Source organism: Leiobunum rupestre, chromosome 6 (assembly GCF_980474605.1).
Source record: "Leiobunum rupestre chromosome 6, qqLeiRupe1.1.hap1, whole genome shotgun sequence".
Taxonomy (NCBI): Eukaryota; Metazoa; Arthropoda; class Arachnida; order Opiliones; family Sclerosomatidae; genus Leiobunum; species Leiobunum rupestre.
Window position 1 is genome coordinate 50,676,247 of NC_143389.1, and position 70,063 is coordinate 50,746,309.

General features: G+C 37.8%; 7 protein-coding genes across 11 annotated transcripts in view; 5 read left to right on the forward strand and 2 right to left on the reverse strand.

The window, feature by feature from the left end:
• Nucleotides 1-5,488: 5,488 nt before the first annotated feature.
• Nucleotides 5,489-6,727, reverse strand: LOC149941389 (uncharacterized). Of its 2 annotated transcripts, XM_090178947.1 has the most exons (4): nucleotides 6,664-6,727; nucleotides 6,351-6,468; nucleotides 6,084-6,281; nucleotides 5,489-6,022 (listed from the first exon to the last, which is right to left on the reverse strand). In XM_090178947.1, exons 1-3 carry the CDS (start codon nucleotides 6,682-6,684, stop codon nucleotides 6,085-6,087), a joined length of 336 nt encoding a protein of 111 aa, XP_090035073.1. In that variant the 5' UTR covers nucleotides 6,685-6,727; the 3' UTR covers nucleotides 5,489-6,022; nucleotide 6,084. The 2 variants fall into 2 exon arrangements, with proteins under 2 accessions (XP_090035073.1, XP_090035072.1); XM_090178946.1 differs by having other exon boundaries at nucleotides 6,084-6,468.
• Nucleotides 6,728-7,970: 1,243 nt separating this feature from the next.
• On the forward strand, nucleotides 7,971-14,062 carry LOC149941390 (ubiquitin carboxyl-terminal hydrolase 19-like). The gene is made up of 21 exons (XM_090177739.1): nucleotides 7,971-8,221; nucleotides 8,277-8,380; nucleotides 8,442-8,519; nucleotides 8,578-8,693; nucleotides 9,020-9,189; nucleotides 9,257-9,640; nucleotides 9,700-9,765; nucleotides 9,824-9,893; nucleotides 9,946-9,979; nucleotides 10,042-10,159; nucleotides 10,220-10,303; nucleotides 11,100-11,203; nucleotides 11,264-11,443; nucleotides 11,506-11,649; nucleotides 11,709-12,067; nucleotides 12,127-12,263; nucleotides 12,776-12,876; nucleotides 12,946-13,101; nucleotides 13,165-13,274; nucleotides 13,339-13,398; nucleotides 13,463-14,062. The coding sequence occupies exons 1-21, from the start codon at nucleotides 8,099-8,101 to the stop codon at nucleotides 13,729-13,731; spliced, it is 2,967 nt and encodes a 988-aa protein (XP_090033865.1). The 5' UTR covers nucleotides 7,971-8,098; the 3' UTR covers nucleotides 13,732-14,062.
• Nucleotides 14,063-57,712: 43,650 nt separating this feature from the next.
• Nucleotides 57,713-59,478, forward strand: LOC149941391 (ubiquitin-conjugating enzyme E2 N). Of its 2 annotated transcripts, XM_090177196.1 has the most exons (6): nucleotides 57,713-57,831; nucleotides 57,938-57,969; nucleotides 58,124-58,225; nucleotides 58,299-58,443; nucleotides 58,524-58,664; nucleotides 59,038-59,478. In XM_090177196.1, exons 2-6 carry the CDS (start codon nucleotides 57,940-57,942, stop codon nucleotides 59,073-59,075), a joined length of 456 nt encoding a protein of 151 aa, XP_090033322.1. In that variant the 5' UTR covers nucleotides 57,713-57,831; nucleotides 57,938-57,939; the 3' UTR covers nucleotides 59,076-59,478. The 2 variants fall into 2 exon arrangements, with proteins under 2 accessions (XP_090033322.1, XP_090033321.1); XM_090177195.1 differs by lacking the exon at nucleotides 57,713-57,831 and having other exon boundaries at nucleotides 57,838-57,969.
• Nucleotides 59,479-59,992: 514 nt separating this feature from the next.
• LOC149941392 (transmembrane protein 115) lies at nucleotides 59,993-61,548 on the reverse strand. Its single transcript, XM_090177194.1, has 3 exons — nucleotides 60,797-61,548; nucleotides 60,558-60,734; nucleotides 59,993-60,501 (listed from the first exon to the last, which is right to left on the reverse strand). Exons 1-3 carry the CDS (start codon nucleotides 61,501-61,503, stop codon nucleotides 60,270-60,272), a joined length of 1,116 nt encoding a protein of 371 aa, XP_090033320.1. The 5' UTR covers nucleotides 61,504-61,548; the 3' UTR covers nucleotides 59,993-60,269.
• A 119-nt stretch (nucleotides 61,549-61,667) lies between these two features.
• On the forward strand, nucleotides 61,668-63,593 carry LOC149941393 (uncharacterized). Its single transcript, XM_090178768.1, has 7 exons — nucleotides 61,668-61,765; nucleotides 61,847-61,975; nucleotides 62,611-62,752; nucleotides 62,816-62,945; nucleotides 63,007-63,160; nucleotides 63,218-63,283; nucleotides 63,374-63,593. The coding sequence occupies exons 1-7, from the start codon at nucleotides 61,727-61,729 to the stop codon at nucleotides 63,545-63,547; spliced, it is 834 nt and encodes a 277-aa protein (XP_090034894.1). The 5' UTR covers nucleotides 61,668-61,726; the 3' UTR covers nucleotides 63,548-63,593.
• Nucleotides 63,594-66,960: 3,367 nt separating this feature from the next.
• LOC149941394 (EKC/KEOPS complex subunit Tprkb-like) lies at nucleotides 66,961-67,881 on the forward strand. The gene is made up of 4 exons (XM_090178487.1): nucleotides 66,961-67,147; nucleotides 67,317-67,439; nucleotides 67,510-67,683; nucleotides 67,753-67,881. The coding sequence occupies exons 1-4, from the start codon at nucleotides 67,004-67,006 to the stop codon at nucleotides 67,840-67,842; spliced, it is 531 nt and encodes a 176-aa protein (XP_090034613.1). The 5' UTR covers nucleotides 66,961-67,003; the 3' UTR covers nucleotides 67,843-67,881.
• A 741-nt stretch (nucleotides 67,882-68,622) lies between these two features.
• The window catches only part of LOC149941395 (protein shifted-like), a 6,665-nt gene continuing 5,224 nt past the window's right edge, over nucleotides 68,623-70,063 (forward strand). For 2 of the 3 annotated variants that reach the window (XM_090178718.1, XM_090178717.1), the window contains exon 1: nucleotides 68,625-69,601. In XM_090178718.1, coding sequence (XP_090034844.1) covers nucleotides 69,445-69,601 — 157 coding nt within the window. In that variant the 5' untranslated portion in view covers nucleotides 68,625-69,444. Of the gene's footprint in view, nucleotides 69,602-70,063 lie in introns of all 3 variants that reach the window. The other variant, XM_090178720.1, reaches the window with a different exon arrangement.

A 70,063-nucleotide genomic window follows, 5' to 3' on the forward strand; every position in this document is an offset into this window, starting at 1 on the left:
GCGTCTGTAGAAATCAGTGGATTGGTCTAAACCGTAAAAAAGGCGAGAAGAAAGGTAGTGGTTTGGGAGTGATGTTATCACGGAATGAATCGTATACCAAAGTCAAGCACTGCAAGGAGCATTTATGGTTCACGTTAGAAAGCGAGCCTCACATTTGCTACGCACTAGTTTATTGTGCCTCCGGTAATAAAGCCTCTTCTATCGCATGGAATAAGGCCATTTATGATTGTCTTAATCATGACATCTTAACTGAAATCAATGCTGGTAATCAGGTATGCATATTGGGAGATTTTAATGCCCACCTTGACGAATTTGATTCTGAGGATGCAAATGGGCGACTGTTCAAGGAATTTGTAGAAACTAACTCATTGATTATTGGCAATCTTTCTCCAAAATGCAAATGTGTAGTTACTAGGCATGATCACCGATCAGAAATCACCATTGACTATGCCCTATTTAGTGACTTATATTTAATATTTTGAAAACATTGCCCGTGTGGAAGTCGATGAGAAGGGAGATTTTAGTGTTGGTAGTGATCATCATGCAATTTTCATAGAACATAGCCCAACGAATAAAAATAACACTCCCTCACAAGACAGTACTAACAAAAGTGCAGACCCACCTAAACGTTTTTGGAAATTTGATGAACCAGAGCGCCTGACAGCTTTTCAAGCTGAAATGTAAAATTTTGACAGCAGTAATAGACCTGGTTATACAAAGTATGACAACTTCTGTGGGGCCATTCATAAAGCGATGAACAAAACCTTCTCTACGAAAAACGTATCTAGTACACCAATAAATGGCTATACCCGTAAACCATGGTGGGACAAGGAAATCTCGGTTGCAATTTCGCTGCGCAAAGAAGCCAATCGACAACATAGGCATGCCCTAATAACTCGTCAGGATGTTGAAGTTGTTAAAGACACATGGGCAAAGTATAAACAGGCCAAAATACAGGTAAAAAATATCATCAGCAGGAAAATAAAGACTTTCAGTAGAAAGATTGAGAAAGAAATCCAGGAAGCGGGGAAAGAGAAAGGAAGGAAATTTTGGAATTATATAAAAAGACTACGAAAAGAAGGAAAGAGTATAATACCAATATTTAAAGGAGTGAAAGCAAAAGACGGATCGGTACTATTTGCAAAGACGGAAGTAGCGAAACGTATTGAGGAATATATACAAGAATTAGAAGATGACCTTTTGCAAACATCCGCTACTCATTATACAGCCCGCCCTTCCAACCCTGCAATAGGTCCTACCATCCTTCCGACTTCACAGACCCCCCAGTGGATCACACACATACACGCAGTAAAGCTTTACCTGTACCTCATACTGAAGAACCTACGCCTTTTCAATCGGAGAACTAGAAGTGGCTGTAAAAAGAATTAAAAATGGAAAGTCTGCTGGGCTAGATAGTATACACGGTGAATGTTTATGTGCCTTGGGGCCTCAGGCCCGTCGTGTCCTACTCTCCATATTCAATGAAATCCGAAAAGGGGATTATATTCCAGCTTCATGGTCCGATACTCGGGTGACCCTACTTTATAAAGGAAAAGGCAAAGATGACACAGACCTCGCTTCATATCGTCCCATAGCGGTGACCTCAGTTCTCTACAAACTTTATGCATTGCTCCTCAAAAATCGCCTAGTCGATTATCTTGAATCGAATAACTTACTCAGAGAAGCTCAGTGTGGTTTCAGAACAGATCGTAGAGTTGCAGATAACCTATTCATCCTTACATGCTTTATTGAATATCTAAGAAAATAGGGTGAACTTTGTATGTAGCATTCCTAGACTTCAAAAAAGCATACGATAGTGTAAATCGTGATAGTTTGTGACAAGTGCTTTTGGACAAGGGAATACCAGTAACATTCGTAGGACAGCTTTCTAACCTTTATTTTATTTGTGGGTATGTGTATAATTTCAATGGCTATTGATCCCAAACCATTGCCAGTAGGGTGGGACTTCGTCAAGGCTGTCCTCTATCCTCTGTATTGTTTATTGTTTTCATTGATGATTTGGTGAGGGCAGTTGAGAATCTGAATGTTGGAGCGGAACTCCCTGGAACTCATCTCCCCCTAAATGATATACAAATAACTTGTCTTTTATATGCTGATGACGTAGTCCTTTTGGCTAATTCCGTCCAGAAAATGCAGTGTATCTTGGATGTTTGCTCTACTTTTGCCCTGGATAGAGGTTTGAATTTTAGCATGGAAAAATCCAACATTATGATCTTTAGAGGCTGTACAGATGTTAACGAGCCCATTGATACTACTCTGCAACTCAGTAATAACCCTATGTCAGTCGTTTCTCAATATGTATATTTAGGGGTTTTGCTCTCTCTATCTGTCGGTCTGTCTGTCGGCCTGCCGGAGCAAAGTCGAAAAACCGTTTTTGCAGTTTAAAGGTTGGCAAAACCAACGTCTGACGGTGAGCGTTAACGGAGAAATTTGCGGCTGTTGCGTTTCGGTGGGTTTTTTTTCGTTGACGCTCACTGTCGTGACGGTGTCAATTCAGTTGTAATGTTTATGCGTAATGTGGGAATGTTGAGTTCGTGTTGTGGCAGTTGTGATTGTTAAGCTTGTTGTGTATGCATTTTGTATGTATGGGCGTTTTCTCTCCAATTTCTTCTTATTGACGTTTGGGACGGACCGAGTGCTAAGGGTTACGATAAACGTCTCAACGTCCAAATGGCAGGGTTTTTACCAATTGTTTACGGTATTCGTCTTAGTATGAATTTGCGATCGCATCGGGCGGGATTTGAACCCGAGACCTCCTGTATGACAGGCGGACGTTCTACCAAAGAACCACCGACACTTATTACACAGCATCGAAAATTAGACCTTCAGCTTTATCGGAAGCGTTTATTACAAATTAACAGAGTATTAAATTTCGGTTTCTATTAAAATTGAACGAAATTTCGTGTTCCATTTAAATTATTGCATCGAAGATATTCTAATGTAGCGTCTTCTCTGTTGATTAAAAACAATGCACCGTTCAGGTTTCGAACTCGAACCCTCCTTCATGACAGGCGAATGTTCTACCACAGAACCACCGATATATATTACGCTTCTTTGAAAATTATAAACTCAGCTGAGCGTAAGAGTATATTGGTTTTTAAAGTCTACATTTTTTACGTATGAACTTTTAAAGGTCAAATCTTGTTTTAGCGCAGTCAGTAGAGATAAGAGGGTCAAAGGGTAGAACCTGTGGGTTAGTTTTTTGTTATTTATTTACGGGTTTTATTATCGACCTATAGTTGTATTAATGCAAAGGCGTTTATTTAAAGTTTATTGATATACGAGCTGTCGTTTCGGCAAGTGGCGCTCTGTGCTTTGTGAATGGTAAGTTTTTCGCTTCTTGTTAATACATTTTCTATTGGTGTGGATATTTGGATATCTACGATTCCTAATGCATTCATTGATTTCCTGGGTGTGCGAGTCATTATATGATATTGGAAATTTGACGACATTGGTCTTTTTCATGCGGTATGTGTCACAACGTCAACAGGAAGTGAACGAGTCGTCCACTACCAGATATCTACGGTATCTTCATCAAGGGCGAGTGTTGAAATAAAATGAGCGTTAAAGATGCGGCAAGTATGTCGTAAGCGAGAAAAATACAGATATTTCTTTCATTAAAATTTGCTTCGTATTATATTCAACTGATAAACTTGTACTGTAAAAAGGGTTTAATTCAATTGTGCATTGTTATAGTACGTCTAACTCACTGTTGTAACTACTTAACTTATGATATTCTGAATAAATTAAAATTGGTCGTTTCATCTCAATTATTTTAATTATAATTAAAATTTTATACCGGGCGGGATAGAACTGGGATAACATTTTTAACAAATAACTCTAAATTGCGGAGATATATCTTTAAGGGTTATCTCGAGAAATTAATACCACTAGGGACAATTCTTTCGAGGAGAGGTATATTTTGGCTTGCCAACTTGTTTTTGTTCTGTTCTTGCCATAGATATAGGAAACGTATATAAAGGTCTAGATAAAATATTTCAAAGGCAGTGAATACGGAGGTGACAGCTAGCAGAAACGTGTAATTTCTGCAGGCTATCCTTATAAGGCGCTATCTATCGGTAAGAAAGCTCCTGCTATCGTCGCGAGAGCCATTGTCTCCCGCTTAAAAATTATATTAAAAGTCACCAACAGATGGTGTCTAAAGACTACGGCCTGCGGAAAGGTCAAGCACTTAGTACTAAAATGCTAAGAGAGCTTGCGCTCTTGGTCACGTGCCTTCCTCGGTGTCAATTCCGTATTTTATGTTAGGTTTAGACCAGGCTTGGAAATAAGGTTTATTTCTAAACTGGTCTATTTGGCCAGTGACTCCCAACTCTTGAATTATTTAAGTGGTCACGCAGATCCAGTTGGTTAATAATACGGTAGATAATTTTGAATTAATAAACTGGACACTGGACCAGTAAACCCCTAGCTTATGAATGAAAAAACTTGTCCGAGCAATTAATAAACTGGTCTTTGACCCAGTGACCACCGCTTATTTCCAAGCCTGGTTTAGACGCCCGGAAATTTATCTAGACCTTTATATACATTTCTTATATCTATGGTTCTTGCTGAGCTCCACTACGGAGCCGCTCTGTTCCAAAAGAGTGTATTTTTATACGGCAATAAATAACCTATAACCATAATTAATCATAAGTATGCCACTGTACCTTTATTCCATTCAAAAATCTTCACTAACGGTTTGTTTCACCACGAACCAAAAAAAGGTTGACTACGTTAGATTTTAACCTTTTTATTCATCCTAGTAATTTTGGGAGTCACACTATTGGCTAGTAACATATTTATTTAAGCCAATGGAAAACCTAGAAATTGAGAAGGAATTTTTTTTGCGTCGGAATTTTAGTCAGCCCAATGTAGCTTTATTGAAATAACAAATAACAAAGGTTATAAATAATTGACACAAATGCAAAACGGTACACAACCCTGAAGACGGCACAATAACGTGACCGAAACTAGTCGGGTCGAATATTTTAAATTTTAAATAAAAAAAATTTGTGCACATTTTAACTTTCGTTGTTTTTCACTCTTTCTTATATTAAATTGCACAAGTAGCTAGAATTATTAAATTATCATCATTAAGCTCATCGTTGTCATCATTAAGCTCACCATCAATATCTGATAAGACAAATGTAGTGCAAGAAAGAAAAAAGAGAAAAGTTAAGCGCCCCCAAGATGTGCCAGAATGGTTTCTTGATTGGTCAAGAAAAAATGAAGAAATAGAGAAAAAAAAACTTTCAACAAACCCAAACTTTCAAAATGAGTTAGATACGAAAAATGAAGTTTTGTCTAAGATGGTCGATTCATTAATAAATATGTAGAAATGAGGAGAAGGTACTTTTAATAAATTTCAGCACTGCACAAACGACTTATTGGTAATACATTCGCGAAATAAATATATAAAATTTTACATAGTTGTCAATACAGCCTTATATTTATATGTCTTGCAATTGTCTGGGAACCCTTATATTTCTTGCAATATCATTTCTTTTTATCTTTGCAGCTTCTGCATTAGTATTATCCGCCTCTTCCATTATTTCAGCTGTTACATGTTCAAAATTTTCATCTATTTAGTCATTGACATCATCATCTCCTTCGTGCCGCAAAATAAAATTATGAAAAATGCATGCAGTCATAATCACTTCTGAAAATTCGGCTATTAACGACATGTCAAGGTACTTTAGTCTACGGAAACGGCCCTTTAACAATGCAAATGCCCTTTCTATCATCTGGCGGGCAGAACTATGGCAAGTATTGTATGCAATTTCCTGAATTGTACGATGTCCATTGTCTTTGAAAGGAGTCATCAAGAATTTGTCTAGTGGGTAAGCACTGTCACCCAGAATGTGCCCATTATCAACACTAATTAAGCCATTTTTGAGGAACTGGTAAATCGCACTCAAACGCCACATTCTTGCATCGTGGACAGAACCCGGCCATCCACAGCAACAATCAATGAACATTAATGTTTCAATACAAATGCCTATAAGAACAAAAATTATTTATAATATTTTTAACAACAGTACACATCCAAATTAAATTACCTTATAATAATATCGATGTTCTCTTCTTACGATTATAGTATGCATTTTTATCCTCATTTGGCTCCTTTATGTCGATGTGACAGCCATCAACTGCACCAACGGTCATAGGGAAACCGTATTTTGTTTCGCAGACTGTCATTGTTTGGTTCACTGTTTCTTCTGTAGGCCATGTAATATATCGTTGTCTTAATTTTGACACTATTCGAACGAATTCAATTAACACATAATGTGCATTTCCCTTTGATAGATCGAAGCGATCTCCAATACTTATGAACGACTCGGGTGTTGCCAGGAGCCACAACGAAACTAACACCCGTTTTTCTATCGGTATGGCAACATACATTTTTTCATTAGCAGCAGCTCCTCCATAAATATTGATTAATTCCTAATGAACAAATTGAAATTAGTATTTGTTTACACAATTTTATTCATTATAGAAGCAAAAGTTTGTGGATTAAATCCATGTACTTTTAATAGAAGCCACTAAATTGACTGAGTGAATTCACATGAAACACAATACTCGGTCTTTGATTTAATAACTTCTACTAATGTAAATAAAAAAAAGAAATGTCAAACTTACTGCAACAGCAATCCTACTCATTCTAAAATGAGATTTAAAATCCCGATCAGTGTAGAAAGGCACTAGTATTTTTTCCACATAATCTGTAATTCTTATGGGAGTAGACCGAGGCTTAGAGTTATTTATTATAAATGACGAAATTATTGCTCCCTCCTTTATTTTTTTTGAAAGGTTTCGAGCACCACAAATTTCTCCAACATTTTCTTCAATAAAATCATCGCTAGTTAATTAATTAGCAATTAAATATAGCAGTTTTTGCTTTTTTCGATTTTCCGGCCCTGAAAAATATCTTGCCGCCATTTTAGAAATCACCGATGACTTTATCAAAACCGTTCAATAAATAACTAGCAAATTTTTCTCACTGAGCTTTACTGAACGTACCGTAGATGGCAACGAGTCGTTGCCGTAGTCACTCTTTGAATCGTGATTGGCTGATAATGATGAAACCTCCAAAAATGTAATTGGCCCATTTTGTATTTATACGGAATCATTCTATGTTATAAGATTTCTATGGCTAGATTACTCCCTCTACACCCATATTAGCGTAAATTAATTTCTAGGAACCTTGCTCTACACCTCCTTTCGAGGAGGAGTAAAAAGTGTAACATTTGAGCTCTGGAACAAGTGAACAAAATTCGGGACAGGGTAAATTTTACTCCGAGAATAGGCGAATAAAACGTTTTAGGGTAAAAAGTTTACACTTTTTGTCCTGGGACAATCGAAAAAAAAACAACTATTGGTAGTTTGTTACATTCATAGAGATGGGTTATTCTTATTCTAATGTCTATGGTTACATTGCTTTTATTGGTCCGGTCGGAGTGAGATATTGCTCATTTAACTTAAATTATTTATTAGTTTGAAGTTGTCGAATAGTTTGATTTTTTATAATGTTAAATTGTTTTTAAGTTATGTCCAAGCGTGAAAAGGAAAACATTAATGTGAAGGGAATAACAAAAAATCCAAACGCAAAAAGTAAGACCTAGGCTTACGTAAACTAGTTTTGCTAAGCACTTAAGCAGTAACTAAGCATTGTTTTGTTTGTTATGTGAGTTATACGAAATAATAATTATCTTTTTATACAAGAAAAACTGCGTAGTGAATGGCAGCAAACAGAATCCGAGGTTATTATTACACTGTATCCTGGAAATTCTAAGGTTAATTACAACTTAGAGAATGTTAAGTTCAAAAGCTCAGAATATAGTTGCAGCATTAATTTTCGAGGTATTTACTAACTAATACTTTGTAATTGACATTAGATAAGTGTTTAATATTATTTAAAATCAGATGGTAGGGCTTGGACTTGCGACCTGTATCGCATAGTTGTACCTGAAGGAACAAGTATTCAATTTAAATCGAATAAAGTTATCCTAAAAATGGTGAAAAAAGCTCCAGAAATGTGGAAACAACTAAAAAAAAAAACAAGAAAGAAGATGAAATGAGTGAAGATTCGGATCATATGGAACCACATTTGGGTATCGATAACCTTAATTTGCTCAAACCTGACATTGAAAAGCAAGTTATAGAGCTACAAAGTTTGAATACCACGTTTTATCAAAAAGTAAGCGTATTCAAAATTTACTTATTTAAAGGCACTAATAAGTTTTATTCTCTAGAAATTGGAATCTTTGAATCTTGTTGTTTACATTAAAAATATTAAGAAAGATGATCTTGTTGTACTTTTTGAAGAAACGCAACTAACAATAAAATTCAAAACCGAGTAAGGGTTACATTTAGGCTTAATTACATAAAGTTTATTTTTTTTGTTTATGAAAAAATAGTGACCCTCAAATCTTAAGTACCTACGAAAGTGAAGGGGCAACATCTGATACAACTTTTATATGGTCTATTTGTTTGAAGTAAGGAACTTTTATGGTTTTTGCTTTGATATTATAAACATGTTATAAATCTTTTAAGAGCCACAATCAAGCCTCAACAATGTCGTTATAACTTATTTGATAAGAAATTAGAAATTGTGTTGGAGAAGGAATATCCATTTAGATGGAGTGGACTAGAGGGAGCTCAATCTGAAGGTATACTTAACATATTTAATGAAATATATTATATTTATATTGTGAAATTTAAATATATTATATTTATATTATGAAATTTAAATATATTATATTTATATTATGAAATTTAAATATATTATATTTATATTGCGAAATTTAAATATATTATATTTATATTATGAAATTTAAATATATTATATTTATATTATGAAATTTAAATATATCATATTTATATTGTGAAATTTAAATTATATGTTATGAAATTTAAATTATTATATTTATATGAAATTTAAATTATTATATTTATATGAAATTTAAATTATTACAGTTTTTAAATTTTTTTTCAGTAAAATTTGATAATGCACAGAGTTCTGAGCTTCCTATTTTGAAACAAGACAGTCCTCTTGATAATGTTGCTAGCTCTGTCTATGACCCAAATGTACCCTCTACATCTGTCATAGGAGAAACAACATTTGGAAATTTGTGCGATGAGGGTGGTGTTGGAAAAAAAGAATCTGTATATACAATATTTTCAGCAGAAACAAGTTGAAAGTTCTTTACATAAAAGTTTTTTTTTTAACTAGAAACCAACCTGCTTAGTTTCGCCTCTGAACAAAAATCAAATTACGGGTCAAGCTAGCTATGGTTTAACAGGATTGGATAATCTTGGGAACACTTGCTTTATAAATTCTGTGCTTCAGTGTCTTGCCAATACAAGTGAACTGAAGGAATTTTTCTTACATGGCACTTTTCAGAAAGATATCAATGTCGAAAACCCATTGGGCCTAAATGGCCATTTAGCAGTCACTTTTGCAGTTTTATTGAAAAATCTTTGGATGGGAGTTCAGCATTCTTATTCACCGTCCAAACTCAAAATGCTTATTGGCCAAAAAGTATCTCAGTTTTCTGGTTTTGCTCAGCATGATGCCCAAGAATTCATGTCATTTTTCCTAGATGGCTTACATGAAGTAATAATTTTTCTTAAGTTATAGAAAATTTTCTTATGTTTATTTTTATAATTAATTAGGATTTGAACCGTATTAAAAATAAGCCCTACATAGAAAATGTCAACTTGGATGATAAACCTGATGAGGTAAATTATTTTCTTTGTTAAATTTACTATGTTAATTTTACTAAGTTTGTTTTATTAGATTGCGGCTGAAATAGCCTGGCAAAATTACAAGAAACGCAATGATTCTATCATTGTTGACCTTTTCCAAGGTAAATTTAATCTAAATAATTAAGTAAACATTAATTATTTTTTTGTTTTCAGGCCAGTATAAATCTAAATTAGTCTGCCCAACATGGTATTGCAAAACTTTCTATTACCTTGTTTTAACACATTTTAATTTGATTTCTTAAATTTTAGCTCAAAAGTGTCTATAACTTTCGATCCGTTCCTTTACTTGTCTTTGCCTTTGCCTAAAGACAATTGCGTGATACCAGTTTACTTTTTCTCCAAAGACCCTAGGGGAAAACCACGCAAAGTAAAGTTAAAAATAAATATTCTTATACATTATGTGACAGTCATAGTTTTTCTTTTTTAGTATTTACTAAAGCTACCAGTTGACTCTGTCTTTGAAAACCTTAAAACGGTGCTAGGATTGAAATCTAATGTTCCTCCTGATAGAGTAAACTTATTTATATAAAAAAAAAATTATATTTGCAAGAGTGCATTCAGGCTCCTATGATTAGCCTCTGGTATAATCCTTGCATACTTGGTCTGCATTTGAATCATGAAACGTAACCAAAATCGTAAAATAACTAGATAGTTCTGATTGTGTTACCATTCATTATGATTGCATATCATGATGTAAAAGCTTGTAGAACGCCAAAACATTCAAAATCCATTTAATATTAATAAATCTAAATGCCCTCTAACAAAAATCTTCTAGGTGTACCTTCAAAATCCATATCATGTTGGATTAAACACATCAGAAAAACCTGCATGTCAAACAGTTTAATTTGATACGCTTCTAATACCAATCGTTAACCTGCAACCTGAACAAGCAAAAATTGTTCAACAACAGTTATGGTTTTACTGTTGCAAAATTGAATATAAATCGGAAGGCTGTTGAATGTACTTGTAGGTGGCGATCGTCTCTGCAAGTGCCAAGAAAAATCAAATGCAGACAAACTCATTACAAAGTATGCGAGCTTGTGGTTTTAGAATCTGCCTTCTTGGAACCTGAATTCATACTCGATATTTATTTATAAAATTTGCCAACATCAAGCAAGTTGAGATACGTGACTTTTTAAAGAAATTTGTAATGAAAAGACTATTTCAATTATTAGATTATTGAAATTATTATAGATATAAAACTTAACAGTTGCTTTTCTCGAAATGGATTTTTTTTGATTTGCTTGATTTTTGGTCTTACCCAGCAATATGTTTAAATATATTTATAAATGGTTTCTATTTTTTAGCTTATTGGTTTTACCATCACTAAACAAGAACCAATGGTTCTATTGACTGAAAAAATGCCAATTGGCCAAATTTTTTATTTAAATAAAGGGGAAAAAATATTCATGTATGTTTTTTGTCCTCATAATATCAAATTGAAGTTTAATTTATTGGCTGTTTATTTTAGATTTGAAGTTTTTGATAAGAAACTGGTCGGCGAGCCACTTGTGGAGTTAACTGTAGTGCAAAGATTACTAGTCCCTGAGCTTAATAAAAATGAATGTTCATTTTGCTCTAAAGAAAGTTTGTCTACAGAACACAAGCTAAAACGATGTACAAAATGTATGAGGGTAGCCTATTGTGATGTGTAAGTGTCAAATGTTTTATGGAATACATGACTGAAGCTAATTTAGAAACTTGATAAAACAGAAATTGTCAACGTAGTCATTGGCCAGATCATAAAGTTAGGTGCGTTGAAGAAGCATACACATTAGGGTTGCCCTTTTTCATCAGTTTACCAAAATCCCAAACTACTTTCTCTGTAATATATCGATTGCTTGAAGCTTATTCAAGGTACAACTGTTGTAATTGGTATTTATTTTAGTTATCAAATAAGTAATTTAAATTTATAGGTATTCTGTTGATGTCTTCCAACCTCCACTGAATTTTAATTCTACAAAGCTAAATCAATCACTCGATTTGCAATTGCAACAACAGCAAGAACAAAGTATTGTAGTTATCAATGATTTGGACAATGTTGATCAAGAAACCGAGGCTAGAAATGATACTGAGAAAGCAATGTCCGAGATGTATTTGTCAAGCGTGGAAGACCAAGATTCATCAGATATTTCTCATAAAGATCGACCCGCCAGAATAGTCATTGGCCAACAACCAGGGGGGAAGAAATTTGCGCCCTTATTTTTAATAAGACCTGTTGATAAGTTTGGCAGGAACCTTTCAAAGGCTTGTGGCGATTTTTTAGAAGACAAAGGTAATGTCCAATGCTACATTCTTATTTTTTATTTATCATTATTTTTTTTATTACTCTAGACAATGAACCTTTGGACCTTTCCAACTATAAGCATTTAGCTATGGATTGGAAAAACGATTATCGTGTTGCAAAGCAATATTCCAGTTCCTGTAGTTATAACTATCCTAATTATGTATTGGTGCAATCAAAAGAACTGGTATATTTTAAACTAAGTAACATAACAAAATAAGTATGGCACTGAATGATTTATGTTAATGATGGTCTGTCACAGTGCAATTGTGAAATCTACTACCTTCATTAGCAAAATTATTGTCAGGTTTGATGGCGATAAATACCAGTGAAAATGTTTAGGTCTCTTAGTCTGAAATAACTATCTACAAAATGAGCATAGTTGTTTATAATAGTCAATTCCGCTTTAAATCATTACATTTCCATAGTTGAGTTATTGTTACTTTTGAAAGTGTTTCAATTTTCAATAAGCGTTGGACGATCTGATTTCTTGGGCGTGTTTACCTGACTTTTCCTAAAACTAGTATTAAATTATGGAAAGTTGTCAGTCATAAGCCATCTTATGATTTATATAGCTATTGTCGAAACAGATTATCATTGAAGAATAGGAAGTGTCAGACTTAATAATTTTGTTACTTATGATTTTACCAATATTCTACTAGTATTTTTTGCGACTCTCACCAAATTATTTTCCCTTAGGATTGCGAGTATGATGATGAGGAAATTATACTCGAAAATAACCTCTACGATTGTTTGCGGCTGTATACCGAACCTGAAGTTTTGTCTTCAAAAGATTCTTGGTTATTTTTCAGTATTAAATTTGAATCTACAAAATAATTACCATAAAATAAATACATTTTTATTATTAGGTATTGCCCAATTTGTAAAGAGCACAGAAACGCCACTAAGCAATTATCTTTATGGCGACTGCCAACTGTACTTATTATACAACTCAAACGATTTTCCTATGGTGGATTTTTACATTTTAGAGAAAAATTGGACAAAATGATAGATTTTCCCATTAGGTGAAACCAACTATTTAAGTTTTTAATTCAAAATGTATTATGACATCTATTTTTCATTTGCAGAGGCTTAGATTTAAGTTCTTACATATGTCAACGTCCTTCCAATGATTTCTCTTCTCCAATATATGATTTATATGCAGTTGTAAACCATCTCGGTCAGAGGACTTTATATGGTATGAATTCAAAAAGATCTTAAAAAATCTTATTTTTATTTATTGCTTTTTAAATTGACATTAGGTCACTATACATCATTTGCCAGATGTCTAGACTCCTCTGATAGCAGATTAAGTCAGATAGGTTAGTTTAAATTCCACAATATAATCTGTTTTAAAAGTGTTATTTACTATATGTTTTTGCATAGATTGGCGTTTATTTGATGATAGCCGTGTTTCGTTTATTTCTGAGTCATTGGTGTCTTCGGAAGCTGCGTATGTTTTATTTTATAGACAAAGAAATAAACCCTTTTCAATTGAAAGGCATATTCCGGTTCCTAATGTGACTGAACCGTGCAAAACTAGTGATGCCAGAGATAATGCTGAAATAGACAAAGACAGTTCATGTGCGAGTGCTGTAAATAGTGATAATTCTTCTGTGGATACATGCAATTCTGAGTTGGATATGCTGGATTAGTTGAAATGTGTTAGTCAAATCTTGGCTTATTTATTATAGCAATTAGTCAGCTATTTGCTAACACATTTTCAAGTACAAAATATCTCCAATCACAGTTGTCATGCTTAGAAAAAGGGACTATCGTTTTGAAGGCAGTCTAAAATCACTCCTTTTATATAGGTTAGATTTATCTAGTACTTTATTCTAATCATGTAAATCTACTCAAATCAACTCGTTTTCCAACTGCATTTTATATTTCATTGAAACATACAGAAAAAAATAATTTTATTTAAAATTGCAAAGCATGGCTTTGTACAAAGTAAATTATTGAAATAAAATCTTTGGCCATCAATTTTCTACATGGAATATGCAGTGCTTTTTTTTCCGCTATGTGCATGCAAGATCAAAGGTTCCCAAACCATATGGAAGATTCTGAGGAATGGGGGAACTTGTGAACAAATTCGCTGGTGATTCAAAGTATTCCAAACAGGCAAAACCACTAAAACCCTCCATTCTCAACTCTGAATGTAAGTCCTGCCAACAGTGGGAACTTTTTGAATGGTAAAATGCATTTTGAAGATATTTATGTGACTATATTCCCTTTACTTGTAAACTTTGTGACAAACAGTTTTGTAAGCTGACCTAACAAAGCTCAAAGAGGCCAGTAAGCAGTTTTAGGAGAATGGAATTTCTACCCACGTAAAAATTGCTGCCATAGAATCTACCCTTTAGCATTCAGCGACTGAAATTAAGGTCTTTAATGCCACTGTACGCTCTCTTGAGGCCAAGTTTTATGATCTCACCCGGGCCATTTCTACTAAACTGACGCAAATGAAACGAGGGAGTGTCATAGAAATCTTTCAGAAAAGATGGCAGATCAATCAAAACCTATACACTCTTTTACGGGCGTCTTTCCCCCCATCAAGGACCCTCCCACGATTTGCTCCACAGGCAGCTGCCATAGACGTACTGCACGTAGCTTTACCGTGGAAAGTTCTTTCCCCCAAAACTCGTTCTCTCGCGTGTAGCACGGTAATGGCGACTCCCATGAAATACGCGCGTAAAAGAATCTATAGCTACTGATGTTTTGGCCATTGAGTTGGGAATAATACTATCTAGAGCCCCAGTTAAAATTTTCCCCATAGGCTTTAACACAGCATTAGTGAAGATAGGAACGAAAATCATGGGAGGGTTATCAACTACGACAAAAGCCACCTATGAGCGAAAAATTCAACTACTTAAATGAAAAAATCTTCGATGGCCTCTGCCGCCACCTATTAGCGACTTTGTGAACTATTATAATTTTAACTTTTGAATTGAAGAGGGAAAGCGACGCGTTTTTTAAGAAAAATGTTGAAAACGCGTTTTTTTAAATTAAAGTCATGTATATCTGAAAACTCTTTATTAACACAATAAAGGTTTCTTTTGTGAGTTATTTACTATTTTGTAATAGATTTTGAGTGAAATTTTAAGCATAATGGGTAGGAAATGCGCAGTTTCGTCTTGCGAAAATAATGGAAGAAACAAAAATGTTTCTTGGCATAAGTAGGAGCAGCACTAATATTCCAAAAAATAGAAGACATTTTTATTCTAAATTTATCAAAATTACAATAAGGTTTCCAGGTAAAGTGAATCCTTTGTTGCAAAAATGGCTCCAAGCCATTGGAAGATCAGACTGGGTTCCAAACGCAACAGATGCAGTTTGCGGTGATCATTTCATTTTACAGAGGAAGACTTCAGGAAAAACACCACTTTTAAAATGCTTACAAACACCGCAACACCTTCACTTTTCTTCAATACAAATTTTAGAGCTGGCATGGTACTATTTAAGAAGAAAATAAATTATTAGACCATTACTTAGATAACTTTTTACAGAAGACGTATAGTAGAAAGTGGGGTGGTGGAGTGGTTAGCACTTTCACCTCGCAGAGGAGCCGGGTTCGATCCCAGCTAGTGGCCCTGGGTGAAAATCCGGAACCACTCCTTCTGCGTAAAGTTTGTAAGTTCTTTCCACACTGGTTAAAGGGGTTTTCCCCCGATATCTTCGGTTTCCCCTTCCCATAAAAACTTTCTGAGGTTAACGGTAATTGTTAGTGTATATTCTTTATTATTTATATCCATTATTTATTTATTTATATTCATTATTTATTTATTTATATTCATTATTTATTTATTTATATTCATTATTTATTTATTTATATTCATTATTTATTTATTTATATTCATTATTTATTTATTTATATTCATTATTTATTTATTTATATTCATTATTTATTTATTTATATTCATTATTTATTTATTTATATTCATTATTTATTTATTTATATTCATTATTTATTTATTTATATTCATTATTTATTTATTTATATTCATTATTTATTTATTTATATTCATACTTTATTTATTTTTTATATTCATTATTTATTTATTTATAATCATTATTTATTTATTTATAATCATTATTTATTTATATTCATTATTATTTATTTATAATCATTATTTATTTATTTATATTCATTATTATTTATTTATAATCATTATTTATTTATTTATATTCATTATTATTTATTTGTATTCATTTTTTACATACTTTATTTTGTTTTAGTGCAATTTAATCTTTTAAAATGAAATAAGATTTACCAAGAAACTTCGTTGTTTTGTTTTTTAGCTTTAAATTATAATAGTTCACAAAGTCGCTAATAGGTGGCGGCAGGGGCCATCGAAGAATTTTTCATTTAAATAGTTGCATTTTTCGCTCATAGGTGGCTTTTGTCGTAGTTGACAACCCTCCCATGATTTTCGTTCCTATCTTCACTAATGCTGTGTTAAAGCCTATGGGGGAAATTTTAACTGGGGCTCTAGATAGTATTATTCCCAACTCAATGGTTTTGGCTCGCCTTGAGTTCCAGTACCAATTTCCTTTTAAATTTTCCGTGCGCCAGATCATAGAGATAGAAAAGAAATAGAGGCACTATTAAGTACTCCATGAGTCACACTCTTTGGAAATCGGTTGCTGTCCCCTTGACTGGAGGGGAAATTCCCATAACTGTAGCATTGAGTCTCTTCCCCCATCAATTCGGCCTAAGCCCTCCCAGCTTGGAGAAGAGAAGTATTCTGGAGTGGAAAATCCCATAGTGGTAATAAGAACGTCCTTTCCCGCCTATTGCTGTTAGAATTACCCAGACTACCCCGGTTTTTGGTCGGACGTCAGCTTTATCTGCCATCATTCTGGCTTGATGACGTCCGACCAAAAAGTGCATGATGGGAATTTTACAAAGCCGCAGGTGGCGCCCGACTTTTCCACTCCAGAATACTTCTCTTCTCCAAGCTCCCAGCATGCACTGCGTTTTTGGTAGGGGCCTACGTTTTACCTTACTCTAGCGACGAAAAAGAGAGTTATTTCCAAGGGTGTTGTGAATATTTGATCTTGATTTTATAGAACCAAGGCCGAACAAACCGTTAAAGGTTTGAACTTGGATTAATAATAGGACTACTGGATATGGCACTTGCGCGTCTGGCGTCTCTCAAATCTCCCCAGCGCTCCACGTCTAGGTGGGGCAAACATTCGACGCACGAAGCACATTGCGATTCAGGGATTGTCGCGTGCGCGTTAGGCTTAAGGGTATTATTGTTGTTGACGGAATGGCGGTACATTTTTAGTGATAATTTCTCGGTAAGTTTATTTCATTTATTTGAAGTTAATTTTAGTCAATTAACGTTTACAATTCCTAGTAATTATAATGAATATCTGGAAAGCGACAAATGTAACTCCTGACATGTGAGGTTTATGGAAATTAAATAACTCGCGCCCCAAAAACAAACCGAATTATTTTAAAAAAAAACACGAGAATTACGCATGCGCCAAAAAGCTTTTCCCACCGCGAGCTTGTTTTTATTTTCCGTTGCGAGAGACGCCCGATTTGGCCTTGGGGAAGGTAGAAGTGCCATATCCAGTAGTCCTATTATTAATCCAAGGTTTGAACTTAGAGGTTTGAATGGCAAATTGGTAACAATCAAAATCATGTTTTAAAGACGGTATTATATAGTTTAGCCATTGACATAGTTAGAATTATTCATAACGAAAAAGTACTGCTGGTATAAAAATTGCAAATGTGATTCAATTAATAATTTTAATTTATAAAAGAGAAAAAAACTTGTTAGGCCTTGGTTTATAGTACAATAATAGAACAAAATTTACTTTCAATTTTTTTTAATAATTTTTGAAAATTTGATATATGTGTGATCATGTTGGTATCCAAACAAATTTAAACTAAAACAATCCATTTTAAAAAAGAACTAATACAATCGGAAATAAAAAATTCATTCTAAACTACCCCAAGCTTCAAAACTAAAGCATGGCGAATATTTAAAATTTTATTTCAATAAAAACCCGAATGAGGGCGACACTAAGGCGCCCCTACCGCGGAGCAAACGATTCTGGGTAACATTGAGCTTACAGACTTCCCACCCTCTTTTCCCCTCCAGTCAACTTCTCTACTCCAAGCTGTCCCGGCCCTGACCTATGCCAACCAGGTACTAGCCATGGCTACGTTCAGTGAAGCTCAACGTTGTCAACTTTTTTCCACTGAACGGTTTTTGTAATTTCTGGATTGGACGTCACGTTGGCAACGTTAGCTCAACCAAAGATAATTTAAACTCGTACCCTAGATTCGAAATCACTCTCTCTCTCTCGTGCGTTGCCGATAGCGTTTACCCACTTCCCGCTGGAACTCAGAAAAAATTCGCTCCATGGTTTGCGCCTTACCACAACCGATGGAGCCCGATTTTTCAGAGGTCACGTGCCGGAAAAGGGTAAACGCTTCGTAACAAAACCGTCAATGGGAAAGCTCTCAGTATTCGAATCTCGGGTACGAGTTTAAATTATCTTTGGCTCAACAAACTCAACGATTGAAAGAGCAGGTTTCTTCGTTGCTAAACGGAATCGTGACGTCACAGCACACGGGAAGTCTAGCTGCGGACGACTACGCAGACGATATTTGAAAAAAAATTGCAACAATCGTAAAAAAGCGTTCAGCAAAAGTCTCAACGGAATTAACGCAAACGTAAGACCGTTAAGCTCCACTGAACGTAGCCTACGACAGGCGCGACCCTCACGGCCTTGGAATACGCACAGCGCGAAACGGGTAGAAGTGCCTTAGCCAAAGAGTATGGAGGAAATAGAGAGGTCCGCAACGAAACGTTCACCACCGAGGGGGTTGACAATGGGGAAAAACCTCTGTAAACCGAACTACAAAATAGCTACCGCAGTGCCATTTCGGAACTCTTGTCCTGCTTTTCGTTTTGAAACTTTTGGTAGATTTAACTTTGCCATATTTATGATCTAAATTCATTTTCAAAAGACCAAGCGCTATCGAAGAATTATCTTTGGCACTATTGTTATTTGTGCCTTTTCGATTACGAAGAATCCCGAAATGGCGCTGCGGTAGCTATTTTGAAGCTCGGTTTACAGATGTTTTCCCCCTTTGTCAACCCCCTCGGTGGTGAACGTTTCGTTGCAGACCTCTAACGGTTGTTTTATCGCTATTTCCTCCATACTCTTTGCCTTAGCTGCAGGCAGAGTTGCCAGTTGGGCTATTTTCACGGTTTACCCCCATTTCGCCCAAAATAGTTCTCCCAATTCCAATTTATCCCAATCCTATTTGTCCCAATCCCATTTGTCCCAAAATAGTTATCCCAAATCCCATTTGTCCCAAAATTACACTTGGTATAAACATGAATCTAACCTAATCTAACCTAACCTAACCTAACCTAACGCCAAGTCAATTGAGTAGAAAACGGGTAATAATTAAATGCGGTGAGAATATAAGAAGTCTTGAGTAAATACACCCGTAAATTTCTCGTTTTGGGCCCCTTCCTATTTTATTAGACAATGTCGTCAAAAAATATAATGCCGTCAAAATGTTACGCTGTATTTTTTTCGACATATCGACTCGTACCGATGAGATCTAAAACCGCGCAATTACCATATATTTGGAAAATAATGATTGGGAGAAAGGGGAATCCATATTTTTGGGAATATTGATCGTTGGGAGAAATGGGAATCAATTTTCTTGGGAAACTTGATCGTTGGGAAAAATGGGAATACATATTTTTGGGTTAAATGAACTCCGGTTTGGAGAAATGGAATTGGGACAAATGGGACACCATGTTTTTGGGAGAAGGTAAAATTGGGACAAATGTGAACATACCATTTTCTCACCCAATTGGTCTCCTTTTTAAAGCAATACGCGGGAAAAAATGGCTTGGGCGTGAGGTGGATTTTTGGGCTTGTTTTCATGGTTTCGACCGTTTCCACGAAATAGCGGCAGCGCAGCGGTCCAGGGGGTAATTCTATCAAAGAATGGTTAAAATGAGGGAAAAGTTGAATGGAAAACGAAGCGAAAGAGGCATCACAGAAGTAATAGAAGTCCAGGCCCTTCAGGGGGTAAAAATTATGTGTGACTAAAACCTCAACTCCGTCAAAAACGGATTAAGAGTTAAAAGGGAGACTGGGCGATGAAGTTGAGAACGGAAAATTTCACTGAAAGCCTTTATCGTCGAGCTATCACCATTGAGTTGGGAATATTAATCTAGAAGTCCAATCAAAACGTCGGATTTCAGTATTTCGCGAAACAAGTTTAAAAAAAATAAGAATACTGCCGTCCAGGCTTGGAAATAAGGCTTATTTCTAAACTGGTCTATTTGGCCAGTGACTCCCAACTCTTGAATTATTTAAGTGGTCTCGTAGACCAGTTGGTTAATAATACGGTAGATAATTTTGAATTAATAAACTGGACACTGGACCAGTGAACCCCTAGCTTTTGAATAAAAAAACTGGTCCAAGTAATTAATAAACTGGTCTTTGACCCAGTGATCACCGCTTATTTCCAAGCCTGCTGCCGTCGCCCGTCTGCTCCCAAATGACGAGAAAACTTTATCATTCTACCCGTGGCGCCGTCTATCTCTCAATGGTTCGTTCAAATAAGATGCGTTTTCCGGCAAAAATATTTTTAATACAAAAATAATGGATGGCGCCACGGGTCATATGATAATGTTTTCTCGTCATTTTAGAAGAGACGGTACGTTCGTGATTTTCAAAAACTTGTTTCGCGGGGAGCAGATTTGATTGGATCTCTAGATTAATATTCCCAACTCAATGGCTATCAGAATCCATTGACCACTTAAGGGGAAAACCGTTTCTTGGAAAAATATGGAGTTTTGAGTCAAAATATTAAAAAAACATATGAAAATACTTGTTCTGGTGTTGTTATTTTTTATATACGGTAATTATTTGAACAAACTTCGCGCTACTAGATAAAAAATTTCTATAAATTATGGGCGAGAAGTTGGGCTTTATTTTGAAAAACATTTTAAACAGTGGGCGGTTTTTTGGGCTTGTTTTATTTCCTTTTGGGCTGCAGGACGTAAATTTTATCTGGCTACGCTGGCTGCAGGTCCCTGTGCGGCTAATGCCGCCATCAAGGGAGAACTGGGGGGCAATTCTGTAAAAAATCGAATGGGTATTCGATCTCGATACCCTATACCATGTCGAGATCGACTTCGATAATTTACATTGATTTATGCTTATTCGAAATCTTTACCGAATACCATTCGTCGAGATCTCGAAGTTCGAAATCTAGTTTTCAATCGAAAATTGGATTTCGAATATTTACAGAATAGGCCCCCAGGGTTGGAGTTCAATGCAAGAACGGGAAGTGACGAACAAATTGAAATACTTAGGGCGCCTTCAACTGATGCCGAAGACTATGTACCCTGGCATTGTTTTTAGAGCAATACGTCAAGCGGGCATAAAAGCAAAGTTCAACAAAAGGGTGGAACAACTAGACAGAATCTATGGCATTGGGACTACCAGAGGAATCTCTCAAACAGAGCAACAATGGGCTACCACAGTCGCCATGGAGGTTAGTGTAGCTGCGGAAAATAGATGGTTAACTGAAGTATCTCAGAAACATAGCTTACAACTATACAAAGCAAAGAGTAAACCGGCGCCTGAATCGTTTTACGATGGGTCATAGTATAGCGGACTGCTGTTTGATGCACGCTCGGGGTCATTACTGACTGGCAAGCGCCAAGCAGAATTGATGAACTTAAGCCCGGCCTGTAAGTTATGTAATTATGAGGTTGAGGACTTACAACACGTACTGTTGGGATGCCCTGCGTTGCAAATGGAGCCGACTCTCTCTGACATGTGAGTGGAGGGCACAACACCTGCGTACGCCGCTCGCGGGTAATACCAGTGATAAGGATATGAACCAAGTTAAAAGCATGCTGGGTGCGTGGAAACGTGCAAAAGATTCATGGAGAAGAGCCTTTCAAACAATCCCCCCTTCCATAGCCATACGTTTTTTTGGAGATATATCCTGTATCATATCATAAGTAACATAATACCCCTAAGTATGACATTAGGAAAATGTTCTACTACATCCTTTCTTCACAGTGACGTCAAAATTGTTTCGAAATAGCGCCACTCGGTAGCGGCGACATGAATTAATCTAACCCAACTTCCGGGAACTTGATTCCCGCTGTTTTGAAAAAAGTCATTTTTAGGCTTAAGGCGTATAGCCGCACTAATTTCGTTTTCGCCACGGAAACTTTAACAACGGAAGAAATTAAAGAAATTGTATGTATTTTCCACAACAATATTAAATCTTTATATCGGTCAAATGGTATTATATTAGAAATTCACCAACAACTCGAAATTTGGGGATCACTAGTGTAGTATATTGAGAAGATCAATCTCATTGATGTTTATCAATGTTATGCACCAAATACTGTAGACGTTAAAAAACCTTCAGCTTGTTACGTTCTTAACGTAAAAATGTTTCTCATTTAGTTTACGAATATTTTATTACAATTTCTTCCCGATTTTTACTATTGTAATTTGAATATACTTGTATTTTGTACCTGATTGAATGCCTCGTTTTTCAAAATAAAAATGAATTGATGAATTAAAATGTATGAATTAACCATTTTCAAACTTCTGGAATAACTTTTACAATTGCTAATTACGCAATAAAAATATTTTTTTCAGTTCAAACTTTGAAAATGACCCTAATAATATTTAGTATTTAGGTCTAATTTTCCGATAGAGTTAGGCCTAATAAGCCGACTACCATAACGGCCATTTTATTTCTTACAATTCGTACCTCATAATATTTTGTAGCGCTATATGATTGGCTAAAATTGAACTCTGACTCCTTTTCGATGACCAATAAAAAAAATCAAATACCAAAGAGTATTAAACTTCCGGGTTACAGAGTTGCTAGTCGTTTTACTGATTTATCGTTGGTGAAGAAAGGATGTAGTAATAAAAAATGCATGAGCAAGGCTTCAAGTGTCATACTTAGGGGTATTATGTTACTTATGATCATATGTAACATAATTACTCATAAGTATGCCTCTGTATAACATTTCCATTGAAAAAAATTCAATGAGACCTTGTTTCACGCGGAACATACATTAAGCGGACCCAAAAATGCAAAAATGCTTTTAATCCTTGCGCTTACCATGGAAAGGAAATCATGTGATCGCGAGGCACGAACTCAACTTGACATGGGCAAAGCCAGAAACGCGCGAGGAATTCTCACTAACTTCCGTTTCCCATCAGAAAAGTTGATGACACGTATTTCGTCACTGAGTTGTAAGTGACATAATTTACGTCATATCCCGTGAACAAGGTTTCATTAACGAAAATGCTTTTATGGCATACTTATGAGTGATTATGTTACATATGCCTGTATGGATAAAGTTTTTTTTTTGGTTTTTACCTCTCCGAGGGGACAAAGTCCCCTAGGAGGGGTTATACAACGACCGTGTCTGTCTGTGGGTCTGTGGGTGGGTCTGTGGGTGGGTCTGTGGGTGTGTCTGTCTGTTCGCATTTTCGGTGCAAAGTGTAATCACTGCGTACGCAGTTTCTCAAAGGGTTGGCAAAACCACCGTGTGACGGTGAGCGTTAACGGATGCATTTGCGGTTTGGTTTGGATGGTGTTTTTTCGCTCACCGTCGTGACGGTTTGGTGTATTACGTTTTTGTAATGTTTATGCGTAGGTTGTGAGTGTTGAATTTGTTGTGTTTGTGTTCTGATGGATGTGCATGTTGAGTCTGTTGTGTTTATATGGGCGTTTTCTCTCCAACTTCTTCTTAATGACTTTGGGACGGACCGAGTGCTGAGTGTAATGCTACCTCTCAACGTCCAATGGCAGGGTTTCCACCAGTTGTACACGGTATTCGTCTTAGTATCAATTTGCGATCGCATCGGGCGGGATTTGAACCCAAGACCTCCTGATTGACAGGCGGACGTTCTACCACAGAACCACCGACACTTGTTACGCCTTATTGAAAATTAGACCTTCAGCTTTATCGGAAGCGTATTTAATAGAGTACGAAATTTTGGTTTAATTGAAATAGAATTGAAATTGAAATTATTGCATCGAAGAAATTCTAATTTAGCGTTTCTCTATTGATTAAAAACAAATGCGCCACCCAGGTTTCGAACCCAGACCATTCGGCTTGGCAGTCGAGCGCTCTACCACAGAACCACCGATAGCTGCTTAGACTCACTGAAATTAAGACAGGCATCGTAAGCATAATAGGTAATAAAGTCTTTTTTTATTAATGAATTTATGAAGGCCTAATCTGGTATTTTTTAAAGGTTAAATCTTGTTTTAGCGCAGTCAGCCGAGATTAGAGGGTTAAAGGGTAGACCCTGTGGGTGGTCCACTTTCTTAACGACCTATATATAGTTCTGTTAATTCAAAGGAGATAATTTAACGTTAATTGCTTTAAAAGCTGGCGGTTAGTCAAGTGGCTCTCTGTGCTTTGTTGATGGTAAGGTTTTTGCTTCTTGTAAATACATTTGGTGTGGATATTTGGATATCTACGATTTCTAACGCAGTCAATGATTTCTTGGGTGTGCGAGTCATTATATGATATTGGAAATTGGACGGCATTGGTCTTTTTCATGTGGTATGCGTCACAACGTCAACAGGAAGTGAACGAGTCGTCCACTACCAGATATCTACGGTATCTTCATCAAGGGCGAGTGTTGAAATAAAATGAGCGTTAAAGATGCGGCAAGTATTTCGTAAGCGAGTAATTCCAAAAAGCCTCTGTAGATATTTCATTAAAATTTGCTTCGTATTATATTTAACTGATAAACTTGTTCTGTAAAAGGGTTTAATTCAATTGTGCATTGTTATAGTACGTCTAACTTACTGTTGTAACTACTTAACTTATGATATTCTGAATAAATTAAAATTGGTCGTTTCGTCTCAATTATTTTAATTATAATTAAAATTTTATACCGGGCGGGATAGAAATGGGTTAATATTTTTAACAAATAACTCTAAATTGCGGAGATATATCTTTAAGGGTTATCTCGAGAAATTAATACCACTAGGGACAATTCTTTCGAGGAGAGGTATATTTTGGCTTGCCAACTTGTTTCTTTTTATATAATTTTTATATTCAATGTATTTCTTTTTGTTTATGTTTGTTTATCTTTCCTCTTTTGTTTCTGTTACCTACATAGAGAAATAAGTAGTATTGCTAAGACTGTGCTCAATGAATAAATAGAGTGTTGTCGTCTGATATGATTTTGAAAACTTGTAACGTCACAGCTGAAGTGTTAATAGTGGCCGCCATGACAGTTACCGTTTTTTATCGGCCGTTTTCGGGAACGTACTTTCTCCAATCACAAAACGTACTTTCCAAGTATTTTTTTTTGGAAAAACGTACTTTTCGATTTTCCGTAACAAATTTTCGTTGTTTTTTAATATTGCCGCGAAGTTTGAATTTAAAAAAAAAACTAAATTAAAGGGATACTGAAGTGGTAAAAAGTACTAAATATATGCCAAAATCTAACAAAACGTATTTTTATATCATAAATATTCAAAACGTACTAAATACGAATAAAAAAACCAAAACGTGATCGCTTTCCCACAGACACTCTTTAGCTCCGAGAGTGTCGAGGGAAGGAAGAAGTGTACCCCCTGAGGACGTTGAAGCTGGGTGACCCCGGCCAGTTTGTCCGCCGTTCCGTTGCCTGGCACTCCCACGTGAGCTGGGCACCAAAGGAAAGTGACGGAGTGGTGATAATTGTCACATAGATCATGGATTATTGAAACAACCGGATCAGAAGAGCGCGTCAGCAGTTGGGTGAGGGCACTCTGAGAGTCTGAGCAAATAACCAGCTCACCAGGCACATTTGTCACCGCGTATGAAAGAGCCATCTGGATAGCGAGGAGCTCAACCCGGTTGATAGGATGCCCGGAGTCCACGAAGGACCTCGCGCCGACGCCGAGGGCTGGAATCGCGAAAGCCGCACCAGCAACACCCAAGTCCGAGGAGAGCGAGCCGTGCGTATAGATGACCGTAGCATCTCTGGCGTAAGGTGCGAGGGTCGCGATAAAGAGCTGCCGAAGCGCGTCAGATGGCAGGTCTCCCTTGGTAGAAGAGAGCCAGCGAGGAATGATCGTGGCCGCTGGTGGTTCCCACTCCGGTGTTCGCAGACGAGGGAGATGGGCCCTGGAGTAGTTGAAAAGCCAAGTGAGATTGTACTCCTGTGCAAGGCGCCACGCTCGAAGAGGGAAAGGAAGTCGGCCCGGTGGGAAACGGTCCTCGATGAGTTCCAGAGAAGGTAGGGTAGATCGCAATAGGGAAGGATAGAAATCGGGTGTGTCAGACGCTCCGCATGGAGCGATGTTAAAGAGATCAAGAAGGTCTCTCCGAAAACGCAAAGGAGGAATGGCTGCTTCGGATTCCATGAGCCGGATGGGAGTGGACTGTGGAACTCCTAGGATGACTCTGAGAGCGGCATTTTGGACCTTGTCGAGTTTGCCGAGCGTGGTAGCTGTGGCCGAGGCGTAGAGAGAACTAGTGTAGTCCAGCCGAGAGCGAAGGAGATGCGTGTAGAGAAGGCGAAGACCCGAGAAAGGGCAGTGCGCCCGAGCGTGAGGTGAAAGCCGGCCTGGATCTGCTTTTATTTGGTGATGATCATGAATTGGCATTTCAGCGGTTGGAAATTTAGACCCCAGGTGATTCCATAGCTCGAGATATTATCGAGAGCAAGCTGCATCGCCGGGAAGAGGCGGCTGAGGTTTGGACCGCAAATCCACGTGCTGATGTCATCCGCATGTACCCCTTGGTCAACCGGCCTCGGACACAGCTCGGGAATGTCGTCGAGCATGACGCAGAATAAGATTGGGCTGATTGCACTAACCTGCGGCACGCCGCGGGTAACTGAGTACGGCTTTGAGAGTTTGCCATTAACTCGGACTCGGAAGGTACGGCCGTCCAAAAAGCTCTCCACCCAGCGGAGGAGGTTTCCCTCAAGGCCCCGGCGTTGTAGCTTATAGAGTAGCGCCTGATGGTGGACACTTCCAAAGGCGTCTTTTAAGTCGAGGAAAACTGCCAAACAGTGTTGATTAGTCGCCAGGGCCCCTTGAGCAGCGGTAACAAGCCGGAGGGAGTTATCGGTTGCCCGACGCCCTTTGCGCAAGCCGGATTGCTCCGGCGGAAGCACGCGATTCACCTGCAGAAACCAAGTAAGACGGCCAAGAACAAGCCGCTCGTAAATTTTGCCAAGGTTTGGAAGGAGGGAGATGTCCCTGTAGGAAGTGGAGTCTCTGCATGGTTTGCCCGGCTTGAGTATGGGATGAAGAATCGCATGTTTCCACCGCGAGGGCATGATGCCATCGGCCCAGAGATGGTTGTAGAGCCTGAGAAGAGCTGCGCGAAACGCTGGGGTGGTGTTTTTAATGATTAGGTTCGAGATGTTATCGGCGCCAGGGGCCGTGTTGTGAAGGCCGGAGATGACGCCGTTGAGTTCCGGCGCCGAGATGGGCGTGTTGTACCTGGCCGGTGGACGTGCAAGAGAAGTCTCTGGGACGTACGCTTGAGCCGGCGAGAGTTCTGGGGGAGGGTGAATATTCTCCGCAGCTTTGGACGCTAGGCACTCTGCAACTTCCCTTTGGTCTGTGAAAAGAACCACCCCCTTCTGCAGCGTGAGAAGCTTCGGTGCGAGTGCGCCAGTCTTGAACCATCTGACCTGGGACCAGATTTGCGGCAGTGGCGTATGAGCATGGAGCCGATCGCAGAATGCCCGCCAGCTGGTCTTCTTCGTCTCCCTGACCAGTTTCTTGAAGATCGCCCTTTCCCGCTTATAAAGAACCATGTCCGCAGAGAGGCCCGAGCGCTGGGCTCTGCGCCGCGCCGCAGTGACGACAGTAGCCTTCGCCGAGCAGTGGGTATCCCACCAAGGCGGCTGGCGAGGCGTATACCTCCTGTGGCCGCTGGTGAGAGGAATCGACGCCTTCGCCGAGTTGAAGAGAAGGGATTCCGCGGAGGAGACTGTAAGGTGTTCTTCGCCTAGAGCATTATCAAGGACAATGCGAAAATGCTTCCAGTCCGCTTCCGCGTAACGCCAGTGAGGGGCACTCTCTTCCTTGTGGGCATCGTGAGACGCTTCCCCTATGAGAATAGGTAGGTGATCGCTTGTTCCTCTCTGCAAGACACGCCATGGGAGACCTGCGGCCAGGTCGACGCTAGCGAAGGTGACGTCAAGCGCGCTCTCAGAGCCGTGGGTAGGGTGACGGGTTGCTTCCCCCGTATTGAGGAGTACCATGTTGTCGTGGTCCTCCAGCCAAGTCTGAATGAGGCGTCCTTGTGCGTCGGTGTGGCGGCCACCCCAGAGGAAATTGTGTGCGTTGAAGTCACGAAGGATGATGAACGGCGGGTCAAGTCCGGTAAGGAGTTGGTCGAAAAATTCTTTGGGGGCGGTGCCCCGAGGGTCGTAGATGTTGAAAAGCGTGAGCCAGCCCAGCGGGAGATGAATCTTCACCACCAACGTCTCGACGCCCGCACAAACTGGGGAAGGGAGACGGATCGCTGGGATAGTTTTGGCTATCAGAGTGGCCAGACCTCCTCGCTCCCCGGAGTTCGAGTTGGGGGGGCAATTGCGATCGGCGCGAAATATTTCATAAAGACCAAAGTGAAAGTTACATACGTCCGTTGGAGAGAGAAAAGTTTCCTGAAGAGCTAAAATAGATGGGCTGAAGTCGCCGAGAATGTCGATAATGAGCCGAGTACGAATACCGTGAACGTTCCATTGAATGATGCTAGCTGGGGGGATAGATACTGTAAAATCGACGGTCTTCTGGAGGGTGGCTTGGGCCGCTACAAGATTTTGCATGAAAGAATCCGTGAGTCTCTTTAGGGCGTCCTGTTTGGCAGGCTTACCGTGAAAGGCTTCACATATCTCCACCACTTTCCTAATCAGGGCGGCAATCAAGGCCGAGAGATCACCGGCAGTGAGGTAAACTGGTGCCCCGGCTCCGGTTGGAGGTGGGGAACCGGCGCAGCAGGGCCGAGCTCAGAAGGCGGCGGGGGGCGCCTTGGGGGAGGACAAGCCGGCCCTGTAGATCACGACACCTGATGTTTCAAGTCATCTCAAATAAGCCTCTCCCAGAAAATAACATAGGTTTTTTTTGTGGTCAAGCCAACCGTATGAAAATCGCAATTTTATTTCGCGCCCCCCTAACCCTTTTCAGGTGTAGCGTCAATTCTGGAAGGGGTACAATAATGTAGTTGTAATTATAAAATAGATATTAAACTGGGTAATTCAACAGGTGGACATAAAAAATTAAACCTATCAATATCTTTAAAATAAATTGACCAATAGGTCGATTTAAACGGAAGAAAAATCTGTTTTTTACTTTTTCCCGCTAGATGGCGCAAGCTATCAAAAATTGTCACAAAACATTAAGTTAAGGCCGCCAGGTTGCCTATCGAATGATGTGTGGAACGACGTAATAGGTGTAATAGCGGCCGAGATATTACCTTTGTGATGTAGCCGTGCGCCGCCATTTTGAATTGGCCGCCATCTTGCATAGCTGAGCTCACTTATGTAGAGCCGCTCTGTTTCAAAAGGGTGTCTTAATGACAGCTTCAATAACAAGTTGGCAAGCCAAAATATACCTCTCCTCGGAAGAATTGTCCCTAGTGGTATTAATTTCTCGAGATAACCTTTAAAGATATATCTCCGCAATTTAGAGTTATTTGTTAAAAATATTAACCCATTTCTATCCCGCCCGGTATAAAATTTTAATTATAATTAAAATAATTGAGACGAAACGACCAATTTTAATTTATTCAGAATATCATAAGTTAAGTAGTTACAACAGTAAGTTAGACGTACTATAACAATGCACAATTGAATTAAACCCTTTTACAGAACAAGTTTATCAGTTAAATATAATACGAAGCAAATTTTAATGAAAGAAATATCTACAGAGGCTTTTTGGAATTACTCGCTTACGAAATACTTGCCGCATCTTTAACGCTCATTTTATTTCAACACTCGCCCTTGATGAAGATACCGTAGATATCTGGTAGTGGACGACTCGTTCACTTCCTGTTGACGTTGTGACACATACCACATGAAAAAGACCAATGCCGTCCAATTTCCAATATCATATAATGACTCGCACACCCAAGAAATCATTGACTGCGTTAGAAATCGTAGATATCCAAATATCCACACCAAATGTATTTACAAGAAGCAAAAACCTTACCATCAACAAAGCACAGAGAGCCACTTGACTAACCGCCAGCTCTTAAAGCAATTAACGTTAAATTATCTCCTTTGAATTAACAGAACTATATATAGGTCGTTAAGAAAGTGGACCACCCACAGGGTCTACCCTTTAACCCTCTAATCTCGGCTGACTGCGCTAAAACAAGATTTAACCTTTAAAAAATACCAGATTAGGCCTTCATAAATTCATTAATAAAAAAAGACTTTATTACCTATTATGCTTACGATGCCTGTCTTAATTTCAGTGAGTCTAAGCAGCTATCGGTGGTTCTGTGGTAGAGCGCTCGACTGCCAAGCCGAATGGTCTGGGTTCGAAACCTGGGTGGCGCATTTGTTTTTAATCAATAGAGAAACGCTAAATTAGAATTTCTTCGATGCAATAATTTCAATTTCAATTCTATTTCAATTAAACCAAAATTTCGTACTCTATTAAATACGCTTCCGATAAAGCTGAAGGTCTAATTTTCAATAAGGCGTAACAAGTGTCGGTGGTTCTGTGGTAGAACGTCCGCCTGTCAATCAGGAGGTCTCGGGTTCAAATCCCGCCCGATGCGATCGCAAATTGATACTAAGACGAATACCGTGTACAACTGGTGGAAACCCTGCCATTGGACGTTGAGAGGTAGCATTACACTCAGCACTCGGTCCGTCCCAAAGTCATTAAGAAGAAGTTGGAGAGAAAACGCCCATATAAACACAACAGACTCAACATGCACAACCATCAGAACACAAACACAACAAATTCAACACTCACAACCTACGCATAAACATTACAAAAGCGTAATACACCAAACCGTCACGATGGTGAGCGAAAAAACATCATCCAAACCAAACCGCAAATGCATCCGTTAACGCTCACCGTCACACGGTGGTTTTGCCAACCCTTTGAGAAACTGCGTACGCAGAGGTCTCGAGAAACTGCGTACGCAGTGATTACACTTTGCACCGAAAATGCGAACGCGTTCGCAGGCCTGACAGACCCACAGACCCACAGACAGACACGGTCGTTGTATAACCCCTCCTAGGGGACTTTGTCCCCTCGGAGAGGTAAAAACCTTTAAACCTATAAACTAGATAGAATGCGACACCCGATATTTTTATTCATCGAGTAATTCCATGACAAATGGTCACAGTATGTCAATCCTACCTCAACCGATTTGGTTCAAATTTTGTATAGGGGGTTTTAAATACCGTAAAAAATGAATTCTCGGTTATTATTTAAATTGGATCAGCGGTTTCGGAGATAAGGCAGGTCGAAATGTTTCAAAATGACCGTGACCCTAAACGTTGAGTGAGATATAAAATGACGAGTTTTCAACCGATTTTCAAATTTCCTACGCCATTTTCAAGTTATTGAAACGTTCTTTTTACATCATTAAACCAAAAAAATATTTGGTCAATTTTAATGGTCAGTATTAAAGGTCAAACATTTTGACCTTTGACCTTTGGCTTTAACAGAACTTTTAATTTAAAAATAATGGTCATTTTCGAATTCCCTGCACGTGATTTACCTAAAAATGTTAAAATCCCAAAGTAATGTTTCTAGATCTCGAGATGTTTAATTATGAATTGAACACCAGAAAATAAGAATTTAAAATAAATTTAATGGAACTCACGTTTTGCAGAACCATATTTATTAAAACTTAAAATCTGTTTTTTTTTTGTTATTAACATTACTATTAATATTTGTATTATTATCAAGAATGTATTTATTTATATCAAGAATGTATTTATTTATATCAAGAATGTATTTATTTATATCAAGAATGTATTTATTTATATCAAGAATGTATTTATTTATATCAAGAATGTATTTATTTATATCAAGAATGTATTTATTTATATCAAGAATGTATTTATTTATATCAAGAATGTATTTATTTATATCAAGAATGTATTTATTTATATCAAGAATGTATTTATTTATATCAAGAATGTATTTATTTATATCAAGAATGTATTTATTTATATCAAGAATGTATTTATTTATATCAAGAATGTATTTATTTATATCAAGAATGTATTTATTTACATCAAGAATGTATTTATTTACATCAAGAATGTATTTATTTACATCAAGAATGTATTTATTTACATCAAGAATGTATTTATTTATATCAAGAATGTATTTATTTATATCAAGAATGTATTTATTTATATCAAGAATGTATTTATTTATATCAAGAATGTATTTATTTATATCAAGAATTTATTTATTTATATCAAGAATGTATTTATTTATATCAAGAATGTATTTATTTATATCAAGAATGTATTTATTTATATGAAGAATGAATTTTTTTATACTCAGGGAGAATGAATTTATTTATATCAAGAATGTAATTTTTTATACTCGGGGAGAATGAATTTATTTATATCAAGAATGTATTTTTTTATACTCAGGGAGAATGCATATGTCGAGATTATTTTAAGCATTTCTCCAATTCCCCCCGTTGGGGCCCCCGGTATGCTCCTCTGCTTTAATAAAGTCAAATAATACTGCAATCTTATTGGTTCTTAAAAATTACGTTTTTCGACGCGATTAACGCTGCTGCAAGGACGCAAAAAAGACCTCCTTTTTTCCGGGGTTAGGGCCTTAACGTGTCCGTCGATAGTCTCGACATATTCATTCTCCCTGAGTATAAACAAGAATTTATTTATTTATACATTTGGCATTGATGCAAAGCGCATTCTTAATAGAATTAGATCACAGAGATCATGCAAACAGAAAGCGATGTGAAGAAATTGAGCAGAGGCAATCAACCCAAGAGAAAAACACTACCGAGCTTAAAACACAGGTTGAGGAAGTACAAAATGCAATATTACAACTTAATTCAAACCTCAATTCAGAACGCCAAATAGGTGGAGACCGAAAAAGTATGGAAAACAGTCAAGGATCTATCTGGTCAAATCGAAATGCTTAAGTCAAAAACAGGCGAGTTTAAAGAAGGGTTAGATCACTCTTTGGAAATCCAGATGATAGAAAAGGCCCCAGCCCAGAATTTAATGGCCTTTGGTGCAATATTTGATGATTTAGATACGCCTGATGGAGCCGTAAAGTGGTTACGTAAGAATCTCGAATTGGATGAGAATTTTTCCTTCTCTGTGAAGACTTGTACTCGGTTTGGGAGAGGGACGGAGAAGATAGACCAACCAATTCTTATCTGTTTAGACAGCGCTGAAAGTCGGCAAGTAATACTTAAAGAGGCGCCAACTCTGAGAAAGAATCGAGTACCTGAATACCGTAAAGTCACTCTGGCCCCGGACCGTTCAGTGGAAGAGCGTAAGATGGCGAGGTTCCGCTCCTTTCAGCAGAAACCCAAACCAACTTATGCAAATGATAAGAACGGTAATACTAGTGCAAAAAAAACAAAAAAACTAGAATCCTGGCCTGCACCCCGGGAATCAGGCCTCATAGGACATGATACCCATAGTGATTTTTTATCTCTTGATTTTAACCAAGAACATGTTGTGTATAATGTAAATAGTATCGATAATGTTGTAGTGTATATGCCAATGAGGACAAAAGAGAATCCCTTCCGTTGACACCCACAATCCATCAACCGCCTCCTCAGACTGGTTGTGGGCTCCTTCCTCACTCAGAGCGGCCACGGCAAAAACGGGAAAAACGTCGAAGCCAAAAGAGACAGGCAATACCCTTAGTTTTTGGTTATAGTACGGGTAAAAGAGGCCCAAAAAAGAGGTCTCCAGCGGCAAAATTCGTCCCAACTTGCAATGTGGCCTAAAAATTCTATTTTGATGTCTACTTTAAGGATCCGATGAGTCCGCAGCGATGCGGGGTGGACAACACAGTTTTTGGGGGGGCAAGGGGGGCAGGAGGGGGCAGTTGCCCCCTAAATTTGCTTTCACTGAATTGAGCCGTGTTTGGTGTTGTTCCCGATGGTACATTTCACCCTGAGTCGAATGCGACCAACCACATGAATGAACCGTTTCCGATTTATGGCCGAATTTGTACTGTGGTTTTTTCTCTAACATGAAAAAAAATCCCCAAATGTTAAATTTAGCAATCCGGTCAAGTTGGGTATCGTTTCCGTAGTATGTTTTAACGTTGAGTCGAATGAGACACGCCGCGGATCGTTGGAACTAATAGTTTCGGAGGTATGACCAAAAGTACACTAAACAAAGGTTTTTTTTCGGAATTTCACTAAATGTTGAAAAGGTATATCAACCATTTGGCCAGGACCAACCATACTTTCGGATCGTACGTATTAGTTTGTGCCGAATCGAATGAGACCAAGCGTAATTCCGTAGGATAAATAGTTTCCGAGCTATAACGAAACATGTGCGAACCATAAATGGTGTTTTTTTCAAAAAGTTCGAAAATATTAATTTAAACCACCACCCGTGTCTACAAAGTTATCCCCGGACGACCACAATGTATTCATCTTACATAGAGGCTCTTTCCATGAGCGCACCCAGAGCGACCTTTCGGTGTCGACGCATCTGAACGGACATGGAAACGGGTTAGTGCGATAAAAGTGGTCGACCTTCTTGGCACGACAAAAGAGGTGTTCCGGGGAGAAAATATCGCTCCTTTTTGTTTCTTGGAAACGGTCATCGCATCGTTCTCACTACATTTTGGGTGTTTCTCTCCTTATTCCTTCTATACTCGGTGTGCCTATTTCCGAATTGAAAAACAACTGGTAAATCTAGTGCTTCTAATTTCTATCTGAACATATCAATCCGTTATCTTTTTCTCACATGATCAGGTACAATCTGAATTATATATCCAAACTGCTTCACTAATTTCATCGTCAAATTTACATTTATATGAACGTATAAATTTGTGGCGTAAGCGTAAGTCAAATTAGTTTGGGTGAAAGTCGAGTTTGACTTAATCCACCGCATTGAGCTAGAAAGAAGATATTAGGATAAATGCTTCAAAGTGCCAGTTAGTAGCACTACAAATGGAGCGATCTACTCATCAGTGGGGGTTCGATTCGACAATAAAACAGGCGGCGATATCGCGTCGCGTAATTTTCATGACCGTTCAGATGCGTCGACACCGAAAGGTCGCTCTGGGTGCGCTCATGGAAAGAGCCTCATACTACTAAGTGCTGAATCGAATGAGACCAACCGGAGCGCCGTGAAATGAATAGATAAAGAGTGATGACGGAATTTACATTAGATAATTGACATTTAATCCTCAAACAGGTTCGGAAAATGTTTTTTCTTTTTTTTAATTTATTAATAATTTATTTTTAAACATCATTGTATTCGATTAATGTTTACTACCAAAAGCATGTGTGACGTTGCAAGACCTCATATTGATATTCTTTAGTCGCGCCATCTTCGCTTTAAAGTTTCTACTTGAATTTTTTATTGCCCCAAAAAATGCCATAGAAATTTCAGATATATTATTTATTATTATTATTATTCATTCATTCTATTTAGTTGTATTGTCTGATGCAAAAATGTGTTCGATTGTACCTGTTTTTAAACATATCTTCATCATTTCTTGTAGCAAACACACAACAATGATGTTAAAAATTAACTTAAAAAAAGAAAAAACACATTTTCAGAACATGTTTGAGGATTAAATGTCAATTATCTGATGTAAATTCCGTCATCACTCGTTATCTATTCATTCCACGGCGCTGCGGTTGGTCTCATTCGATTCAGCACTTAGTAGTATGTAAGATGAATACATTGTGGTCGTCCGGGGAGAAACTTGTAAACACGGGGGTGGTTTAAATGAATATTTTCAAACTTAAAAAAAAAAAAACACCATTTATGGTTCGCACATGTTTCGTTATAGCTCGGAAACTATTAGTCCCAGCGATCCGCGGCGTGTCTCATTCGACTCAACGTTAAAGGAGCTGGAAAGTGGGGTTTTGAAATCGTCTAGTGACGTAGTATCTCCAAAAAAATCCGGACCCTGCTTTATTTTCTTTTTTCCCCGCTTGAGGAATTTGGCTCTGACGGAGATGTTTTGAAAATAGTGAGGAGCGACCCGAGAGAGACTAGTGACAGGTATTCATACGCGATCTAAGATATTTGGGCCTTCGTGGACGTGGTTTTGGTTCTAGTATTTTAATATTTATTTAATTATAATGAACGAGTTTAATTCAAATAAAAAACCGGAAACGTGATGATACGAAAATATCTCTTGTTGGTGAATTAGATAAGTGGGAAAAGGCAAAAGAACTGTGGTTGAGTACTAAGGTTTATCAAAATGCTCCAGTGAAACCAAGACCCTGAGAAATTAGCTTCGATTCATCAGTTTCATCTAGCGTTTTGTTACAAAATTCGATGAAACTCGCAAATAATGATTCCAAAAATTACGAACACACTACTACCAAAAGACCTTATCGCTCAAATGAATTTTTCGTGAAACATTTGTTGTTCACTAAACATTTTCGAATTCCCTGCACGTGATTTACCTAAAAATGTTAAAATCCCAAAGTAATGTTTCTAGATCTCGAGATGTTTAATTATGAATTGAACACCAGAAAATAAGAATTTAAAATAAATTTAATGGAACTCACGTTTTGCAGAACCATATTTATTAAAACTTAAAATCTGTTTTTTTTTTGTTATTAACATTACTATTAATATTTGTATTATTATCAAGAATGTATTTATTTATATCAAGAATGTATTTATTTATATCAAGAATGTATTTATTTATATCAAGAATGTATTTATTTATATCAAGAATGTATTTATTTATATCAAGAATGTATTTATTTATATCAAGAATGTATTTATTTATATCAAGAATGTATTTATTTATATCAAGAATGTATTTATTTATATCAAGAATGTATTTATTTATATCAAGAATGTATTTATTTATATCAAGAATGTATTTATTTATATCAAGAATGTATTTATTTATATCAAGAATGTATTTATTTATATCAAGAATGTATTTATTTATATCAAGAATGTATTTATTTACATCAAGAATGTATTTATTTACATCAAGAATGTATTTATTTACATCAAGAATGTATTTATTTACATCAAGAATGTATTTATTTATATCAAGAATGTATTTATTTATATCAAGAATGTATTTATTTATATCAAGAATGTATTTATTTATATCAAGAATGTATTTATTTATATCAAGAATTTATTTATTTATATCAAGAATGTATTTATTTATATCAAGAATGTATTTATTTATATCAAGAATGTATTTATTTATATGAAGAATGAATTTTTTTATACTCAGGGAGAATGAATTTATTTATATCAAGAATGTAATTTTTTATACTCGGGGAGAATGAATTTATTTATATCAAGAATGTATTTTTTTATACTCAGGGAGAATGCATATGTCGAGATTATTTTAAGCATTTCTCCAATTCCCCCCGTTGGGGCCCCCGGTATGCTCCTCTGCTTTAATAAAGTCAAATAATACTGCAATCTTATTGGTTCTTAAAAATTACGTTTTTCGACGCGATTAACGCTGCTGCAAGGACGCAAAAAAGACCTCCTTTTTTCCGGGGTTAGGGCCTTAACGTGTCCGTCGATAGTCTCGACATATTCATTCTCCCTGAGTATAAACAAGAATTTATTTATTTATACATTTGGCATTGATGCAAAGCGCATTCTTAATAGAATTAGATCACAGAGATCATGCAAACAGAAAGCGATGTGAAGAAATTGAGCAGAGGCAATCAACCCAAGAGAAAAACACTACCGAGCTTAAAACACAGGTTGAGGAAGTACAAAATGCAATATTACAACTTAATTCAAACCTCAATTCAGAACGCCAAATAGGTGGAGACCGAAAAAGTATGGAAAACAGTCAAGGATCTATCTGGTCAAATCGAAATGCTTAAGTCAAAAACAGGCGAGTTTAAAGAAGGGTTAGATCACTCTTTGGAAATCCAGATGATAGAAAAGGCCCCAGCCCAGAATTTAATGGCCTTTGGTGCAATATTTGATGATTTAGATACGCCTGATGGAGCCGTAAAGTGGTTACGTAAGAATCTCGAATTGGATGAGAATTTTTCCTTCTCTGTGAAGACTTGTACTCGGTTTGGGAGAGGGACGGAGAAGATAGACCAACCAATTCTTATCTGTTTAGACAGCGCTGAAAGTCGGCAAGTAATACTTAAAGAGGCGCCAACTCTGAGAAAGAATCGAGTACCTGAATACCGTAAAGTCACTCTGGCCCCGGACCGTTCAGTGGAAGAGCGTAAGATGGCGAGGTTCCGCTCCTTTCAGCAGAAACCCAAACCAACTTATGCAAATGATAAGAACGGTAATACTAGTGCAAAAAAAACAAAAAAACTAGAATCCTGGCCTGCACCCCGGGAATCAGGCCTCATAGGACATGATACCCATAGTGATTTTTTATCTCTTGATTTTAACCAAGAACATGTTGTGTATAATGTAAATAGTATCGATAATGTTGTAGTGTATATGCCAATGAGGACAAAAGAGAATCCCTTCCGTTGACACCCACAATCCATCAACCGCCTCCTCAGACTGGTTGTGGGCTCCTTCCTCACTCAGAGCGGCCACGGCAAAAACGGGAAAAACGTCGAAGCCAAAAGAGACAGGCAATACCCTTAGTTTTTGGTTATAGTACGGGTAAAAGAGGCCCAAAAAAGAGGTCTCCAGCGGCAAAATTCGTCCCAACTTGCAATGTGGCCTAAAAATTCTATTTTGATGTCTACTTTAAGGATCCGATGAGTCCGCAGCGATGCGGGGTGGACAACACAGTTTTTGGGGGGGCAAGGGGGGCAGGAGGGGGCAGTTGCCCCCTAAATTTGCTTTCACTGAATTGAGCCGTGTTTGGTGTTGTTCCCGATGGTACATTTCACCCTGAGTCGAATGCGACCAACCACATGAATGAACCGTTTCCGATTTATGGCCGAATTTGTACTGTGGTTTTTTCTCTAACATGAAAAAAAATCCCCAAATGTTAAATTTAGCAATCCGGTCAAGTTGGGTATCGTTTCCGTAGTATGTTTTAACGTTGAGTCGAATGAGACACGCCGCGGATCGTTGGAACTAATAGTTTCGGAGGTATGACCAAAAGTACACTAAACAAAGGTTTTTTTTCGGAATTTCACTAAATGTTGAAAAGGTATATCAACCATTTGGCCAGGACCAACCATACTTTCGGATCGTACGTATTAGTTTGTGCCGAATCGAATGAGACCAAGCGTAATTCCGTAGGATAAATAGTTTCCGAGCTATAACGAAACATGTGCGAACCATAAATGGTGTTTTTTTCAAAAAGTTCGAAAATATTAATTTAAACCACCACCCGTGTCTACAAAGTTATCCCCGGACGACCACAATGTATTCATCTTACATAGAGGCTCTTTCCATGAGCGCACCCAGAGCGACCTTTCGGTGTCGACGCATCTGAACGGACATGGAAACGGGTTAGTGCGATAAAAGTGGTCGACCTTCTTGGCACGACAAAAGAGGTGTTCCGGGGAGAAAATATCGCTCCTTTTTGTTTCTTGGAAACGGTCATCGCATCGTTCTCACTACATTTTGGGTGTTTCTCTCCTTATTCCTTCTATACTCGGTGTGCCTATTTCCGAATTGAAAAACAACTGGTAAATCTAGTGCTTCTAATTTCTATCTGAACATATCAATCCGTTATCTTTTTCTCACATGATCAGGTACAATCTGAATTATATATCCAAACTGCTTCACTAATTTCATCGTCAAATTTACATTTATATGAACGTATAAATTTGTGGCGTAAGCGTAAGTCAAATTAGTTTGGGTGAAAGTCGAGTTTGACTTAATCCACCGCATTGAGCTAGAAAGAAGATATTAGGATAAATGCTTCAAAGTGCCAGTTAGTAGCACTACAAATGGAGCGATCTACTCATCAGTGGGGGTTCGATTCGACAATAAAACAGGCGGCGATATCGCGTCGCGTAATTTTCATGACCGTTCAGATGCGTCGACACCGAAAGGTCGCTCTGGGTGCGCTCATGGAAAGAGCCTCATACTACTAAGTGCTGAATCGAATGAGACCAACCGGAGCGCCGTGAAATGAATAGATAAAGAGTGATGACGGAATTTACATTAGATAATTGACATTTAATCCTCAAACAGGTTCGGAAAATGTTTTTTCTTTTTTTTAATTTATTAATAATTTATTTTTAAACATCATTGTATTCGATTAATGTTTACTACCAAAAGCATGTGTGACGTTGCAAGACCTCATATTGATATTCTTTAGTCGCGCCATCTTCGCTTTAAAGTTTCTACTTGAATTTTTTATTGCCCCAAAAAATGCCATAGAAATTTCAGATATATTATTTATTATTATTATTATTCATTCATTCTATTTAGTTGTATTGTCTGATGCAAAAATGTGTTCGATTGTACCTGTTTTTAAACATATCTTCATCATTTCTTGTAGCAAACACACAACAATGATGTTAAAAATTAACTTAAAAAAAGAAAAAACACATTTTCAGAACATGTTTGAGGATTAAATGTCAATTATCTGATGTAAATTCCGTCATCACTCGTTATCTATTCATTCCACGGCGCTGCGGTTGGTCTCATTCGATTCAGCACTTAGTAGTATGTAAGATGAATACATTGTGGTCGTCCGGGGAGAAACTTGTAAACACGGGGGTGGTTTAAATGAATATTTTCAAACTTAAAAAAAAAAAAACACCATTTATGGTTCGCACATGTTTCGTTATAGCTCGGAAACTATTAGTCCCAGCGATCCGCGGCGTGTCTCATTCGACTCAACGTTAAAGGAGCTGGAAAGTGGGGTTTTGAAATCGTCTAGTGACGTAGTATCTCCAAAAAAATCCGGACCCTGCTTTATTTTCTTTTTTCCCCGCTTGAGGAATTTGGCTCTGACGGAGATGTTTTGAAAATAGTGAGGAGCGACCCGAGAGAGACTAGTGACAGGTATTCATACGCGATCTAAGATATTTGGGCCTTCGTGGACGTGGTTTTGGTTCTAGTATTTTAATATTTATTTAATTATAATGAACGAGTTTAATTCAAATAAAAAACCGGAAACGTGATGATACGAAAATATCTCTTGTTGGTGAATTAGATAAGTGGGAAAAGGCAAAAGAACTGTGGTTGAGTACTAAGGTTTATCAAAATGCTCCAGTGAAACCAAGACCCTGAGAAATTAGCTTCGATTCATCAGTTTCATCTAGCGTTTTGTTACAAAATTCGATGAAACTCGCAAATAATGATTCCAAAAATTACGAACACACTACTACCAAAAGACCTTATCGCTCAAATGAATTTTTCGTGAAACATTTGTTGTTCACTAAACTAATTCGTAATAAAGATTAATGGAATTTTAAAACTTCCTACGAGTTCAGCTAACACTAACCAAGACCACGCTGGATTTCGTCATACAAAAATCCCAACACAGCGGTGCCTGTTTACGTCTTCGCGAACTTGAGAAAAAGTAGTTCTACGCGCCAATTTTCGTTAATGACGTCACAGATGACGTTTTTCAAAACCCCACTTTCCAGCCCCTTTAAAACATACTACGGAAACGATACCCAACTTGACCGGATTGCTAAATTTAACATTTGGGGATTTTTTTTTCATATTAGAGAAAAAACCACGCGATTCAGTACAAATTCGGCCATAAATCGGAAACGGTTCATTTTACGGGCATGTGGTTGGTCGCATTCGACTCAGGGTGAAATGTACCATCGCGAACAACACCAAACACGGCTCAATTCGGTGAAAGCAAATTTAGGGGGCAACTGCCCCTCCTGCCCCCTTTGCCCCCCCAAAAACTGTGTTGTCCACCCCGCATCGCTGCGGACTCATCGGATAGTATTTTCACTACGGTTAACAAAACAGCAATACTAAAACTACAACAGGAGGGAGATAAGGGCAACAGCTCGCTGACCCGTACAGTAGTCTGGGACTTAGAAGATGAGCAGGCAATGAAAGACTTTACCTCACACATGGAAAATGAAGTGGATAATGGAATTGATTCATATGATGGTTTTGTAGACGCTATAAGACATTCTATGAATCAGACGTTAAAGAAAAAGCGGGTAGGAGGCGTACTAAAGGGAGGAATCACTCCTAAACCCTGGTGGGACTGTGAGGTAGATGCATGCATTAAGAAACGTAAGTTTGCCAACAAAGACCACAGAAATGCTTTAGCTCAGGGGATGCCGGTAGAATTAATCCAAGAAAAGTGGAAAGTATACCAGAAAGTTAGATCAGAGGCTAAATCAATCATTTCCAGGAAAATCGCAGGATACAATAGAAAGATCGAACGGGCAATTGAAAAGTCCGGCAAAGAGAAGGGTAGAAAATTCTGGAAGTTCCTGAAAAAACTGAGGAAATCAAATGAGCAAATGAAACGTCGGTTCAGTGGTATTAAGTCCCGGGAAGGCTCCATTCTGTATAGGCGACAAGAAGTTTCCGATAGAATAACTGAATACATTAAGGAATTGGAAGATAACCTCTTATGTCATACCACAGAAGCTAATGGAATTGTAGATGGCCCGAAGTCGTTAGATCACAACATAGACCTTACCATGGGGCAAACTGAAAATATGCAAATGTCTCGAGACGATTTGGAAAATAAAACTGAAAAAAATAATACCAAACATTGGCCATGCAATGCTGTAGTACGAAACTTAATGGATGCCTTTGAATACAAAGATGTAATTGCCAGTATTGATGAACTAAAGAGAGGTAAAGCAGCTGGAAGTGACGGAATACATGCCGAGTGTCTGAAGGCTTTGGGTCCAAAGGCCAGGTTTACGCTGTGTGAAACATTGAACGAAATCAGAGCATCGGGTAATATCCCTGACTCTTGGAAAGAGGCCCGGGTAACCTTGTTATTTAAAGGAAAAGGAAAAGACGAGAGGGACCTGTCAGCATATAGACCTATAGCAGTTACCTCTGTGGTTTATAAGCTATACGCTATGCTATTGAAATCAAAACTCTCTAATTTTTTGGAAGAAAATAAAATTATCAATGAGGTCCAGAGTGGGTTTCGTCCTAATAGACGCATAGGCGACCATCTGTTCATAATAACGCAATTGATAGAGATTTCTGCCACTATGAACAAGAGGCTGGAGATGGCTTTTCTAGATATAAACAAAGCATATGACAGTGTAGATAGAACTAAATTATGGGAATGCATGAGACAGAGGAACATTCCAGAACCCTTGGTAAAATATATTTCGGCACTATATAAATCTTGTCTCTACACCTATAAAATTGATTCAATAATTACGCCTTTAGTGGAGAGTCGAGTGGGACTAAGGCAAGGATGTCCCTTATCTCCGGTTCTTTTTATAATATTTCTCGACGACCTAGCAAGATACCTCACTGAACTAGGAGTTGGGGCGAATTTGAACTCGAAAATCTATGGACATGGAGTGCCTTTCTCTGTCTGATGTTTATTCTATGCGGATGATATCGCGCTGTTTGCAAATACTGAACGCAATATGCAAAGATGTTAGATGTATGTACAGCATATTAAAAAAAATCTGGTCTATCATTTAGTGCTGAAAAATCGGTTCGTATGACACTGAATGGCGGAGAGACATCTACTACACTGACTCTCCAACAAGCTCCCATGGCATTAGTCACAAGTTTCAAATATTTAGGAGTTACATTTACCTCTTCTAGGCAATATCTGTTGGACATGGAAGCATTAGTACTCCAACGGTGCAATAAGCTACGGTGGGCAGTAAGAAACCTTGCTAACCGGTCATATAATTCATACTCAGTTGACCGCCTGTTGTGGAAATCTATAGCTATCCCAGCATTAACCTATGGAAATGAGGTCTTATGCTTTTCGTCACGGACCCTTGAGGTATTGGAAAGGACGCAATACGAGGTGGGCAAAAATGCCATAAATGCAGGTCCCTTTGCAGCAAAGGTAGCCGTTCAGGGGGAGTTAGGATGGTCTCTAATGGTCCAGAGAGAAGCACGTAGCAAGTTATGTTATATGGGACGGCTGAAATTTCTACCTACTACAAGCTTACCCAGAATGATTTGTGAATATATCCGGATGAATGGTTATAATACAGCTTGGACCAAGATAATTGCCCAATTGGATAGAGAGTTTGGTGTTAAGACGGAGAGAGCTAAAAGCACTACTTATAAAGACTGGGCAAAAATGGTTACCAGGGAGGCAAATACCCACGCTGAGGCCAAATATATAGCCGAAGTCAAAAAGAAAAAGAGTCTCTGTTTTTATAGAAACAAAACTAAGCCAAAGTACGAAGACTGTTACAGAGGGACATGGAACGGAGGTCTTCTTTTTCAAGCAAGGACAGTTTGAGTTAGTGGGTCTCTCCCCTCAGTGTCGCTTGTGCGCAACTAGTGTGGAAGATACACGACATGTATTACTAGAATGTCCGGGAACATATAAAGACGACTTCAGAGAATGGAGAGTAAAGAACATTTCTACGCCATTGCAGGACCTATTAGGGCTAAATCCAATGGTCTCCCCTTCTGGCAATCCAAAAAGAAAGAGTTTCGATTACAAAAGTAATCCCTCAAATTGTAAATGACCTTGTCATAAGGGGCTATACGAACTTGTTATAAAGAATATCTGTGATTCAGCGATTGTTCCTATTATACTGCGAACATTTCTGTGATACTGTAATTAATTTCTGTGATATTGCGGGATACCCTGGGATATTAAGACTACCTCTGTGATATAGTAAATATATGTAATATTGCATTTAACCCTGTGATATTAATATTTGCTCTATAATATAGCAAGTAACTGTAATATTGCGCTTAATCCTGTGTTATTGCGATTAATTCTGTGATATTGAGATTAATTCGGATGCACTTCAGTATTTCACTAGTTTTTGTATTTCACTAGTTTTTGGTACTCGATATCTCCTTGCCTACAACTATTGCATTGTATTGCATTGTAGTTCATTTCATTATTATTTTTTACTCCTCATTTTTTTAATTCATTTTTCATTATTATAATTCATTTTATACTTGATTATTATTTTGCATTATATTTCCCTACTATATAACTCGGCGGATATAAGGTCTATCTGTTTTTTCCATCCTTTGCAATTAACCTAGTTGACCTTGTATTTTTTAACCAAATTTGTATTTTTTACCAAATCTGTTTTTAATGACTCTTTCATGTATTTGTAAATTTGTTTTTGCTGTGCTCTTTGTGATCCGCCCTGTTACAAAAGGGTGTCGAAGACGGCAACAATAAAACCTTAAAACCTTAAACCCCGTCAGGCTAAGGGGGCGGGGGGAAAGGAGGCGGTCTTATTTTTTGCGTCCTCGCAGCAGCGTTAATCGCGTCGAAAAACGTAATTTTTAAGAACCAATAGGACTGCAGTATTATTTGAGTTCATTAAAGCGGTGGAGCATCCCGGGGGCCCCAACGGCTGGAATTGGAGAAACGCTAAAAATAATCTCGACATATTCATTCTCCCTGAGTATAAATAAATACGTTCTTGTTATTATTTTTATTAGTAATGTTATATGAATTATTAGTCTTTTCAGATAATTTATTATCTAAAATCTCATTATATGTATATATATTGTTTACATTTTTCGTTTAGTTCGACGTTAGTGCTACCATATCCAAAACGTTTATCTTTGAAACTTTTACGCAGAGCCCAGGGAATATGGCTCAAATTACCTGCGAAAAACGCAACAATCGTTTGTTCAGCCAAAGATAATTTAAACTCGTACCCTAGATTCGAATACTTAGAGCTTTCCCATTGACGGTTTTGTTACCCTTTTCCGGCACGTGACCTCAGAAAAATCGGGCGCCATCGGTTGCGGTATGGCGCAAACCATGGAGCGAATTTTTATGAATCGTGTACGTTAGTAAACGACAGCGTGGGAAATAAAGCGGTGGCAGTGGGCAAATGACCAGTTTAAAAATTGGCCGGATCAGTTTATTAATTAAATCGGAGGGGGGCTAGTGGTCCACTGGACCACTTAATTAATTCAAGGTGTTTTAATTTTTTTAAGTGATTCTGCTTTAATATTTTTCAATTGGTAGGTTCAAATGTTATATTATTAGTCTTTGGATTTGAAGGTCTGTGTAACGGCGGCTGTGGCATGTTTGTACACTCCAATTCGAATTAACTAGGACTGTAATTTAAAAAAAACCCCGAGTAGGGTGTTATCGAGTATACTTGATTAGGGGGGGGGTCTTATTCGAGTAATTATGAAATTAAATTTAAGATTAATATAAACTAGCTTTCAATGCTGAAAAATTTTCCTTTAATTAAATGAACCACAATTTTCAGAACTTTAGTAACCTTATAGTGACTAGTGGGATATAAAAAGACTAGTATACTAGGCTAATAGCCTAATTATAGTAATTAATAGTAAAATAACCATATAATATACTTTTTTTAATTATTAATGTACCGTCTGTCCGTATATTGCTTAGGAAGTTAAGACTCCTAAGCGCTAACGCCGGCCGACATCCGAATTCGTGAAGTGACACTCCAAACCAAAAGAAAAACTTAATATTATTGTTTGAAGAAAAACCGTGCAGGCGCACTAACTTCGTAAGTATTAAAAACCGTGATCCATCCCCAAGGTCATTCAAAGCATTTGTTGTTTGTACGTCTTGTAGGTACCGTTTATTATTTCCACCGCAAAAAAATTGTAAAAACCCGTCTTTGAACTTACAGCAGCTTATTCGAGTAATCAGATACTCGACTATTCAACTTTTTGAGGTCCAGTTCAAGTACTCAATTTCAAAAAATGCCGAGTAATCGATGATGTTCGAGTACTCGCACCATAGAAATAGAAATGAGACTAGAAGCAAGATTAGACTGTGGTGAGATGTACGAGTAAGAAGGCTGGCATGAGAGTGGAATCGCCAGTATTCTTTGTGGGAGCACGCCATCTATTTTAAAGAATTTAAAGTTAAAGGTCAGCGCTGAGCGTTGAGCTTATTGTACGCTTTTTTTAACTTCCGGTTTCTACGTCATGTTGCTCAACGAAGTCAGCGGTCGGAGGAGCAGGTTTTTCCGTTGCTCATCGGTGTCGTGACGTCATTCGACAAAGTTAAAGGAGGGGTAGCAGACGAAGGCTGCGTTCAACAACTATCAACGGAGAAAAACCACTGAGTTATCGTTGAGTTATTTTAATCAACGCTACGTCACAAAAATCTAAAAGTTGTTGTACGATTTATAGTTCGCTGACTTAGCGAACAAAATATCGTCTGCTACCCCTCCTTTAACTTTGTCGAATGACGTCACGACACCGATGAGCAACGGAAAAACCTGCCCCTCCGACCGCTGACTTCGTTGAGCAGCATGACGTAGAAACCGGAAGTTAAAAAAAGCGTACAATAAGCTCAACGCTCAGCGCTGACCTCATCGCTGAGTCCCGCTGAACGTAGCCGATATTTTGTTCATTAAATCAGCGAACTATAAATCGTACAATAACTTTTAGATTTTTGTGACGTAGCGTTGATTAAAAGAACTCAACGATAACTCAGCGGTTTTTCTCCGTTGATAGTTGTTGAACGCAGCCAGTATTCGTTTCACCACTGCACCAGTGCGCGCATGCGTTTTTCGGCTTCCCGGCTAAAAATGAAATATAAAAAATATGGCCGAACGACGTCGAGAATATACGAGCATTCAGGCAAAACGGGTTTAATTTCTAGTCAAATTTAAAGATAATTCATAAATAATACAAAATCTAGTTGCAAATTGAGTTTGTGCAATAAAATAATTAGCGATTTGACCTGTATGTAATTGTAATTTTATTATTTCTGGCTATTTCGTTCTCAATTCATCGATAATTCATTTTAATTTTACTTTCTCTGCTTTTTATATCAAATAATTTATATTACTTAAATTCCTCGAGTTCTATTTTGTCATTTTAACTCATTTTGGGCCCCCAACGCCATCTCGTTACAAAAAAATAACTAAGAATTTGGTAATTGCTGTATTTTTCACTTATAATTATTTTTAATACTATTTAATTTCAGTAGTATTTCCAAAAATATTGTTAAAAATATTAAATTACACTCTTTAAACTAAAATAACTACTAACAATAAACAATCTGAGCAATCACCCGGGTACACGATTCATATTACAAAAATTTATTTTGGTTTCCTTGTTTCTGAGTCCCGGCGGGAAGTGGGTAAACGCTATCGGCAATGCGCGAGAGAGTGATTTCGAATCTAGGGTAGGCCTACGAGTTTAAATTATCTTTGGTTCAGCCCCTGGTATTTATATAGTCGTCTTCTTTTTGTTCTACCATTTCAGATTTTCAAAATATAAATTTTTTTATGTTACAAACATAGATATAAGAAATGTATATAAAGGTCTAGATAAATTTCGGGGCGTCTAAGCCTAACATAAAATACGGAATTGACACCTAGCAGACACCGAGGAAGGCACGTGACCAAGAGCGCGAGCTCTCTTAGCATTTTAGTACTAAGTGCTTGACGTTTCCGCAGGCCGTAGTCTTTAGACACCATCTGTTGGTGACTTTTAGTATAATTTTTAAGCAGGAGACAATAGCTGCGTTCAGAAACGCTCACGGGTGAGTCCGCTGAGTCCCCGCTGACACCGGTATTTTACTGAACGGCTTTTTAATTTCGGGTATTGACGTCACGATAGTCAACGGTGAGACACCGAAGTCACCGAAAGAGATAGTCGGTTTTTCCGATGACTGACGTCATTACTGACGTAAAACTACTATTACTGCTACGCTATTTTAAAAAACACCGATGACTGAATAAAAGCGTTCAGCAACTTACGACGTCATTATGACGAAAAAGCTCATCGGTGGAAAATATAAATCCATCGGGTTTTTTTCCGTTGACTGTTTCTGAACGTACCCCAGGGCTCTCGCGACTATAGCACGAGTTTTCTTACCGATAGATAGCGCCTTATAAGGATAGCCTGCAGAAATTACGCGTTTCTGCTAGCTGTCAACTCCGTATTCACTCCCTTTGAAATAATTTATCTAGACCTTTATATACGTTTCCTATATCTATGGTTACAAATGAAGAAATTAATGAAAAAACCAGTTTTCTGGAAGAAAGGTTTTCAAAAGCAGTTACGATCAAAGGTACTAGGAGATATCATAAATTTGTTCCAATCAGCACATCTAAAATCAAAGCAGCACCCCTTTCCTCGATGAGCGAACTGACAACTTTCAATATTTCGTGTGTTGTACCGCATGACACTCTGTAAATATTACCCGAAACATTTGTAGCATGTGTATACGGGAGAAAAGTATACATTGCTATGTAGTGAAGGAATATTCGAATGAATGTGGCGAGTACTTAAAGGGCAACAAAAGTGGTGTTTCGGGAAAAGCAAAAAACTGTGTAAATTTTTTGGATAGTCTGAAAGAGGTTTAAAAAACCAATTACATAGTTTGGTACAATAGTCTACATTGTTGCATGTTACTCCTTCTCATCTACAGTTACACATAAAGCTACATTTTTGGTTTTTCGGTCTGCACAGGCAAATATTTCTACCTTTTGTTCCCAAACAATTCGACTTACAATGGCAAAATATCAATAAATCTAATGGAGATTAGGATTTATCCATTTTAATTTGTGTATGACTAGAATAAAAGACGATAAAAACACAGCGCGATTTATAAATATTCGTACTACGTTTGGGTGGGGTGCATTTTGCCGACTCCTCATTTGACAGACTTTTCATTTGCCCGACTGCTCATATGTCCGAATGCCCATTTGGCCGACAGCTCATTTGGTCGACTTTTCGGTCGGCCAAATGAGCAGACCATATGGCCGACTACTCATTAAGCCAACTACTCATTTGGCCGACTACTCTTTTAGCCGAAATTCTGGTCGGCCAAATGAGCAGCCCATTTGACCGACTGCTCATTTGTCCGACTACTCATTTGACCGACTGCTCATTTGACCGACTGCTCGTTTGACCGACTGCTCGTTTGGTCGACTGCTCGTTTGGCCGACTACTCATTTGACCGACTGCTCATTTGACCGACTGCTCATTTAACCGACTGCTCATTTGAACGACTGCTCTTTTGAACGACTGTTAATTTCACCGACTCTTATACTATAGCCTGTCCTTCTCTATGTCTTTAGTGTTAGGTTGACTTATAGAACGGGCAATGTATTCTAAGCATTGGCGCCTGATGGACCGGTGCCCCCCCAGCCCCGTTCTTTATAACCAAGCTGGGCCTTCTAAAACGCGACCTAGAGGACAGTACCTAGCCAAAAGCACCTAGTATCGTCCAAATGCCAAATGAGCAGTCGGCCAAATTAGAAGTCGGCGAAATGAGCAGCAGGCGAAATGAGTAGTCGGCCAATCGAGTAGTCGACCAAACAAGCAGTCGGCCAAACGAGCAGTCGGTCAAATGAGTAGTCGGGAAAATGAGCAGTTGGTCAAATGCACTGTCCATTGGACAGTCAGCGTAACGTGAATTTTGTGGTCGGCCAAACGAAACTCTCCCCTACGTTTTACGGGAAATCACGTGATAGGCCTCTTTTCGCCCTAAATTAATGTGTAGTTATTTCCATAAAAAGTAGTTCTCCCCCTAAACAATTTTCCCCCAAACACCACTTTTGTTGCCCTTATGTATCCACCATTTAGTTCTTCGAATATTTTTGGCCAGTTATTAAGGACGAATGTTGGGTATTACCAGAAAATGTATTGTGTAGAGTTGACGATCATATTGTGTCACCAATAAATAGCTCAAAATATTTGTTGCAAAATAGCGACAACGTGAAAGTTGAACTAGCTATTGGAAAACGTGAGTTCCATTAAATTTATTTTAAATTCTCTCGTAAATTCTTATTTTCTGGTGTGAAATTCATAATTAAATATCTCGAGATCTAGAAACATTACTTTGGGATTTTAACATTTTTAGGTAAATAACGGGCAGGGAATTCGAAAATGACCATTATTTTTAAATTAAAAGTTCTGTTAAAGCCAAAGGTCAAAGGTCAAAATGTTTGACCTTTAATTCTGACCATTAAAAATTGTCAAATATTTTTTCGGTTTAATGATGGAAAACGAACGTTTCAATAGCTTGAAAATGACGTAGGAAATTTGAAAATCGGTTGAAAACTCGTCATTTTATATCTCACTCAACGTTAAGGGTCAAGGTCATTTTGAAAGATTTCGACCTGGCTTATCTCCGAAACCGCTGATCCGATTTAAATAATAACCGAGAATTCATTTTTAACGGTATTTAAAACCCCCTATACAAAATTTTAACCAAATCGGTTGAGGTAGGGTTGACATACTGTGACCATTTGTCATGGAATTACTCCATCCCAAGTAACCCTCTACCAGAAAATAACATCGCTTTTTGGTGCGCCGAGTTGGTAATGGAAACCGTATTTTCACCCATCTGGCTCACGGGCTAATGAAAGTAGCGGACCAGGAAAAAATGGGTTTTAAAAGTGGTTCACCGGCAGCCAATATTTTTATAGTATGTTTGCTTTATTTCTGTAAGACATATCAAGTTACTACTTATTTGAGGTTTACCCAGCTAGTAAGGACAGCCAAAATTTCTCTTTACCCGTCAGAATTAAAATAGGAGATTATTATCACTTTTATTCTTGACTTTGGCCGTTCACAATTTTTTCACGACTTCAGTCTTTTACTAGTTTAAAATATTTTCATTGATAATATTCTGAATCAGAGCTTGTATAAGGTGCAGTGGACTTTTGATTTTCTACAAGCATGTTGTGATTTTTTTAAATCAAATGGGATTGATGAATGATGAATTTTGCCATATTTGCCATTATTTATGAATATTTAGGCAAAATTGACTATGTTTCGATTAATTTTAGTAGTCAGAGCATTTATTTTAGTAGCCAAATGCCGTGACTATAGTGCCTTATGTCCAACCCTGGTCTAATACTATAACAAAGGTTTGCCCGCTTTTTTATATACAGGATGTTTCAAAATGTTATGCAAAAATTTTAAAGAGCTGTAGGGGGTAAGTTGATAGGTATGACTGTTTTCCCCCCATTTTACTACGATGAATTAAAAGAGCGCCAGAGAGCTTCAAAGTGTGGCCTACTAGCCCCTGGAAGTAGGCTGCAACAAGCGCAAAACCAAGCATTGGGGAAATGCGAACATTAATGTTTGGATTCATGTGATAGGTAAAAAAGGACTTTGTAAACAAAACGAGGTAATCAGCCTAAAAAAAGTAAACTTAAACAGTATTTAAAGTCGTGATGGACCGCGATTTCTCATCACTTTCAAACTACAACAATAGAGTTCACTTCGGAAGAACTGGCGGATATTCATTTCGTGTATGGACTAGCGGATGGCAATGCTTTGGCTACTCAACGTCTCTACCAGGAAAGGTACCCGAACCGGCTTATCCCCGTCTCACGGACTTTTAACAATGCCTACTTCCAGGGGTTAGTAGGCCACTCATTGAAGCTCTCTGGCGCTCTTTTTAGTTTCACATCGAATATATATTCGAAGTGACACTATTGCTATGGACGGAATGTCGTTAAGTGTTGTTTGTTTGTCGGCGTCGTGGAAAGCGACGACATGGTAGATGGAGCCAAAGAGTATGGAGGAAATAGAGATAAAACAACCGGGAGAGGTCCGCAACGAAACGTTCACCACCGAGGGGGTTAGAAATGGGGAAAACCATCTATAAACCGAGCTTCAAAATAGCGCTGAGTCGACTATCGTCTGATTCTTGACAGTAGCGGCGCTAAGGTTTTTTCACAAGTGGGCTACTTATTTTGTGGCCCTTACAACTTTAGGGACCCCCTTATAAATCCTCTAGGAAGCCAGAAGAGTAATGTTTTATATTGTTGCGGCTCTCGTCGCGTTTACTGACCTTGTATCCGACCTAGAGGGGACACGTGCATTCCCGGGGTATTTCCCTAAATTGCCTTAAGCCCCTTTCTTTTCTTTCTATTGTCCATTCAACTTTATCTCAATTTCCGCTCCCTTCCTCCCGAATCTATGTGTTAATGGTCTACTATCTTCTTAAGTAAACGAATTGATTTTCAAAGATTTTTTTCCAGAAAAACGTTTCTGGGCAATAAAATCAATTTCTAGAGATAAAGAAAATTCATAAATTAAAATATGTGGCCTCTTAATTATAATTATGTGGCCCTTTTAATATAAATATGTGGCCCCTCTCCGAAATGCAGGGGGGCTAAAGCCCACTTCAGCCCACCCTTAGCGCCGCTACTGATTCTTGACCTCTAGCTCAGGGATACAGAAACCGGCGCCCACGCAGCTTGAGTCGTCTCTACACGACCCGTCCGTGAAGTTGATTGTGTGACCATACGCCATGTTATCTAGGTCGTAGAAGAAGCGTTGAATTAGTTCGACATCGGAAGCGTCGCGTTTAGTGAGCGAGAGCCATCCGTAATTCACCTCGACGTCCACGGGGATCCAAGGAGGATGGCAAGAAGCACTGAAAGTGGTCTGCTGCCTGCTAGGATCATGGAGACAATCCATATTTTCAGCTTCGATTTGTCACCAGTACTTAAGTACTTAAGCAATTCAGTGTGGCCACACTTCGGATGATTGAGGTCCGGTAGTATTCCGGTGAGTAGTGAGCCACCTAATTGGTTACGGAGGAGTGAAAGAGGAATAATCGCCGCTTCAGCTTCCATTAAGGAGAGCCGTGTAGATTTGGGAACTCCTAAAATAGCCCGGAGTGCTGCGTTTTGCACTTTATCGAGCTGGCCAAGATGGGTAGCCACCACGGAATTGTAGACATTGCTAGAGTAGTCCAACTTTGAACATATAAAATGTTTGTACAACACCTAGAGCGAGTATACGCTCCCCAAACCGCTGAAGACACGTCTCGAAGCAGATTTATCTTTTCGTCGACTTCAAGTAGAGGTAATCAATGTGTTCCTTCCAAGAGAGCTTTTAGACGACAACAACCCCGATATAAGTGTAAGAGTCCACCCTTTCCAGAGGAGATGCCGTTACGGTCGTTCACCAGCCAACGAAAAGCACAGGCTAAAGGTACGATTCTAAACGGCGCGCACCAAAATATTATAAAAATTGTCCAAATTATTTCTCCGTTTTCTATGGGGTCAACCAAGACACCCAGGTCCCGTTCCTAAAGAGTGGTTTTAATAGGAGCGCCATCGATACTGTAAGTAAAATTTCGGATTTTGCATCCAAAAAGAAGAACTGAAACGAGTCTAGGTGGCGGGCACGCTTATTCTAATAGAAGAATTGGGGGTTTCTACTATCGTTCTAGACTAGCACCATGAGCGAGAAAAGAGAGAAGCGAGCGTGATCTAAGTTGCTTGATGAAAGTCAAATTACTAGTAGGTGATGTCTTTTCGCTGGTTCCGGGATTTCGGAATAGGGTAAGAACAGTGCCGTCTTTCCCATTGGGCAAAAAGGGCACTGCCCTAGGGCCCCAAGATTCTAGAGGGCCCCATTTTTCAAATTGTGAAATGTAAAAGAAATTTTAATCAAAAAAATGATTTAACATTGCTCGAAAGTCCTAAACTTCGTATTTAGTCGCGTCTATAGACAGGGTAAATCTAAAACGAATAAAGAATTTTGGTTGTTAGTATTTTTAAAGGGAGTAGAACCCTCCTTGGTTGGTAGGGGCGCCATAGCTTCTCTCTTTTCTCGCTCATGGTGCTAGTCTAGAACGATAGTAGAAACCCCCAATTCTTCTATTAGAATAAGCGTGCCCACCACCTAGACTCGTTTCAGTTCTTCTTTTTGGATGCAAAATCTGAAATTTTACTTACAGTATCGATGGCGCTCCTATTAAATTTATTAACACTGTTTTGTTTGTTACCCTTTAAGTTGTATTTACGGCTAGAAGTCCTTCTTTCTAATTATGGCGGTAATTAAAGATTTGTTTTCCCTACAGCCAAATAAATGTCTATTTATTGTTGCTACAAAGTTGTTGGTCTTTTTTCCTTTTTCAACGAGAAGTTAAGATAGTCTTTCAAGGCCAAACCTCTGGTCCTCGTACCCCTCTTACAAGTTAGTGGAGTCCTTCAAGATTGCGTGCTTGGACCTGTTCTGTTCTCAGTATTCATAAACTCAATGTCTAGCGGATGACTCTAAATAGGCTTCCGCTGTTGCATCACACGAAGATCATGATTGCCTGCAAACTGATCTTGACGCGGTAGCCTGATGGGCAACAGACCACGGCATGGCCTTCAATGTGTCTAAATGTGGTATCAACCATCTTAGCCTCAAAAATTCCAACTTAGCTTTTACCTTGACCGGAATGCCACTTTCACATTTGAATTCCCCAATACGCAACCTTGGTGTCTGGGTCGATCCCTCCTTGACCTTTGGGAACCACACTACCAGAATCGTTAAACGAATCAACTCAATTACGGGCCAAACACGTCGAAATTTCTTCGTTCGCTCGCCACGCCTTATTCGTACTCTATACAATGCCCTAGTATTCCCACATATTAACTTCACCTCTGAGATCTGGAGTCCACTTTCCCTCTGTGACCAAGATAACCTTACGAAGGCCCACAACCGTTATACTAACCTTACCAGAGGTGTTGACAACCTAACCCCTGACGACCGCAACAACCACCTCAAGCTTGATCCGCCCCTTCTCCGACATGAAATGAACGATCTTGTCCAAGTTTGGAACATTTGGTCAGGCAAATCGGCCATCAGCCCCTCGACCCTATTTAAGTTTGACTCTCTACGCCGTACCCGGGGTTATTGTGCTAAAATAACCAAACCGCGCGTCAAAACGAAACTTCGACAATGCCACTTTTCCTCTCTAACTGGAATTATCTCCCTAGAAAAACTTGTAAAAATCCCTGAAGAAGGAGGAACAGTTCCTCCGAAACGTTTGATTTTTAAATAAATATATTGTGAATTTTAAAACCGTTTTAAGTCTCTTTTCATTTAGTTTTTCACAATGTGCTTCTCTTCACTTCACTTCCCTAGAAAAACATTTGAGTGTATTACGCGCCAGACGTTTCGACAACACGCTCGGCAACATCTTGGTTTTTGCCCTCCTCTGATGTATCGTATCAATTTTTCCTGCATTTTATTACCATTTTTCAACATTTTTATTATTCAATGTTTTTCTATCCTGTATGACTGCCTACAAGTTATTTAGCTTAACAGTCCTTCCTTGTAAATAAATAATATAAATTATACCCATGCGCCGAGCTCACGAAGCGGGCGAGCTGTCGCCTGGGTATATATCAGGTAACAAGACTTTTAACATTAAACTAGATGCCTTCACGCTACGGGAAAGTTAAGGGAAAAAGTAGACATTTTGGGTGCTGAGATGCCGTTTCGATTTTTTTCCATGGTAATTTTTCGACGCGTGTACAAGTGAAACGGCTTGTTTTATAATGATAAAATTTTTATAGGAACTGCGTTTATAGTTTTATTGAATTTCCTAGCCATATAATTTCTATTAAATTTAAATAGAAGGATAAGAAAATAATTTTCTAAGAATATGGCTGGTATTCATTATAAATAGGTCACACGACTCACACCATGTGGCGATAGCGTCTAGGGTCGGAAAATTTAATGTTGTTGCGTCATCCTCTTTTACTGTGACTTTGTTTTATCATAAATATATATATATATATATAGCTAACGGCCTCATTTAACATTAGACTCACTTATTTACCTAGTAGAAGGTCTAACAGTTAACATATTTTGGGAGTGGGATGCTTGGTTTTGTTCTTGTTGCAGCCTACTTCCAGGGGCTATTAGAATACTATTAGGCCACACTTTGAAGCCCTCTGCGCTCTTTTAACTCAAAATGGGAAAAAACAGGCATACTTCTCAACTCATCCCCTACAACTCCTTAAAATTTTGCTTAATCTTTTGAAACACCCTGTATAGGTAACCGTTGTGGTCAAGAATTGACAGGTATTAGAGAAGATAGTACCAATTGATAACGCCCTAACTGCAAGGGCGTATTTAAGGGGGGGGGGGTTTGGGGGTGAACCCCCCCGAAATGCTGATGACTGGGGGGGGGGGGGTGCCTAATAAAAATCAGTGAAACTTCCGTCAGCACCCCCCCCCTTGAAATTTTCCCTCAAAACCCCCCCTGAAATAAAATCCTGGATACGCCCTTGCCTAACTGGCATCGTACCTAATGACATCTTACTAAGTGGCATCGTACCAGGGACATGGCCCTAAGTAGAATCGTACCTAGTGCCATCACCCTAAATGGAATAGTACGTAGTGACATCGCCCTAACGTCATAAGTAGAATCGTACCTAGTGGCATCGCCCTAAGTAGAATCGTACCAAGTGGCTTCACCATAAATGGCATAGTATCTAGTGACATCGCACTAAGTGGAATCGTACCTAGTGGCATCGCTCTAAGTGGCATAGTACCTAATCTGGTACTGAAATCTGGTGTGTATTGAGAGGGGAGTTTTGCTTTTGATACTCTTTGGTCCATGGTCTATCCTTACTTCGTGATGCTGTAGTTGTCACAACTTGTCAATGTAAAGTATTACGTCATAGTTGTACTTATCACATGTTCGATTGCCAACCAATGGAAGTGCGAATATGATTTTTGTATTCCAAAATTTGGAATTCGGGAAGCAGCATCAACGTAACGATCCTAAAATAGTATAATAAATTTGAGTTTTTCTTTTATTTTCTATTTGAAATTTTCGAAAATAAGAGATTACAATAGTGTAGGTAATAAATATACGCTTTTTGTTTCATTTGTAAGGTATGGCTGGATTACCTCGAAGAATAATTAAGGTTTGTTTTATTTTACCTTAAGCCTTGGTTAGCCGGTTTCTAAAGGAAACTTAACAATTGCCAAATCGCTATGAATGCCCTATTAACCAATGTTTTCATAATTTTCTCCTTTTCTTTTACGATTTGCTCTATATACAAAATCTTTACTTGTCAGGAAACACAGCGATTAATGGCTGAGCCTGTCCCAGGAATTAGTGCAATTCCAGACGAAAGCAATGCAAGATATTTCCATGTTGTTGTAGCAGGACCGGAAGGGGTATGACATTTATCCTTCTAGCACAATTTTTTTTTACTTAAAGCATAATTATTGGGAGTTTTTTGTATTTAAGTCTCCATTTGAAGGCGGAGTTTTTAAATTGGAGCTTTTCTTACCTGAAGAATATCCTATGTCAGCGCCAAAAGTTCGATTTATGACAAAAATATACCATCCAAACATAGATAAATTGGGTCGTATATGCCTAGATATTCTAAAAGGTTAGTAATAAAAGTTTTAGTTATGAAAGACTTTTTGTGTTTGGTAAAGTTTTCTGCTCTAATTATTATATATTACTCAGACAAATGGAGTCCTGCTCTTCAAATTCGAACTGTTTTGCTTTCCATCCAAGCTCTATTAAGTGCACCAAATCCGGATGACCCTCTGGCCAATGATGTTGCTGAACAGTGGAAAGTTAATGAAGGGGATGCTATTAAAACAGGTATTTTGTCTTAATTTGAATTTTTAGTTTAGTAGTTAGAGAAATGAAGCCTTTAATTTTCATAATTTTTCCCTATGCATTTCATGAAATCCATGCATCATGAAGTGTTTACATGCATGGTGACAGTTTGAAAAAAGCACAAAATACAGAAATATTTAGAAAGCAGAATACATTCTTAAGTATAGAATAATAGAAAATAAGTGCCAATGTAATTAAGTCTCGGGGCTATTTTCCTTAGATAAGGTAAATGCTCTCCCGCTAAAAACATACTACATACATTAGTAAAATTTATTGTTAAGCATACAGAAAGTTTTTATAATTTACCTACTAGAAGAATTATAACCTTAATATCCTTTTAATTTATTTCGTGTAGCACGAGAATGGACACGACTTTACGCTATGAATGCTTAGGAATCAATTCAACAGGGATTTTTTTCTCTCTTCGGGATATAAATAAGAGAATAAAAAAAAAAGGAGGCGTGATTATTATAGTTTTTGAAAGTGGGTGTTAAAATATCTTTTGGCTATGAACATTTTGCCCAGCTAAATATTAATTTATTGTCCAAGACTTTACCTGAAAAGTTAAAACAAACCTTTTAAGGAGATAAAATTTTGGGTAAATTTTCATCAATTATAAAAAATATATATGTATAAGACACGCCAGTGTTCATTTGTATGCCAAAAAGATAACACCGCTTTAACAAATGTTTTTTTTTAATTCGCACCTTATATTCCATGAGGACTGTGTTTCCACTACACATGGATGTAAATAAGAAAAAAATACCTGCAATATAAAAACAAAAAAGAGAAATAATTTGTCCAAGCTTTATTTGTAATTCATTTCCTTTGTTCTTAAAACTTGTCTACTTTAAAAATCTTGTTTTATCAATCCGTGAAAATATCCTCATACTAGTTTATTTCTCTTTTGTAGGTGGAATAAATTTTTATTGTTTTGAGTAAATTCATGCTATATAGACCTTTAAAATTTTGGGGGTAGTTATCAAAAATACAACAGCGAAAAAACCACCTAAAATTACTTCTGAGAGTCACAAACATTTTTTCTGTGATAAAACAAATTAGCGATTAAAATGAAACTGCAGAAAAGGACTTAAGTTTATAAAGAAGTAGCTTGTTGCTTTGACTTTTAAAATTTCATGATTTGTTAAAGTTAGCTAATTTTTCATTGTGCTTTACTCCTTTTCCATATTAGATTAAATCCCCTAAAATATTAAAATTCTTAATTTAAAGTTAAAAGTAAAAATGCTCAATTACATAAACTTCTATTAGCAACAAAAAGGTTCTCCATTAAATACTTGAAAGAATGTATGATTAATTTGACCTTTATTATTATTGAGAACTTATTTACATTTTATTTTCGTTAATTCCAGAAAAGATAAATTAGTTTTCTTAATTTTACACAAGTTTCATTTCATTTATATATTCTAAACATTGAAATAACAGCGAAACTGTATTTTCCATGTACAATGCTAACCCATGCAATATTTTTCTTTACACGAGAAAACCTTTTTAAAATAAGATATATAGGTACTCTGTTTCTTTAAACGGGTAAAAAATTCCATAAAGTCGTAAATATAATAAATTGTGTCACGTTTTTGGAATTGATATGTCTAAGTGAGTAGGTTTATTTTCACTTGAATTAGATGGTATTGTTGGAGGTTTCACAGGTATTGTAGGAGGCAGAGGAATAGCTGGAATCATAATCGTCGTGTGCTTTGATTTATCATCTGGGCTTTTGCCTTCATCAACCATAGAGGGCCATGTTGACTGTTGCTCTGCTTTGCTCAATCTTTCGGTTAAAGCTCTTAGAGCTATTTGCCTATGAAAGTGAAAGGATTTAATTTATTTGGAAAAAAGGGCAGCTATAACATGTACCTTCTTCTTTCTGCATCTTGGGGCTCTGTGCCAGGTAGATTAACTGTTATGGAAGAAGCACTGGCAGCCATATTATAAAGTCTCACAGGCTTGGAACACAATTTCATCCGAACAAAGAAATCAAATACTGTGTTTCCCAAAATCAAAAATGGAGGTTGCAATACATTGGGAAAGAAGCTAGAAAAAATTTGTTTTGTGTAGGAACTTGTTAATGAATAAGATAAAATTATTTAGGATACCTAGCGAAAGTAAAGCTCTCTGCCATATCTCCTTTTGTACCGTTACTGTGGTGTTGGTAAAATCTTAGATACACCCAAGATGTTAACAGCCCAGATGTGAACATGACTGGGTATGTTCCTCTGACCAGCCCAACTGCCCAAAGAATAATGCTCAAAATGAGCACGCTTAAGGGGACATTTCTGTTTCTCAATTTTCCAACAGAAAAATTAAGCAACATGTGATCTGGCATTATCTGCTTAACAGCTACTGCGACTCCTGCGCAATAGCCTCCTAATCCATGGATAGAGACAGAGAAAAGATAATGAGGGTCCGATGTTACGGTGTACACAATGATGTAGTACATCACTGAGAGAAAAGCAACGCTAGTGTTGACTATAGCGAAAAATGTTAGCATTTCCATTGGCCCCCATAGGGGCTCTATGAGTTTTCCACAAAACAACACTGTGATTATATCAATGAACACCATCCATATCTTGTTTTCAATGAAACAGTGAGAGAAAGCAGTCCACACCCAGAAGTTAGGGGGTATTATAAAGCCCGGCGTACAACTTATTGCGCGAAAAGCGGACTCACTATATGATAAAAAATAAAATACAATAACCATAAAGCAAATAAATTTTACGACAAAACTACTTGTTTTAAAAGCGGCTGAAAATTGTTGTCGAAAGTAAGGTAAATTTCTCTGAATCACAGTGGACGCAGCCATTTTCAACCTAAAAATTTGGCACTTTTTGTTTTCCTACATAGATGTCACTGTTCCGTGACCTTAAAAATGAGTGACCTTTGTATGTTATTAAATTTTGGCGCCAAAACATCGGGATCAAAATCATCAAATGTCAATTTTTTATAACATACATGTCTTTTACAAAACCTAAAACGATAGCTAGTTGGACAAAGCTTCAATTAATTTTTTTTATTTCACCACGAAAATGGATCACAGTATTCTAGCTAAGGACTTACTGAGCATTGTGATTATTAAAACTCTGATCTTACCTAATTTAGATATAAATTTTATTGAAAGATTTTATATTTATTTTTATGTTTTCTAGAGTAAACAAGTGGAAGATAATGTTCAAAATGAAATTATGGAAATAATTCATGGCCTTGAAATTAACATGACAGATGGTGATAGAAATATCCTAAAAAAGTTGGAAAAAGTACAGGAAAATTTGTACTTGGTAAGAATTTAAATCGTGGATTTTTGTTTAAAAGGAAATGTATTTTATTTATTTGCAATAGAGCTGCTCAAAAAGCCATAATATGGCTTATGTTTGAGCATCGGTACAGAATGATGTGAACAGGTACAAAATACAAAATAAAAGCAATGAGAGAACTAATGTGGAGTAATTACATTTGAATACTTAAAAATGAGCAAAAAAAATTTAAATGTGAAATTAAAATGGAATTGCTATTAGAGGCCCCCAAGTGTTAACCACGTGAATAACTGGAAACTTTGTTCCGAAAGGCATTTCTATTAGACGCTGTGACTAGATCCGGAGGTAATTAATTACAGTCAGATAGCTGATATGGTGGGTTGTGAGAACACACGGTTTATTTAAAGGGACTTTCAAGAGACCCTCAAGTCAATTTAAAGTAAGTCATTCGGTCGTTATGAAGCTTTTTCAGATGAGTAGGGGCTGGGAGTTTTGATAGTATATGGAAGTTTCAAAAAGGAATTCTGAGCCTTCTGAATGGCCAGAATATCAGTTTGAATATGACGTTTCCAAATCTGAGAACAGAAATCTATGTGTGGGAGAAGAAGGGAATTATATAGGTTTTGAATTAATTTAAAAATCATAAATATCTTTTACAGCTTCAGGAACAAACTACTGCATACACCTCTGAAGCCGTAAAAGATGACTTGGAAGATAAAGCAAATAATACAAAATTGGCGGAGATCGAAACAATATTTTTCAAAACTGAGCAAGATTTCAAACTGACAGCGCAAGTTGCAGGTTGTTTTATCAGAAAATATTAGTATTTCTGTTGGGAAAATATTCTAATTTTTATCATTACAGAAAGCTCCAGTAACATTGAACTTATAGAAGAATCGTTAATAAACCATCTTATTTTGGAAGATAGAAACAATAAAAAAACGTTTAAAGCCTTAAAAGCTTTTTTGATAAACCTACAGAGTGAAGCTGAAAAGTTAATGTCTAAAAAGATGGTTTATATTTTAAACCTGGATACTAACTGTTTTGTTTTCCAGAATAAATAATGTCATAGAACAAGAGAAAATGGTAATTGAAATTTTACAAGAGCAATTAAATCAAACTCCATTGAGTGAAAACGACACTGGTGATATTTTGAAGCAAAAATACAAAAAATTAAAATTGCTTTTAAATTTTAAACTTCATAAATTGGTAAAACTAGAACATTTTAAACTATTAAATCCTTTTCTAATGAGTGTGTTCTTGAAGGGAGAGTTCTTATCAAAATATTTCCCTCCACCCGAAGAATATGAATTGGTTTCGGTTGTCAAAGATGTATGTAGTACTTGTATTTCTAAATAACAAATCTTTGATTACTAATGTTGGCCTTTATTAATCCATGGTGACCAAAACACCATTTTTTAGGGAAGTACTCAAAGAGGTTTTAAATCAATGACAGAAATTGTGGAACTTCTGTTACTTAACCCTTGGGTAATGGTAGATGAGACATTTTGTAATTCATATTTGAATGCCTTGAAATTAGCTCATATTATTAAATCCAATTACAAAAATAAAAATTTAATTGCATTAGATTTATGACTGCATTAAAATTATGAAAGATTAAAATTTTTATCATTATGATACATCTTGGAATAACAATAAAATGTCAGGATATCCTCCCTGCTTTTATCATGTTTGAAAATTATTCACACTTTAAAGCAAATGTTACCTAATTACCAAGTACAACATTTAAATACTTTAGGGTAATAAAAATTGTAAAAAATGACTACTTAGCAGAGATCATGCCTTAAGGGAACTTGGGGGTTGAAATAAAGGTTTACAAGTTTTTGGTGTATATAGTGTGTTGTCATTATAAATACTAAAATTTTGTTCCATGGTCGAATATCTTAATGTAAAATTTAATAAAAGTTCTGCTACCGCATAGAGGTCAAATAAAATTTCCGAAAATTAACTTTATTTTATTTTATTTGACCTCCATGCAGTAGCAGAACTTTTATTAAATTTCGGACCTATAAATAAATGGTTTGCAATACGAAAAAATGCACTATTAACACTACAGCTGTGACGTTACAAGTTTTCAAAATCTATCTAAAGTTCTAAAGTTTATTGAAACTAGCAAAAGGCAATGCCCATCACGCTAGTATGAAAGAGATACAGAATAAAATGTGTAATAGTGAACACATACAAGAATATATACAGTATATACAATCAACTGAGCAATAATAAAAAATTACTACTGGAGTTCGAGATGTCGCTTCAATTCCCGCAGAAATTTCGAGCGAAGAGGAATGCACTTTAAATGGTCCGGTAGCGGAAGGCAAAAAAGAGTTCTTACGAACCTTTCTGTCTTCACGAAAGGAAGAATAAAGGTATTCCCGCTACGTTATCCCCGAGGGAGTTGCTTCCAGGGCGAGATTGACGCAGACAGTTGGGATAGAGCCCCGCACAACTTGTGAATCACAGAGTTGATCGCGACAAGACGTTTGACATGCCGACGCGACGATATAGTTGGCCAGTTAATGTTTTTAAGGACTCTAGTAAGACTAACTTCCCATGCATAGCCCACTGAGGACGAAAACCGAGCAGCCTTCCGTTGCACCATGTCAAGTTTATGGGAGCCTGCCGCTGTATGTGGGGACCATACAGAAGAACAGTATTCCAAAATCGGTAAGACATAGGTTTTAACCGCGGAAGACTTGGTTGTAAAAGAGCAACCAGAGAGGTGACGACGGAGGAAGCCCAAAGCACGGTGAGCTTGGGACACAATTCGGGAAATGCGGATATCCCAGGAAAGCGTGGCGGAGATAGTGACGCCAAGATATTTGAACTCGGGCACGTGATCGAGATCAACTCCATCAATATTGTATCCATAAAAGACCGGTGTAGTCCCCGAACGATGCAGGCTGAGGACCTTACATTTTTTTGCATTTAGCAAAAGTTTCCACTTGGAGCTCCAGCTGACTATTCGGGTTAGATCAGTTTGGAGAAGTGCATGGTCGTTGGGACATATAATAGTGCGAGACAGGACAACATCGTCGGCGTAAAGCGAAAGCCGGGAAACAACACCATTACCAAGGTCATTGACGTAGACCGTGAATAGGAGGGGACCAAGAACAGAGCCCTGTGGCACACCAGAGGTGACAGGATACCAGTCAGACTCCGCTCCAGGAAGAACCACTCGAAACTCACGGCCCTCCAAGTAGGAAGCAATCCACATTAAAGTGGATCCACGCACGCCATAACTGCGAAGCTTGGCAAGGAGAAGTTGGTGAGGAACAGTGTCAAAAGCTTTCCGAAAATCAAGGAAAATAACGTCCACCTGCGCGGCATTCTCCAGACCGATAGTCCAGGCATCAATGGTGGAGAGAAGTTGGGTTTCAGTGCTGTAACCACTGTGGAAACCATGCTGTGTGACTCGAGGTGTGAGGTAATTGAGGAAGCCACTAAGTGTTCAGTAACTTTCAGCAATTGAGCCAGTAGTGAGATTTGCCGATATTCCTTGGGGTCATCGGGCGGCCCTCCCTTTGGTACTGGTGTCACGTTTGCGCGCTTCCAGTCAGCTGGAAGGGAAGCGGAAGACAGAGAACAGGCAATTAGCTCCGTCACTGGGGTCACTAGCATGGCAGCACAACGCTTGAGGATCGCCGGATGGATACCGTCAGGGCCTGGAGCTTTATGTGGATTGAGCTGTTTAAGTAGTTTGAAGACGCCGTTGGTGTCGACCACAATGTCATCCATAGTCGGACAAATTGGTGGGAGGAGTGGGACATCAGAAAGCACGGGATCTGTATAGGCACGGCGAAAAGTAGAAGCCAGTAGTTCAGCCTTTTCAGACGGAGACGAGTAGACTCTCAGGCCCAGACACAGATCGGGAACTTGGGAGTGTTTCGATTTACTACTAATCGCACGGTAAAAAGAACGCTTATTATCCTCAAAGTTAGAAGCCGCAGAGTCCAAATAACGCGTGCGACCGGATCGGAGGGCAAACTTGACAGCCGCTCTGTGACAGCGAAATTCAGCAGCATTAGCTGGGTTCGGATAAAGTTTGGCAGGTCGGTATCGACGTTTTGTCTTGGTAATAAGGCGTTTGACCGCTAGAGTGACCCAAGGAACTACAAAGCAAAGATAATCTAGACTACGAGAGGAGATATCAGACGACAACAAGGGCCCTTAACACCAGGGCCGCGTCAAAATTCTGAGAAGGAGTTCTTCTCTTGAGAAGAGTTCTTCGTGAGAATTCGCTAAAATGCGTCAAATGTAAAAAGACTCTTCTAAAGATGGCGGCTTACGAAGTTACGATAATCCCACGAACTTAGTAAACTAAGCCTTTGACAATAAATATTATTTTTAGACGATTTCACGACAATATATGAAGGAAGGAAAGATTTTATTTTTAATTTGAAAGGAAAGGTTTCGTAGGAAATTAACTAACCATTCTATATTCTCTGAAATTAATTTTCGTCCACAAAAATATCATGTTTATTTTCAAGTAAACTTATTAGAATATTAGCTGCCATTTTTATTTGTAATTTCACCAAGTGAGAATGCCTCATTCTCACCACGGCCCCCTGCACGCGCTCACGCTGCTCGCGACGCAGCGTGAGCGCGTGCAGGGGGCCGTGTCTCAAGAGAACTCGTGAGAAGATATTACGTCACCTCCTGTGAGAAGGACCGTCAAAATTTTGAGAAGTGAGAATTCTCACTATCAAGGGAAGAATTCTTAGAATTTTGACGTGCCCCAGGCGCGCAATTTGAAAATAAACAAAAAAAAATCAAAAACAATAAAAAGCCCGAAGAGTACTGTACAAATGGTAGCATTACACCAAAAACAAAGGAAAACAAAATAAATAAACCGATCAGAATGTCAATGCACCGCACGTCGCAGAATAGCACAGGTGGCGATAATGAAAAGCTGGATTTAACATGAATGTTCGTTAATAGATGGAGGCAATTTCGTCAAAATAGTTTTTTTTTTGTCGTCTGCATTTTCATTCATTTTCTAGACTAATTTAGGTGGTTTGAAATTTTTACTCGATGATTTTTGATACTAAAAAACTTGACAAGTCTTTAGGGCAGGAAATCCTTTTGATTTTATTTAAAAATGTGACAAATACTGAAGAAATCAAGAAAATGGCGATACAAGGAAAATTGGAAGCGAGTTTCATTAATGGTTCATTGGTAAGCAAACCTTTTGCATTTTTGTACCAAGGGTTAACACGTTTTGGGGGCGCCGACGCTAACTACTAACTTGTAAGTTAGAACAAGGAGAAGGGAATTGATGGAAGCTGGTGCGTCAAATCCACCAAAAACAGCAACCTCCTTTTAAAGTGTAACTACGTTCATATAGATTGTTGATTCTTTCCAAGTATTAATCGCTGTAAATCAAGCTGTAAGGAACCAAATAATTCAGTCTATGAAAACAAGAAGTATATACTCTGAAATACTTTACAATTTATCACCAACAAAAAATGTAAGTTTGCACCAGTGAATTGCACTTATGAATGTACCTATTGCAGATAAAAATTTAAGGGTATTGGTAGATTACAGAATCACTGCGTTCATTTGGAATTGGTGAGAAGAGTACTACTTTACTGGTTGTAATTCTTGAACCAACAAACGAAGATTTGGTAAATAAAATTACCAAAACAGTTAAGGGGGAAGTAGTACCCCTGGAAGAACTCTCATTACTGTGCAATGAGAATCAAATTAAGAAGGTTGTTAATTACCATTGACCATATTATCAATTAATGAAACTGATTTTTTCCCTCTTTCTTTCCACATAGACTTATAAAATTGAAGATAAGGAATTACAGATTGGTTCTTTACTTAATTCGGTTGTAACACGAATAGCAACAAAAGATGTCATTAATTAAAAAATGTTTATGCTAATATGTAAACTTTAATTTAAGCAATTTAACAGAATTCAGTGCTTTAATAACTACAATTTTTGCAGATTCTATTACTATATCACAAAAACCTACTACGCTTATTAAGTATATTTTTATGCAAATTTTAATGGTGATGGAATTTAAGAGATTGACCTTGCAAGGCTGGGATGGAAACTAAGGGAAAAAATGGTCTTAAAAAAGTGTTAGAGATGGGGTCAAGTATAATGAGGGTCTTTTAAAAATTTCTATGCTATATAAAAAGATTAAATTAGGGTTATGAAACCAGCTTTAAAGCGCCCTTTTGTCTAAAAACGTGTAGTCACGATCTCTGTATTTAAATTAATCCTTTTTCCCAATTTAAAAAGAATCTTCTCCCGCCTGTGACTTAGTGGAGTTATCCATTGATGATATTAATGGTTTTCTATGACACTTGATTTATCTCTCTCTACATAAGTAATACATCTCCAAAAATTTAAGTAGACGAAGAATTATTATTTTTTCGGTAACCTCGTTATGCGATATAATTAGTTTCTTATTAGAAATTATTAACGACGAAAATGGCGCGAAGAAAGAGCTTTATCATTAAGGGGGGAGGGGTGGGCATAACCGCGTTCATTCCAAGCTGTCCGGGATATGGCCAATTCGGGACAGGCGTAATTTATTTTATTTGCAGTTTTTCTGGCGTTTTCAGTATGCAGGCTAGAAACTTCTCTAAGCACAGTTTATCGCGCCCCTCAGTTAGGTGTTTTTAAGGATGCCCCCTTCCTGATCTTAACAAGACGCCGACCCTCCCGGGAATTTTTCCTTTCTTTATATACGTAGAGAGAGAGAGAAAGCGCTGAAAAAAAAGAAGCCATGTTCCATTGGTGGAAACATCAAAAGCCGTCGTCTTTTTTTATATTTGGCCGTGACGGAAAACTGCCACTAACTTCTCGCTTTTTAAGTGGCCAGGCATTGAATACGCGTGTGCTGCTGCAAACCTTTAAGTGGTTAAATAGGGAACTACAAGTTGGCACGGAGAATAGACCTGTCATCGCTCCTACGCGAACTTTTTGCACGTGTTTCGATCTTTTTTTCTCTCTCAAGTCCTCTCCCTCCCTTTCTTCCTCACTTCTGTCCGCCCCCCTCCCGTTCTTATTCACTTTTTTCTTCCCCCCATTTTGTTCTCCCTTTTTTATGCCCTCTTTCGAATCTTTCTACAACATCTTCATACCCATCCGAACGAGAACCAGGGGTGATTTTTTCTTTGGCGCAAAAAAATATTTTTAAATAGAAAAGGCGCAAGATGCTCGCCGTTTAAAAAGCGACTACCGCTATATAAGTACTCTATAAAGTCAGGAGAGCCCTGCCTGGATGAACGGTGTTGTTTCAAAGACTCCGCGGCCGGACTCAGTTGCAGCATCTTCCAGATGATGACTGGCCCCGCTCTATTCCGGCCTGGGGCTGAACATCTCGTCGATTTCGATTACCATATCCGAATTTGATTATCGATCCATATATTTCGCCGAGAAAATAGCGGAAAATATCTCCGTAAGTTTTCCAAACGTTGTGATATCTGTAAAGTGCTAAAAACGCGTCAGGGCTACGATGTTTCGCAAGACGCGAGGCATCCGTCTATTGACGACTTTTAAATCATTCGGGCTACTGTTATTCCTGACGACGACACCTGGTGGAAAAGGAGCGAAGGAAAAGGAGAGAGACATCACACTCTGGATCGACGAACGGCAAGTCAAAGAGTTCAGTGGTGAGAAATTGGCATTTTTCGTATTCAAATAATAAACACGTTGGTCTTCCCATTTCGTCACAGTTTTCACGTAGACCTAGTTTTATTTGCTCTTAACGATAAGGGTAATAAAATCGCGATTACGCGTCGCGACTTCAACGATAAACAAGAGCTATTTCGGGAAGCGATATTTTAATTTGTTTCCAAGTAATAAACCGCCGGTACAACGTGGAAAATGCAGACTTTTGCGCCTTCCATCAGAACTCGAGTTCTTTAGCTGTCTCGTTTTGTTATTACGCTTCCCAAAGCAGCCAACAACTAGTTTGCGGGAAGTGTAATCGACAAATCAGTAAATTTACGGCGATGTTTAGCCCGGGGATTTTCCCGGTCCCTCCTTCTCTTTTATAATAGACTTTTTCTCTTTTCCCCTGAATTTTTTGTAAGACTCTATTTTCTTGGGCTTTTGAAGGTGGAGTTTTGAAT

Excerpts from the sequence above, each read along its gene's own strand:
- LOC149941389 (XM_090178946.1), bottom strand. The coding sequence starts at position 6,684 with ATGAGTAGGATTGCTGTTGCA. Across the intron at positions 6,469-6,663 it reads TGAGTAGGATTGCTGTTGCA|GAATTAATCAATATTTATGG; the intron begins GTAAGTTTGACA and ends TTTGTTCATTAG.
- LOC149941390 (XM_090177739.1), top strand. The coding sequence starts at position 8,099 with ATGAGTGAAGATTCGGATCATATGGAACCACATTTGGGTATCGATAAC. Across the intron at positions 8,694-9,019 it reads AGAGGGAGCTCAATCTGAAG|TAAAATTTGATAATGCACAG; the intron begins GTATACTTAACA and ends ATTTTTTTTCAG. Across the intron at positions 9,190-9,256 it reads GTGTTGGAAAAAAAGAATCT|AAACCAACCTGCTTAGTTTC; the intron begins GTATATACAATA and ends TTTTTTAACTAG.
- LOC149941391 (XM_090177196.1), top strand. The coding sequence starts at position 57,940 with ATGGCTGGATTACCTCGAAGAATAATTAAG. Across the intron at positions 58,226-58,298 it reads TTGTAGCAGGACCGGAAGGG|TCTCCATTTGAAGGCGGAGT; the intron begins GTATGACATTTA and ends TTTGTATTTAAG. Across the intron at positions 58,444-58,523 it reads ATGCCTAGATATTCTAAAAG|ACAAATGGAGTCCTGCTCTT; the intron begins GTTAGTAATAAA and ends TATATTACTCAG.
- LOC149941392 (XM_090177194.1), bottom strand. The coding sequence starts at position 61,503 with ATGGCTGCGTCCACTGTGATTCAGAGAAATTTACCTTACTTTCGACAA. Across the intron at positions 60,735-60,796 it reads GAGAGCTTTACTTTCGCTAG|CTTCTTTCCCAATGTATTGC; the intron begins GTATCCTAAATA and ends AATTTTTTCTAG. Across the intron at positions 60,502-60,557 it reads CAAGATGCAGAAAGAAGAAG|GCAAATAGCTCTAAGAGCTT; the intron begins GTACATGTTATA and ends TCACTTTCATAG.
- LOC149941393 (XM_090178768.1), top strand. The coding sequence starts at position 61,727 with ATGGATCACAGTATTCTAGCTAAGGACTTACTGAGCATT. Across the intron at positions 61,766-61,846 it reads CTAAGGACTTACTGAGCATT|AGTAAACAAGTGGAAGATAA; the intron begins GTGATTATTAAA and ends TATGTTTTCTAG. Across the intron at positions 63,161-63,217 it reads ATTTTAAACTTCATAAATTG|GGAGAGTTCTTATCAAAATA; the intron begins GTAAAACTAGAA and ends GTGTTCTTGAAG.
- LOC149941394 (XM_090178487.1), top strand. The coding sequence starts at position 67,004 with ATGATTTTTGATACTAAAAAACTTGACAAGTCTTTAGGGCAGGAAATC. Across the intron at positions 67,148-67,316 it reads GTTTCATTAATGGTTCATTG|ATTGTTGATTCTTTCCAAGT; the intron begins GTAAGCAAACCT and ends ACGTTCATATAG. Across the intron at positions 67,440-67,509 it reads ATTTATCACCAACAAAAAAT|ATTACAGAATCACTGCGTTC; the intron begins GTAAGTTTGCAC and ends GGGTATTGGTAG.